Here is a 71,258-nt window from a genome sequence, read left to right as displayed (position 1 = left end):
TGTTACAACATAGAAACACATCCCTTTTCCTATAAATACTTCTCAAAAAATTTGTTTTCCCAAAAGTATTCTCTGAAAATAAATTCTAATGTTTAAAGCTTAGTAAAAAAGAGTCTAGGAAACCAAAACTCCAGGGAGACCACCAATTTAACCAATACAGAAGTCCTGTGTGTTATCCTCAGTTATTGAAAAGAGAAATTAAATATTTTCCTAGAAGAGTCCTGTAAGTTCTAAACAGAGTTCAGACTTCTGAAAGCAAACAAAAATCCCTTCCCTCCTCCCCCAAAGCTAGCATCTGTATCTTCAAGCAGAAAGCAGGAGAAGTCCACATGCTAAGCACTGATTGAAACAGTATTTTTTTCTGAACTGAGGATAAAAAAAAAAGAACCTGCAAATATAAACAAGTGCAACTTTATTTTTCATTTAGCAGAAAACTATGGTAGAGCTGCTGATGATCGTGGAAGAAATCTAACCTATTTGCAGTAGTTGAAAAGCAGAGGTAAGTGCCATTCTAAGGTATTTTCAAAACTCAGATGGACTTACATCCTCAACAACTCCATGTTAGTTGCTCTCTTGCAGGGGTCCAGAGGTCCCTTCCAGCCTAAACTGTTCTGTGATTAAGTACTTTGCTCAGGGGAAAAAAGTAAATCTGGCTCTTTCTTTAAATTCTATCTAAGTACAGAAATGTGAAAAGGGCAAATAAGGAGCAAAATTACTCTTTCCAAACCTTCTCAGTACTCTCACTGTTCTCAATACCTTGAGCAGCCCAAGAGAGCTGAGTCTCACCACACATGCACCTTCTAGCACCTGTAGTTCAGTAACTCTACAGTGGAGTTGTAGAATTACAAGTGTCAAAAGTAGTTTTCATAAATCTTTAAAACTAAAAATTCTACCCTGAAGAACTTGTGGGTTTCATAAGAAAATAAAAAAATCTCACCATGGTCCCTTTCCATTAAAAAAATCTGGTCAGGGAAGCTAATATTTTCAAAATGAAAATTACTGAAGAATGAAAATAACTTTTAATGTCAAAAGGAAGGAAGTTCAGTTAGGTGAGAGATCACATAAGAAGCTGCCCTTACTCTGTTGTTGACAAGTGACTAAATGTATTTTCCATTACTTCATATGAGCATCTAATAATTATAACTAGTCAAACTTGTGATGCCAATTAGCACAGTGCTTATTAGCCTCACTGACTATTGCTGAATAGCATCGCAGTTAGCAGAATAGGAAGAAGGCACAGATCCTCAAGAATGTTTCAATAAACAATCAGTTAGGCAACTGATTTGACACAAGAAGGAGGTAAATACTCTTAAGTGCCATTAGCTCCATTTACCTGGTTTCCAAACTGTGATCCCGTATACAGGAAACGTTGTATATAGTAAAATATGAGCCAAGCAAGCGATATAATCATCATGGTGATGAAGGCGATGGCTACAAACACAACTGATTGACCACTAATGTATTCCTGTACATGTCGTGTGCCAACAACAATACTCATTCTTACTGGAATCCCTCTTCGTACTGGTTCCAATATCTCTATTCCTTTTGGATAGCCAACCATTATCACCACTGTATTTCCTGTTCCTGTTGGAGGGAATAAAAAAAGAAAAAAGTCAGTAGTCACAGTAAAAATGTAGGCATTCTTGCTTGATGGTAATTTGGCCTCTTCAGTTAAGATCAGTGAGCAAAGTAATAGGAAAGCCTCCAGTGCTTTTTTTCAGTCATAGCAGAATTGATAGAAAGTTTACTGGTAAAGAATCCTTATCTACTTTCAAAAACTCTCAAACACAAGATAAAGTTCAACAGGTGCACCTTTACTGTTCAAGGCCCTATACTCATCATTCTACAGTGAGGTGAGATGCGGATCCATGCAAAAAAGCCAGAAAAGTCATACACTTCTCAAAGCAGTTTAAGTTCTAGCTTGCAACTCAGGAACAGTTGGTCTTTTATTTGTCAGTGTGAGAATTTTAGTTGCAGATGGAGATAGTACGTGAATATCACAAAAAGAGACACTTCAATTTAGTTTGAATCTGAATCCACAGCCAAATTACACTGGATTATATACACAAAAGAGAAAAAGATTCAGATATTTAATAATAAATTATTTTAAACACTGAAATACTTAAAGATTCTTTAATACTAAATATTCAAAATGTAATGAGACTTCCTGACAAGGACTTGTCAAGAAATACTTTGTGACTGTTTTGGGAGCAGTGACCCAAAGGATTTTTCTTAATATATTAGAAGTCTAGAGTACTCAATCCATATGAAAGAAATCTAATTACAAAAAAAATCCGAAACCTTTAGGCAACATACTGCCACCAAAACCATAAAGACCACCTAGCAAAATCCAAAGACCTCTGTGACTAGTGTTTTACTAATTTTTTTTCTGGAAGAATCTCCAGTATTCTCAGAAATATCTAACCCAAGTGTTACAAAATAAATTACAAACAAATGTACTTGTTAAAAATGTCACATTTTCACTGTTAAATACTATTTCTATTTTAATAGTTCTTACTTTGTGTGTACCAACACTGCTGCTCCCTCAGTAAGTCACGGCTTTATAGTTTACTTTGCTGTCCTACCTCTGAGAAAAGGAGTGAAACTAGTCTTGATTCAGAGAGAAAGGAAGAAAAAGAGAGGGGTTTTCGTAGCTGAAAATCTAAAGCTGTAATGTTACAGCTACCTTTTTTAGATTCACAAGACTACCTATCTGCAACAAGACCTCCCCCAAAGGCTTAAAGCCTTCTGGCTGTATTAGATTCCTTACTGAGAAGCTATGTCAGAAGAAATGGCTTTCTTATTTGTAACATTACATCAAATGGGGACTCTCAAAATTCAAAGCTGCATTCTGGCCTCACCCACCTCTGCCTACTAAGACAAAGAGTTATTTGCCTGAACTATTTAAACCAAATTCCTTTAGTTGAGACAATTCTGGCTGTGACAGCTTTTCAATGTGGCCACTCTGCTACAAAGCCAAGGGGAATCTGCAGAAGTTTCACTTGTGTACTTAGAAGTCCTTCCTCCATAAGGCACACATAGTTTGCTTTGGATGAAAACCAAAGGTTCTGGGCATTAGCTGAGTAACCCTTCCTTCTCAGCTTCACCTTAACACAACCATCCCACCTCTGATCACCTACTCTACAAACCATCACACCTGTGTCTGCCAGATCCAGACCCAGCAAAAGAGCAGATTTTCCTAATAGGGTTACACCAACTTGTGCCTCCCCTCTGGCACCCCACTCTGCTCACCAGCAACACCCACCCCACTTATGTTGCCTTGCTTGGTGGGTGTGTTTGGAGACACAAAGCAGTGAAGCTGAAGACAGACAATAACCAACTAGGCTCCACTAATTAGTTCTGCTCACCTCAAGTCCGAGCATACTATGAATTGGTTAATTAATATTGCTCTTCTCTCTGAACCAGCACAAAAGCACTACCAGAGAGACTCATGAATCTCAGAGAAGAGTGTGAAACACTCTCTGTTCTCTGACCCTGCACAACTCCACAGGGAGTTAGCAAGAAAAAAACATATGAATGTAGGAATTTATTTTATGTTGCTAAGAACTGCCATCCCCATACCTAAACCAGGAAATTAGGTCCTGTGTCCGTAATCAATTGTAAGAATTACAAATAACAGGAGGGGTGCCTAAGCATGGCCAGGGAATGGTACAAATGTGTAGGAAAGATTTATGTGGTTCCATCCAAGCTTAAGGAAGAAAAGGGAGTTTCAAGATTAGACGCAGCCTGCATTCTTCAATCAGTAAGTTTCCACCTCAGTCCTGAAACCCTGAGTCAGTTTAATCCTGCTATCTGATTCTCTGCACTATTTCTAATGATGAAGTATTTAAAAACCCCCACAACAATAAGTATTGTGTTTCTCTGCTTTGTCACCAGAATGCCCAACTATCAGACAGTTATTTCCTTGAAATGAAAGTCAGGCTACTTTTGCACAATAGCTGCTAGACAGTGCGACACCTTTCACTTTAGAATAAACATAAGCATACTATACATTTTAAAATAAATACCCATTAAAAGCATTTTAACAGTTTTAAAGCCTTGGTGATGAACTTGCCACTAAAAATACATGAAACTAAACACAGGGGCCTTGAAGGTCATGAGACAGAAGGGGGAGAAGAGAAGAATAATTGCAATCCATGATTACAAAAGGAACAAGAGCACTCTCAGAGAAGCAGTTGCCCTGAGCAGCCTGTAAGACTAAGGGTTTTAACTCATTCTTTGCTAATTTTAGCCTTCTGTTCTGAAACTCATTATTCAAAGACTGAAATGATGTTGAGTCATTCCATCAGCTTCTTCAACTGCCATACAACTCAGACACCTCAAATCACATTCATAAAGAAAACTCCAAGTGTCACATATATGCGTCTACTGAAAGCATGTTCTATTGGCTTTGCCTTTCTATAACCTTCTAATTTTACAACAAATAATCACATTTTTACTCTGCTAGAGTAAACTTGATTTTTTTTTTCTAGGTTTGATTGATGCCTCAGTGAAATTTGGTCCATTTAAAATTTGGTCTGCATTTTTTAACATTATCATGGCTGGCAGATGCTTAGGATACTTGCAAAAAGGGCAAATTTGGAACTCTGAAGATGAAGGTACGTTTCCTGCCAGTGCAGTCAGTTTTACTGCTACCACTCCCAGTATTTTCTTACAAAAGGAAACCAGCATTCTCCTGATGAGGAAAAAGTAGGACAGGAACAGATCTTGATTCCAGGCACCCCAAACTACAACATTTATTCCCATTCATGCTTAGAGATGAAGAAGATAATTTTCTGTCATCTGGAAACTGATCGCAGACACACTCTAGTTTTTGTCCTTCTGAGAAATCTCAGAAAGCTCCCAGAGTTCAACCATCTTAGAAAAAATGTTTAAGGTCAGTCCACTGGCTTATTTAAACATAGGCACCCTACTAATATTGCCACAACTAACACCAAATATTCTTTTTAGCTCCTGGTCCAAACAAATGGCTGTTACCAGTACGCTAACAATCCCATAACAAGCTTTGTCTCGACCATCTACCCCCAACCTCATCTCACCTAGTCCCTGGTGCATGTTGTATTTTCACCTGCCTCAAGGAGGATGTATAACCACTGGTACACATACTCTTCCCACCTGAGTTCCAAAACACTCAAATGCACTCTTATCTATAACACAGATATAAGCAGTTACTCCTGCTTCTTCAGAACAATATTACCAGTTCAACATCATACAGTCATGTCTTATTTAAGCAAGCCACTGTCCTTTCAGCAGTTACAGTACCAGAAACCAGCAGTAATACAGAAATTAAGCACCATTTGAGAATCCTGAGTAGTGCTGCAAGCAATGCAGCAAAGAGCTGAACTACATGCCAAAATAACTCTAACTCTGCTGCTTTGGAAATAGCAAGAACTTACAGAATCATGAGCACAAAGTAATTTGCATCTGTTTTGCTCAATACAGATGCATTAAAAAAACATGACAATGGAGGAAAGAACTAGTTTGATGTATTTTGGCAAATCAAAGACCATAATTTTCATTATGTAGCCAAAGTCATACACTCAAATTAAGTCCCAACCCTCCCTTAAATCCACTAACCATGAATTAAAGCTCTACTCCAGACTTACCTCAAACTATTACAGCCAGCACCTCCCATCCCTGCATGTCAAGCACAACCGCATTTCATTCCATAGTCCACAATAAAGTAACACATGTTCTGATCAGGAGCACCAAATCCTAGCTTGAGGGGGGCATACAGCATGAAGTGTAACAGGAAAACTATAGAAGCAGAAGACCCTGTTTTCTTTCCATTGCAATATACCTCTGCCTCCCCCTAACTTCTCAACCAGAACTGAACCTCTTGACTCTCCTTAGTCTGATCTCCACAATACTCCACACTTTGCCTCTCCAGATTCCTCTCCAACCCACTCCCAGCTAATATTTACATGCAGTACCTACTTCAGTTCTGGAAAGCAATTTGAATCTTCTGTATTGTATTAAGTTCACCACCATCACCAAAAATGAACAGAGTTAAGACTGCCTGTGAAGTCTGTAAAACGAAGTCTGAATTTACATCATTCAGATTCAGCAAATGAAGTACAACTCCTCGAGGCATTTGGGTAAAACTAGTTTTCCAGTGGAAAAATCTTCTCAGCCACACATGAAATTATGTCACTATTACTTTCCTCGAGGAGGGAAGTCATCCAGCATTTCGAACAATGTAATTTGGACAGAGAGCAAAGTCTTGAATCAGTAGAGTCACATCTGAAGAGCTTCCTTTTCGAAGAAGGGACAGGATTTCAAGGCTAGACATTCAAATTCTTGACTCTCTTGTTCCAAAACTTTAGTTAAAATCCCTACTCACTGCACACATGAAGCTTACAAGGTGAAAAATACTGATTATTTGGAACACTTGTCCTTTATCAAATGCTTTGATGCCAGCTGTAACAAATAATTTCTTCACCCAATCAAGAACCTCTCCTTTTACTCAAGCTGAATCATGCCTAAAAACGCCAAAAGGCCACCAACAAAAAGAGCATACATGTGTCACACACATCCCAGAAAATTCAAAGGTCAGGTTTTCCAGGAGGAGAATGAAAAGATGACACGGAGACCACAAAAGCTGTCTATCACCTTCACATAATTTGGGCTGCATCTCTACCACTCGTAACCATTGTTCCATCTCACATCATTTTCAGTGCCACTAATTGCAAACACATTAAGCAGATTTTACTTATGCATGTAACTCCACTCCTTGGTTACTGCACTGCAGATTTCCCAGAGTATTTATCCTCAGCATTCCTCACAGAAGCAAAGCTTGCTTCCTCATGTGCCAGTTCACAAATCCCTTCACAGAAATGAAAATGTAGGTCCTGTAAAATGCAGCTTTACCCTCCACATTCTTCCTTGCCAGTCTTCCACAGACCTTTCTATCATCTCCCTTCAAAAAGCCTAAGATTTAAAACACTAACAGTAACTCTCCCCTTTATTCCCAAAGTGCACTGAAAGTGTTTGAACATTTACATGTCTGAAAGTGTCAACCATGAAACAAACATTTATGACTACATCAGAGCTCCATCGCAATTATATTGCAATATATTATTATATTCCCATTCAAACAATCGTAAGGTCAAACCTGCATTTATGAAGTCAGTATAAATACAAATGTATTATTGTATATATGAACTATACTAAATCACACTCTTTACATAGGTGGAACTTTCATCAGCAACATTCAGCCAGTTCAAGAAAAAAACCCCCCATGAGCAGTCAGAGAGCACTTCTCTTTACACCACTGGCAGATGTAACTATACTAGTGAAGTCCAAAACTGAGTATTAAGCCCAAGAAGGTCTTCTGTAGCACAAAGATAATAGCAGAAAAGAGAAAATTTTTTAAAAATTATAAAATAAGCAAGATGAGAAAAGGAGAAAAAGATTCAACAAAAGAACAAATAATACTTATGAAAGGTTACAATGGGGAATGGAGGAAAGAATGTGGGAAAAAAATTGTGCTGATTGCCCATTACAGAGTAAAAACAAGAAAAAGAAGCTGTTTAAGATGAAAGCAGTATTACACAATGAAGTACCTTAATCACCATCCAGGATCAAAACCAAAGGTTCATTTTATCTAGCACCTCACCTCCACTTTCACAGTGAATTAAAAATACAAGATGGGCCAGGCTGATCGCAAGCAAGCAGCAGGCTATGAACAGTAATCATGATTCCAATCCCCCAACTGGTGCCACTGGGTATTCCAAGAGGAGAGACATGTTTTCCAATTGATAAATCACGTGTGATAGAGCAACAGCTCCCTAGCTGAGATTTTCAGCTCACTATACTAAGAAAATAAGTTTGTTTCCTTTAGAAACACATTATGGTTTTACTTCTACCAAGTCTCTGGTCCTTCCCTTCCTCACAACCAGGAATGAGAGCCCAGGCACTAATAAACTCATTGTAGCAAAACCATGTGAAGCGCACATTTACAGAATGTTTTACTTAAGTTTGCCTTGTCTTCACATCCTCGTTTGAAGACCTTCCAGTTTCTCAAAAATATACAAAAGCAAACAGATTTTACTGCCAAGTTTTGAGGCTTTCCCCACCTCTTTAAGCATTTAGTGTCGTCATAACCATAAAAATTCAGCGAGTCTTTCGTGTCATAGCCCAAGAGGGGACTGTGGTGACAGAACACCTGGATTGCTATCTCGGCAAAAATCACAGAACCCTTCTGCAGGCTACATAGCAGCAGCAGCACATTGAGACAAGCCAACATCCTTCTCCAGGGTTCAGTTTTCCTGCCGCATTTGCGAGCGTTTAAGGATTACCTGATGCTTACACCTCTCTCTCTCTCACTCTTAACAGACCTGCGCAGGAGAGGACGATGAAGCGATAACAAAGCCTGTACCAAAAGCTACCTTCAAATAGCTACGGCTGTACCTTCAAAAGCACCTGAAGGCATCTTCGGGATACCTGGTGCGTTTACACACGGCCTGCAGAAAGCGGCCTACCTGTGACCGCTGTAGCCATTCTGCCGGAGGGTACCAGGCAAAAAGGTATCCCTAAAGGAAATCCAAGCCTCCCCCCCAGTCTGTCACACGGCTGCCGGTCCCGATGGCTGCGCCGCATTTCCTCCCTGACGCCCGGACCGTAACTTGGGAGACAGAAGACGGTCCCGGCTTTTCCCTATGGTGGCTTACAGGAAGAGAAAACAAAATCGCGGCTCTCTGTACCATTTTTACAGGGATTTCTGCCTCCCCACATACCCATTCCTCACCGCGCACACCCGCATCACCGATGCGGGCCGGCGTTAGACAAAGCGATCCCCCCGAAAGCATCCCCCCGACCCCTCGGCGAGCGCGGAGAGCTCACCCAGGTGGGACATAGAGACGGTGCTGTTGCCGAAGCGGGCCTCGTTGTAGATGACCACAGCGGCCGCCCGCTTCCGCGCCGCGTTGGTGACCTTGTCCTTGAAAGTGCAGCCACCGCGGGCCACCAGGGCGATCCAGGTCGGTGGGTCGCCCTCGGGGGGCCCGCGGCCACCGGGAGGCAGAGGCACGTCGTAGTCGGTGTCGGCGGCGCAGCCCTCCATGTGGCGGGGCGAGGCGCCACGAGGAATACCCACATGGCCCTGAGCGCTCTCCTTGGGCGAGCTGTCCCCGTAGCGGCCGCTCTCCGTGTTGCCGCGCACCGTGCGGTTGCTGAGCGGCTCCACGTAGGCCGTGCTCACCCACGCCGTGTACCACTCCAGCGCCCGGGCGCCCGCGCACGGCGGCGGCGGCGCCCCCAGCGCCACCAGCGCCGCCGCCACCAGCGCCAGCCGGGCGCGACGCACCATGGCCCGGCCGCCCCCGCCGCGGACAGGAGAAGCGTGCGCAGATCCCTCCTCCGTCGTCGGCGCGGTCTGCCCCGCGGCCGCCCCGCGCCGCGCAGGTACCCGCGGTGCCGCCGGGGCGGAGCCCGCCGCCGCGGCTGATGGCGAGCAGGGGGCAGGGCCAGGCCGCCCCGCCCCGCGGCATGCCGGGAGAGGGGGGGCCGGGACAGGAGGTGGGCGGGCCGAGCGACTCGGGGCGCGGGGCTTGGGGTGGTGTCGGCGCGTGTGCGCTGCGGTGGCTACCGGGTGGCAAATGAATTAGGTTGGAAAAGACCTCTGAGATCATCAAATCCAACCTGTGATCGAACTCCGCCATGCCAGCTAGACCATGGCAGTCAGTGCCACGTCTGATCTTTCCTTAAACACCCCTAGGCACGGTGACTCCACCCCCTCCCTGGGCAGCTCATTTCAATGTCTTACCACCCTTTTTGTGAAGAAAGTCCTCCTAATATCCAACCTAAACCCACCCTGGCGCAGCTTGAGGCTGTGTCTTCCTGTCCTGTCGCTGGTTGCCTGGGAGAAGAGGCCGAGCCCCACCTGGCTGCAGGCTCCTTTCAGGTGGTTGTAGAGAGTGGTAAGGTCTCCCCCGAGCCTCCTTTTCTCCAGGCTAAACAACCCCAGCTCCCTTTGCTGTTTCTCACGGGACTTGTGCTCCACACTTCTCACCAGCTCCATTGCCCTTCTCTGGACCCATTCCAGCACCTCAATATCCTTGAATTGAGGGGCCCAGAACTGGACACAGCACTCGAGGTATGGCCTCACCAGTGCCACAAGGGGAGAATTACTTCCCTAGTCCTGCTGGCCACTCTAATACAGGCCAGGATGCCATTGCCCCCGGTCTGTCGGGGCTCTTTAAGGAGCACAGCTCAGCCCCGGCTCCCTGCGCACAACTGGTGCCCACGGGGATCAACGTGAAGCGCCTCCTGCAGGAAGTGTCCATTGCCCCTGCCTGGCACTTGCCCTCCCCTGCCAACGAGCCCTCGGGCGCTGCTCGGCCTTGGACCCTGCCACGGCGGGCCGGCCCAAGTGCTGTCCACCAGCCCAGCAGTGACACACACGCGCCAAGTTAAATGAGTCACTGCCGCACCCTCCGGGGCACACCTCGCCCTCGTTCGAAGGTGAAGCGTGGCTTCCTGAGGAGTGGAGGGAGACTGAAGCACCAGAAGCAAGGACACCACAGAACGAGAGGTGGCCAGAAGGCAGCAAGGAATAGAACGGTACACAGACATGCAGAGGAAAGGGAATGGAGCTACGCACGTTCAGATACACACGGTGCCTGTGCTGTTGTGCTGAGCGGAGCTCATTCCAGAAGGATGAAAAATGGTGACAGGGTCTGTACTGTGTCTGGAGGAAAAAGTATATAAGTACAAGATTAAGGTCCTGAATAGACATGATCATTCTATAGACTTGTTTTCCATTAAATAGAAGTATTTGACATACACCTTTTTTTAAATAAACACAGAATCTTCCCTATTTTCTTGTAGAACACATCTGTACCTTTTCCCAGCTTTTAAAATGAATCACTTGTTTTCACCAGCTAGCAGCCTTTTTTGAATGGTTGTTTTCCTTCAGAAGACGATAGTTGTGTGTTCCTGCACTGTTACCTGTGTTGTCAAACAATATTGTCAAACTTTGTTGATGTCCTTCCTAATCGTGATTATATGTTGTGGCTGCTGACACAGCCACATAGAGCCTGGAATAGTTTGTGCAAAATATATCACTGGGAAAAGCCATGAGCTTGATGAACTGCCCTACTCTGTGTCAGCACCAAGGCCAATATGTTCTCATTTCTGTTCCAGTGTTTCAACAAACAAACAAACAAACAAACAAACAAATACCTTCAAACCCAAAGTATTCCTTAATGAACTCTCTAGCATTCTCCGAAAATAAGACTTGGCAGTTTTAGGACTCTCTCCAAAGGCACTGAGCATAGTGACAAGATTAAGGTGGCAAAATCAAGAAGACCGACAAGACTGAGCAGCCAAAGTAATGTGGAAGAGGCTGTGGAGAATAACTTGGAAGCTGAGGGAAGAACATAGGAAAATTAGTTAATGAAAAAAAAATAGAGAAAAGAGGATAAGGAAACAGAAGAGCATCTAGCAAAATATTAGATGGGAGAGGGCATGTGGAGGTGGTGGCAGAGAAAAGGCAGGTAAAAAAAGAGCTTTATTGAAGGATGACAAGCGACGATTTGGAAGAAGTGTGAATTCAGTATTTGGCAAAAAGCAGATTAAAGAAAGTGACAGTACTTCAGTGATTCCAAAAATGTTCAAATTAGGGTTGTTGTTTTTTTTTAATGAATGAAAGACACTTGGTGTAATCAGAATAGACATCACTCCAGAAATGGGATAACAGTAAAAACAGCAAGCAAAAAGGAAAAGAACAGCTGCAGGAAATGTTCTTTCAAAAATACAGATTACTGGAAATAGGAACCTGGTGTTGACTGGGATTTGTACAGGTTAGGGAACTGCTGTCACAGTTCTTACAGTAAATGCAGTCCAACCAGTGGCAAGACAAAGATTTAAAGTGTAAATAGGAAACACAGGCTGTTATTCAACCCTAACATAGGCTGTTATTCTATTCTATTCTATTCTATTCTAATCTTTATTGGATATGAAGTGGGAATTTTAGTATGAGAGCTTGAATTTTGTTGAAAGGAGATGGTGTGGGAAAGCAAGATACAAAGGTAAATTGTCAGACTTGGCTTAAGAAAACGCGGCAGAGGAAAGTGGACAGCAGAGGACAAGTTGTAACAAGAACTTGTAAGAGCAAGGCTGGCAAGGGAAGAAACAGCACTGAGGAAACTTCCAAAACACTCTTAATGCACACCCAAGAGGTGAGTGCTCAGCTCCTACGTGCAGAAAAGAAGAGCGAACTTTAAGAGTGACATTTAACTGCCACAGTGAAAGCAAATTTTGAACAGTAATGAGAAGACGAAGGAATGATAAAAGGTGCTTGGCTAGACTTTTCTCCTCAGAGAAAAGGCAGATCTGAGTCTCAATTCCCACAAATATTTTGAGAGAAATTAACTTGGTCCAGGAAAACTCAGGGGAAAAAGCCAAAACAGACGTTCAGATCAGACAGAAATAGTAATGGTTGTTAGCACAAGGTCGGTTACTCTGGCGAATGCTGTACTGAAGATTATCCTTATACAGTTTCTGCTTTGAAATTTGTTTTATTTGCATTTCTTCCCCAAGGCCATTTTGTTAACAACTTTCAATATTTTTAGAACTCAAAATACATTGCAAATTGCAATACACATCCAGAAATGAGACAGGTTGCATTTCAACCACTGAAGTGATGAAAATTTCACCAGAAACAGAGCATTCTTTGGTTAAATAAGAACAGCAGTTCAAAATAGCAGTGCCTAAGTTCTGTACATGCATTTCTTTTGTCCAAATTAGCAAAAAGTGAGAACCCAACCTTTCACTTCGTTTTCCTTTTTTCAGCAAGTATACAGAAATGACTAAATAAATCTTTCAAATATTACAAGGCCACAGTTAAAATTTTAAACATGTTGCACAACAAACTTTTTTTGGGAAGCTACAGAAATAACGAAAATACAGAACACATGGAAATTACACATCAGCTAGTTAAAACAATAAATACATGAGAGCTTATCAACACCTTTTATGGAAATGCCTGTTTGATCCAATAATTAAAGCTTAACAAATAAATGGGATTTTTGCTATTGACTTGAACTGAAGCAAGATCAGACTCTACAGTCTTAAGGAACTATGGTTTTATTATAGTATTTCAGATAAGACTCTTTGGGTTAAAAGTTTCAACAAACATCACTTAGCAAGTGATGACCAATATTACTTGAGACATTTGTCTGTTTAAAGAAAAATTAGAAGTAGCTTATAAATAATAATATAAAGCCCAAATAAGCAAACTACTATCACCTCCCTTTTTTTTTTTTCTTTTTTTTTTTTTTGGTCTGAAAAATTCCTTTCAAAATCTCCAGGTCATATTTTTGATGAATTTCTACAGACTTCCAAGGACTCTCATGGTAGCTGTTCCTTGGGTGAGAGAAGCATGAAATGAGAACAGGTGATTTAAGACAGCATTTCTTCATGAGGCCCCTTTTGTCACTTTACATGTCACCAGCATTTCATGTTTTGAGGTTCTGCCAAGAGCCTCACGGCAGGTCCATATAGAAAAGCTTCTTGATGAATGTGTCATTTTACAATACAGAAGCTACTCCAATTAATCTGTGTGTGCAGGGAGACAGCCTATAACAAGTAGGGTGTTGTAAATTCAAAACCTGCCTTAGTACACACTAACTTCTTAAACCATTAAAGCTCTTCTGAACCTCGTTGACACAATCCCTTACTGCTTCAAGGCTAGTTAGTAAGTTAATGGATAGGACATAGGGTCATGTCACTGTTGCCAGGGGATGTGAATGAAATTGAGAGTATAGTAACAGTAGCACTTCTAAAATTCTTCCTCTCTTCAGCTGTTTAAACATTAAAATTGTATTCTGGATTTGCTTAATCTGTGTGTGTTTAGGAGTGAGGGACGGAATAGGGGTTTCAGGTTTCTCTGGGAATAATAGTGAACTGGGATAAGGAAATAGGTAATTATAATTTCACAGAAATGTTACATGTGTGAAATTGTCTTACAAGGTCTAGTATTCTTCCTGTTGAACTCAGATTTAAAAGTCCCATTAATCCTAAAGGAGCCAGTCATCAAATCCATACTGGACGAAGATCCCCATGGCAAAATTATATGAATCAAGGAGGATTTCACTTGACGGTATTCTATAAATCTGTATAGGATGAGCCATCTTGCTTCAGTACTACACAATGCAAGATTCAGGGGCAAACTCAAATGTGAAAATGCAACTCATGTGCCAAGAAAAAAAAAAGGAAATAGATTCAGGCAGGACACTTCCTCCTTTTGTGTAATTACCTCTGCAAAAGATCTGCACAGCTAACAAAATCTCTGGCAATGAGACAAGAATAAAAAAAAGCTTGGTGAATGTCATAACAAAGTTTCCCCCCCTCAATTGCCTTTGCTTCTTACAGAATGCCAGGAATAGTAGTGATGCTTGGGACCCGGGACTCACCCTAGGGCTAAGTGGCCCCTTGTAGTTAAACCAGCATGGTGCCCAGCTGTTCTGGGAATGACTCCCTCTCTCCATGCCTGAGCCAAAATAAGCTCAGCTACACTTAATTGGCTTCCAGCTGATCATGGCTCATGCAGCTGCCTCTGAGCTCTGCCCAGGGATTAACCTGTACAAGCTCAGGGTACTCGCCCAGGCACCCAGGCTCCTCCCCAGCCCAGCAGGCTGATGTCCAGAGCTCAGGTGCACTCCCAGGGATGCTGGAAGACCTTCCCCACAGGCACTGAAACCCCATCTCAATGTGTCTCTTTCTTAATGTAACAGGGAGAGCAGCCATATCATTTTCAAACAGTGCGGTGGCTTGGCTGGTTAGCCATGGGAACTTTCTTTCTGTGATATCTTAAGAGCTGCAGAATAATTTTATCAGGAGGACATCTACAGAAAGGGCTGACGGTGGTTAAAATACCTTTGAACTCTTTTGGTATTACTGCATGAGAAGCCTATACATAATGTGTTTGCAACGTTGCACTTTCCACACTGGGAAAAGTAGTTTTTTTGTGGCCCGAAATACCTACCATCTTTAGGCTTCTTTAAAAAATAAATGCATGAACAAGCCCTTTAAATCTTAGTGAGGAAACAGAATTAAAGGACAGGCTCCACCCCCAGTGGAGTTAGTGAGGGCTTACAAAAAATCAGTTGCACAAGCCAGTTAAAAATAAAAGCAGTGGCTGGAGCAGGGAGGCAAAAAAAAAAATGGGACTACAGGCTATTAAAAATACTTTTCCTGTCTCAACAGGAACAGGCTAGCTGAGAACATTTACTCTAAATTCTTCTTATGAGAATGTTTGTACTTGTATTGAGATAATCCTTGTGGGGCTGATTTGATTTTGGCCCTTAATGTGTTTAACCAGCTTTGTGTCAGAGACAAGTTATATTGGAGCTGTGTTGTTTGAACTGATTGCATTTTTTCTGCTAAAGAGAGAAGTTTTACTCAATTTCCAAGTGAAATATCAAATTATCTAATTAGGGAAAAACACTCATAGAAAATAGAATTTAGCAAATGAGGACGGCTTTAGCAAATAATTTATTTTTAAACTTAAATACCTAAATTTGCAGCTATTAAGTTTCTCTTAAAGTACTTACAAATCAAGGGAGACAAAGCAGCAGTAATACCTCCACAATGCATGGAGGCTTCTGAGTAGGCAATTTGCTTTTTCTGCAAATCAAAACATTATATTTAGCACATAGTGTAGTTTCCCTGTGGGTGCACAGCAATAGAAGTCAAAACAAACAGATACAAAGCATTTTAAAAACAGCATTTCAGATGACGCATTGCCTGCTTGAAATGACAAGTCTGTACATTGCAGGGTAGGGCTAGTATCCACCTCTCCTTTATAATTTGAAAGTCTGTGTTGATTTATTTTCACTCCACTCCATGTGAGACGGGGCTATTTTGAAGCCTCTTGGGAGAAGAAAAAAAATATCACTGTAAAGAAACCATCTACCATGAAATTTTAAAATTGTTTGGAAAGAAAACTCAGGAGATTTCTATCTCAAAGCCCATTCAATCATCCTTTACTTGGAGCTGCTTTTAAATACTCTTCTACTGCAATGGGAGAAACTTCTCCATACCAGCTTTGAAGCCAGATGTGTTCAATGTTCATTTTCATGAAGAACCACTCATAGCTACGAGGCCACTTTCTTACCACTGGGTGCCTGGAAGGACAAAGACAAGGAAAAAAATTAGAAGATGTGCCAAAGCATATGCATATTCTGCTTTTTTCTTCAGCCTAGTGTGTTCAGCCAGAGTGAAACCTGAGATATGAGAACACCCCCATTCATCTTTTTGGTGCTCCCTTGCTTGCTGTAAAGTTTACTATCTTCCACACCCCAGTCTGGGGAGAACTGCAACACAGGCAGCCAGCAACCAGCACCTTGCCCCACTGCAGAACCCTGTCTATAAAGGCAGATGTTGTTTGGTCTCTAAGTAAGTGAAAAACAGTTAGAGAAGACTCTTACGAATGTGTGTCAGGGTTAATAAAACTGGGTAGCAGGTAGAGCGTAGCCTCTGCAAGCTGTCGCCTCCTACAGCCTTCTCATGCTGTATTTATGTCTCATTTCTTTGGCCTTCCTTACAGCTAAGTTGAACAGATTGTCCCTGACTAGGTGCAGATGTCTGATGCTCAGCAAGTGTATCTGTGGGAAGCTCAGCAGTGATGGAGAGAGTGGATACAACAGTTCAAGTCCCAGTGTTCACAGGAACATGGGCAGGAAGTGGTGCAAGTCTGGGCAGGGTTGGCTCAGTGCCCCTCTACTCCTGCAGAGGACCCTGCAGCAGAGATGCTTGGTTTGGCAACGTCTTGGTTTCCCTGTCATTGGGAAAATGGTATTTCCTACCATTTTCTGAGCTGTCCCTTTGAGCGCCTATGACTCTGGCATTAGTAAGTGGTGTCAGATGCTGCTAGCACTGGATATGCCCCAGAAGCCCTCGCTTTATTGTTCTGGCTGTTGCACCCTGACAGCAGAGCATCCTCTGCTGAGGCACTTTTGGACTCTGGATCACATGGAAATTGAATTCCTGTGAAGTTTGTAAAAAAGGCTTGTGTGTCAATATGGCCCCATCTGTTCATGGTCCCATTTTTGCTATCGATGGTACACACTGACAGAGTCTAACCCTGACCCCTTCCTGTAGGTCAGAAAGAATATCACCTCTGGGCTGTTTTGGATTCAAGCTCATCCCAATTTCCCAGCAGTATTTGATTGACCAGGCAAGGTGTGCCTGGAGGACAATCCCTGGCAGCCTGTGTGGGAGGTGTGTGCCCCAGCTAAGGTTCAGGCTTTTCACGCCTGTAATTCTAGAGACCCACTGAAGGGCATGGGGGCACACCCTGTGTGTGTGCTATGCATCTGGGTTGTGCTTGCATCTGTTCAAAGGAGACTGTTCAGGAAGTACTATGGCTTTGAAGCAGCTGGGACATTAGGAGAGGTAATTAAACTTGTAAGCTCCACCCTGAAGATGTTTGTAAACCCAAAGGCAGCAGACCTCTGCTCTGAGTAGGAGGAGGTTGTAGGTGAAGAGCACTACCTGTTGTAAGGTGGGGTAGAATCATTAAAGATAACAAATACAGCATGGAATTATGGAATCTCTCCTTGGAACCAGGTGACCTATCTTCATAATCCCCAGATTATAAACCGTGTGCCTTACCAGAGTCCAACACTAACTAATTGCATTTCCATATTTCATTTCCTCGAGAGTTAAAAGGTCTATCATTCCAAGCCACACAGAAGCCAACATGCTTCGTGGCCCCAAAGTAAACGTCAGACTTGTTATTTCTTAGATTTTCTGTACCAAATGGCCACATTTGTGTATTTGTCTCAAACCCATGGGTTGCACTCTACTACATTCCTGTTAGATACAGACCTGGAAAACATTGCTTGCTTGGCAAATTCTACTTCCTCTGGAGGCACCGTGACCATCTGTCCCGTGAGAGTCAGCCTGGTGCACCTTGGATCCTCTGGATCAATTACATTTTTTCTGTGCACAGAGAAAAATGCTCATGAGTAATAGGTTTCTTTCTTTCTAAAGGGCTTTTGGAGAAGTATGAACTCCTGCTCACATATAAAAAGCTTTGTCAAGCCTTGTGGCTCTTCTCTACTCCCAGCTATGCTGTTTGGTGGAGGGGGGAGGTCTGGAAGGAATACTTGACTGATACATAGCTCTGCTGTGGATAGTTGCTTAATCCTACCTTATGCTCACAAAAATTGGATTAGTATATGGTGGATTGTAAAAAATGTGAAAATGGCAGTATTCCCAGACAGATGTACAGACCTGTATTCAGGATTCTGAGAAGAACTGGTGAGATGGTTAGTCTGTGCCTATGCCTACAGAAAAGAGTATGAATATGTGTATCTGTATGTAAAACATAAAGTCTTTTCATTGTGCTTATCCTAAAAAATCAATTCTTGTTCATTTTTTACCTATTTGTCCACTGCTTTACACCAAATAGAAAAATTCTCCAATTGCCTTCAGACCAAGACAGGGAAGGTACTTGTTACTTTTTGGCTCTTTGTATATAGTAATAATAAATAACTCCCATTAGTAACTGCAGGGCAATTGCTGACTCTGACATACACAATACGAGCATATAAATCATAAGTAAATCGATCAATTGCAAAAAAATAGTGTACGAAATGACTGCAAAGGCTTGATCCTGGCAAATGCTGAGCAGCCCCACGTCCTGTTGCCAGCAGTTTGAGACTGCTTAGCATCTCAGGGAACTGTCTTCCCATGTCAGCCCAAGAAACTACATTAGGAAATGAAAGCTCCATTTCTTCTTCACTGTGTTTTAATCACAGTAAATTACATCTCATCTGTGTACAATTTTACTTAAAGATCTTGGCTTGAGCCCTTTAGCCTTAACTGTGTGCAATCTGCAATGGCTTCATTTTTGGTTATATCTCAATGTGTGTCTAGTGTATGCAGGAAACATATGGGCATCCTCCTGCAGCTAATTTAACACCTGCAGATTCTCCACAGATGGCTATGGGAGATTATGTAGCTCACTAGATAAAGTATCTGCTTTTCTAGACAGGGTCATGAACAGAGATACATAAGGAGGTACAGGAGGCTGATTGATACTTGCCTACATCCAGTAAGTGCTTGCTACTGTCTGCAGCCTGACCTCCAAAGTGCCATTTGCAGTCACATCATCTCAGGGACACTTTTTCAGTGTCCTGTTCAGTCTGGAGCAGCAATTATCTGAAGGGGATGTTCAGTTTAACAACTTTTGGACAAATTCCACTTGTATTCTTTTTCCTCTCCCATGCTTACTGATGGGAGAAAGGGCCAAGGCCAAAGATCAGGCTCAAACTTTCTGTTCACATCAACTTATAATGGTCTAATTTTCTCTAATACAATTTTTAAGCTGTAAAATAAAACATGAGTGGTGTTCTGAGTACCCGAAAATCTGCAGCCCAGGCATTGGGTTTATTTCTATCAGTGTGTATGCAGAATACAAACTTGTCTACATGATCGTCTTGGCACACCGTAGATCCTCTCAGCACTGACTCCTACTGCCTGCTGAAGATTCATTTCACGTCTGGGTTACAGTGGCCCGAAAGCGCTGCATCCCTAAGGAACACAGCTCCATGGCCCAGGGACACCTGTAGCTCCTGGCATTTCTTTTGCATAGGCTTTGGGTGTTGTGTGACTGCCCAGCATCCATGGCCCAGTGGGATACTCACCCACCAAAACACGAATAAATACAGGCAAATACAGTGAATACAGCTGAAGAGAAAGGAACCAAATCCCACATGCAAAGGGTGTCAGCTGAGGGTCTGCATGTCCAGCAGCCAGGGCAGTGCACATTCACATGCTTTCAACACCACCCTGGATGGTGAAGTGTTAAAGTCCATTTGAAGTAATCTCCTGATCTGTTGTTATCTTTTATGCTTAATACTGTACCCAAAGCCCTCTGCATATGTTTATATATTCAATATATATTTAACATATATATAGATGAAGGAAAGGGACTTCTTGCGAGCAGAAATTCAGTTCAGAAAATTGCTTTAAAACAACTGTGCATCTGAGTATATGATACAAGTTCCTCCACAGCCTAACAGTATAATAAAACAACTGAAGAGCCAGGAAAAACAGCAATATTTGCAGGTGTCTTTCTTGCACACAGCTCCTAGGTAATATGTGGTTAATTACTTCCAGAGTGGATTTTGAAAGGGATTGTTATTAAAAGATGTCTGTGTTTCACAGAGCAGATTAAGGTGATAGATTTTGGATGTGATCAGGAACAGTGAGAAGTTTTGGTCTGGCCTCAGATTACAATTATTTGGTGTTTTTGTGCAAGTACATGTTTATTCTGTAAGCATACTATTTGATTTTGAGTAGGCAATAGAGCTGATGTAGCTGTGGTTAAGCAGTGAACCCTGCCTGCCTTTGCTGAGAAAGTTTTGCCTAATAGGACTAGTGTCTGATGTGACTCTTCCCCAATTGACATGAAAAGCTGCTCTCCAGATATTTGGCTGACAACAAAGCCCACACACTGTGCATCCATAATTTGAATAGTTTTATTTATGGGTTTTTTTCCCTGCCTGCTTCTGTTTACATTCTCATGAGCCAGGGTGCTACATTGATTGACACACATTATACTACCTTCCCAGTAAAAATTATTCAAACTGAATTTCGCACATTGGAATAATATTCTGGAGGGTCAGTTTGTTTTTCTGGGAAATGACTCAAACAAATTATTTGTTGAGATTATGTTAGGTGAAGTTTTGGAAGAGCTAAACCGGACAATGATACATTTGGGTTCAGCACACTGTTACTACTTTGCTGGTTTTGCTTTCAGGGCTGCCTCTTATCATAGGTTTTCTGTTTCAGAATAGGAACCTTGTATTCTAATCTGACATTAGCATTAGTATTTTCTTTTTCAAAGGAGCCCTTCATATTCTGAAGTAAATCTGTTTCTGCATCTCTTTTTTTTTTTGGCCTAGTATTTCCCTAATGGTGTTTGATTACTGTTATACTTCTTAAACCATCAAAACCCACTAAACTTACAGCTATCATTTCTAAATGTTGTGAATGGGTCTTGAGTCTTCAGTGTTGTTGCCAGTGCAACTAATGCAAATGCAAGATTTTCTTCCTAGGACTAAAGTGGTATAGTCAGGGATTTATGTAATATTTTTACTAAAGATAATTAAGGGATATCAGGGATTAATAGATATATTTACTAAAACATTCCTCACTTGCATCTGTAGAGGTCTAGTCATGCATTCACTAGACATTTCTTGCCTCTGTATAAATACATATTCAGCTCTCAGTCCCTGAGTTCCTTTCATCTTTTCTGGCACAAGAATAAGTGGAGGCAGAGGAGCGGTTTTATGTAACATTTGTGTGCTGCTGACTGGGTGTGAGGGGGAGGCAGAGTCAGGGGTAGAGACGGTGACACTGTTGGTCCCTTGAGGAAACCCAAGGTGGTTTCTCAGGTGGTTTTTTTTCACCCGAATCAAGTCCTCTGTCTCCATGGAGAGGACTCATGAATGCTACAGTAAAATATGAACTGAGGGGAAGAGAAAGCAGGTGACTGCGAAAGAAGACCAAGCAATAGGGAACACATGATATATTTTCACGCTTATTTGAAATACATACACTTTGTTGCAGAAAATTAGGAAGGCCAGGTTAAAATGGAAGAAGATTCAGTTGATGCATTTTATAAGAAAACAGTGCATTAAGAGAGATCATCTTAATTATTCATCTGATCTGTGAAGAGAGAAGAATTGATTGTTCCTGTTCCTCTGCTTACACTGAGCAAAGTAGGTATGCAGAGTTTGACCCAATCCAGGCAGTTTTCTTCCAAGTGTGTGAGATGACATCACTTAAAAGGTGCCAGCTTTACTGAGCTTAGGGAGAGACCTACATCCAATTGAAAAATACTTCCCAACAGAGATGCAATGCTGCAAAGCACACTGCTAATGAACGTCCCACTTATTTTGCTATGTAACACTTCCGCAATTTCTGGGTCGTGGTTCAAGAGTGGTTCAGAGTAAAGAGTGCCACCTACTCATTAAATTCTTTACTACACTAGCCATCTCCTGAGTTTAATTAGAAGGTTCTTATACAGCAACTGTCCAAGTCCAGGTGTTATGAATCTATACTTCAGGCTGCTGTGGTTATACTGGCACATAAGATGATGATGTCGGGACTTGGTTAGCATTCCCTTTCACAGTTGAGATCTTTGCTTTGACTGATGATGCTCTGTCTCCTGGTTTTTCACCAAAAGTATCCCTGAGTATATCTTCATTCTCAGCCTCTGCAATCCATTAGTGAGGTGACACTGATCTGACACAGATCAATAGTAAAAGCAAATTAAGAGTTTGGAAGGCACTGGGGAAGGAAAGCCAGGTACTCCCAAGGAAGGAGAATGGCAGGAGGGTCTGCCACTGCTCCAGTCTCTGGGTGTGGAAGCAGGGGTCTATGCAGAGGAATCCCTTTCTTTTTCTTCTTCCCCAGCCTCCTTTTCCCACAAAGGAGCTTACATCCTTCTCCTCCACCCCCTGAGGAAACGAGACCTTCCATCCTCCCTGGGGGGATACACAAATCCTTCCTATCTCCCCTGAACACATTTCTCACTGCCATGTGAGAAAGCACTGCTCTTACCCCTCTACTTCTTCAGAGTTGAAGAGAAAAGAAGTTGGGAGAGAGCTTTTTCCTGTTGCAGAAAAGAAGAGACAGAGCCAAGAAGAAAGCCACAGAGAACAGTTTTCCTACATTTTTTTTCAGCTTTAAAGCACACAGCTCATGAGTGGCATAAGGGCAATGACTGCCTCTACGCAGTCTAAGCTCTCCTATAATGGTAGCAGTTGTGAAAACCCATGTAATTTGGAGGTGGGGACTGGCTGTTGACACAGCTCATCCCTGTCACCTCCCATGGATGCAAGGTAGGTGACTCTGTCACACCCTGCACAGGGCTCCTCTTCACATAGCCCCAAACTGGGCACAAGGTGAAAAGGCAGTTATCTCCTAATATACAAAATGCATCATAGGATTTTTGTGCCCTAAAATCTACAGAAAGGAAGGGAGGGAATGCTCTGTTCTGAGAGAATTACTGTAAAGTGCATATAATTTTGATTCATAAATGTGATTAATTTTGAAAAGTAAGTAATTCTCCTCATTCATTTGTTCACCACTAACTATCAGAGTCTCTGAAGCCGAAAGAATGTATTGGTGCTGCTAATCTGCATGGCATGAACGTCAGACAAAATCTCCACTGAAAGCGATTTCGTAATCTGAAAAGCTGTTGCTGGCCTTCAACCGGATATGGCTAGGCAGTTCTGCCCTGCTCTGATTTTGACAAGAATTTCTTTATCAGCTGTGTTTGGGAGCCAGCAAAGACAGTTAGAACATCCTTGCTTTTGGAAGAGGTCTTCTGTTTTGAATCTGAAGTCAAATAAGAGAGCTAAAGATTATTGATGCAGTGGCTGTTCATCTAAGCGAGCCTGTGTTCATAGTATATGTGTTTTAATGTTTTAAATAATTTAACTCTTACTGTAAGATAATCCTTCCTAAAATGTTTTAATTACAATGTGTTACGTGAAGCCAGTCTGTTTGCCTGTCTCCACTGACAATAGCAATGCGTTTCTTCAGCTGAACTCTGTTTCAGACAGGAAGCTTTTATATAGTTTAACCATAGACCATTCATGGAGGAAAAAAAAGAATCACAGCATCAACTATTTCTGTACACAGAGTCAGAGAAACACTATTTCACTAGAAAGGGATTTTAGGAAGTTGGTTATTTAAGAATACTGGAAAAATAGTAATTTAGTATTGTGTGCATTGGGTCATGATGATAGTAGGTTTCATGTTTGACTTTCTAATTTAGTATCTTCATGATTTTTTTAAATAAAGATTTTTCAGGAACAACTACTGACATAATTATTTGCATATGACTAAAAAGGGCCAATATAAATACCAGAACTAGAAATGTGTCTGTGCCACAGAATCAGGAGGTGGATCTCAAAAACTGATGGCTGTCTGAATTCAGCCTTTGTCTTGTGCATGCGTAATTTCTCTTTGTGTAAAGGTACAGTACCAAATTTCTTTGTTATATTAACCCATGTATTAACAACAGTGACTCTACAAACCCAGCAGTAGTTATATGTTGAGTGGCCACATGACATCTCAAAAGTTGTGTCTTCCAGCCATGGCAGGCTTACTGTCCATCAGGATTGCCCAGGGAATGAAGTTGGATGTTTGTGCATGCTGCCAATCCACCACACAGCAGGAACCCAGACTCACAAAATTCTTCTTCTCTTCCCATGGCTTGGTGGCTCAGCACTTCCTGTCAACATTTTCCATGTGGAGTTTAGGAAACCTATGGAGCCAGCTTATATCCACTGAAGACATCTGCCTGATCATGCCCATCTCCTAGCTCAAGAACAAGATGAGCATAGTGGGTAAAATGGCTCTAACAGAGTCACCCCTGATGAAGATCATAAATCAGGAGTGGAATCTGAATTCATGAAAATCACTCACAGACAGCAGTGTGGATTTGAAATACCATTCTCCAAACTAATAGCAGGAAAACTAGTAATAGCAGGAAAAATCCAGAGATGGACTGACCGAAGCTTGCTGCTTTTGCCTTGTATGAAAACCAGTTCACAGCAGCCTTGTAACCGCTCCTTCTCTAAGAAAGCTGCAGTGTGTCCCTGTGAATGTGCTGAAACTTATGTCAAGGAGGCGACACACGTTTAAAATTAATTGCGTGTTTTCCAGGCTGCAGCTGTAGTGAGGCAGACTCAGGAGCTTACTTGGAAAGAGGAATCCTCTGAGCAGCCTGTGTGTTGGGAAATGTGTTTAGAACAATAGCTGCTCTATTCTTTAATGTAGGGCTTGGTCTTGTTCCCTCTGAAAGCTGAAAGAATGGGACTCAATCTTTTCAGCTTGTCAGTGGCATAGACATACCAGCTTAGTCTATTTATAGCCCTGAACCATTTAATTTTTCTTGCCTCCATTATCCATTTATCAGCCTTCAGATAAAATGCTGTGTAGTTGCTAACAAATGCTGTCTCTATCCTGGCCATCAGAGCCTTCTCAGAGGGGGGCAGCCCATCTCCGTCTGGGGAGGCATTCTCTAGGTCAGGATAAGGAATCCAGACTGTAGCTGCAATACTAAAATGTCTTGCAATTAGTGCCTAGTCAGATGTGTCGCAGCTCTCTTTCTTTCAATATTAAATGTTATTTTTCTTATTAGTTTAGGGTTTTCAAATTTTCTCTCCAGCTGATGAAATATTGAGGCTGGAGCACCATAAAGGCCAGTCTGTATTCCTCACTTCCTTGAAAGGGAAAATATTTATTGTCAAGGTTTGGAACTTGAGTCTGTTCTGAAACAAAACAAATGAAATTTGCTACTAAATAAATTTAATATCAAATTGGTGTACACAAGCCACTTGAAACTCATTAGGTACACGAAGACATTGAAATGTCAGCTATGTTTTCTTTCTAAAGGCCAGAGATTTCTTTTGCGTGCAATAGGTCAGACGAATTTTTCAGGAGAGTGCCAAATACTCCCAGGAGCATTGGCTACAGGCACCGATCAGCTTTCACATTTATTTTCATTCTTGCAACTCAGAGTAGGTTAATAATGGAATTCTAACAAAGTTCCACATGAAAACAAGCTACAAATGCATTGTTGGCATAGCAAGGACATGAACTTTCTCACGTAGAACATTATTCATTTAGCTATTATGCATAATTATTTTGAAACCAAAACAATTAATGATGCACTTGAAGAGAATGTCTGACAAGAATGACACTCACCTTTGTAAAGAAAACCTCGCAGATACCATTTTAAATACTAACAGGACCTGAGGTCTCACAGAGTGAAAGGTCTTGTCTCTCATAAAGTGCTAGTAAAGAAGACTTTTGCCATACCAAACTTGAGCCACCACATAAAGCTCTGCACTGAAGATGCTGTGTGCTGTTCGCATGGCACAGCTTGGCTATCTCAGCAGGTCAAGTGCACCCCAAACCTGGGGACAGGTCACCCCAAGCACTGGCAGCAGGAAACCTTGTTGTTTTCTTGAGTGTCATGCTGCCTGCAGAGGCCCTTTCTGTGGATTAACAGTGGGGTGGTGTGCTGGGCTGCAGTTTTAGATGCTACTACTTTTAAATGTAAAAATCACTCATGGATTCCTAGTTTAAAACATAGATTAATTTCTGACCCTGGTTATAGGGGAAGGGAAGAGAAGAAAGGTAAACTCCAGTGCCCGTACCCTTCCTTACTGTGAGATAGCTTCAAAGCTTGCTCACATTTTCATATCATCAAAATCAAAAACTGTAGCTCAAGTAAAGACGCAACTTTTCATTGTCCGTATTGCTTGTCCTTTGCACTAATGCCAACCAACATCTGTTCCAAATGAGAACTTCAGAAATAATGAAAAAGAAACTGAAGGTGAAAATAAAATAAATAATGCATGGAGCACTGATCAAACTCTGAATCTATGTACTCAATTCAGTAGTAAGTTCAATATCTGGAGTATGGTTATATGCTAAAATGAGGATATCCTGTTTTCCTCCACCTTCTCTTTTCCTTTCCCCTCACCTTTGTTCTTCTCTGGCTCTTGAGGAGCTGATTCAAGTTACTAAGCCAGTAGAAATCTTATCCAGAAAAAAAAAACCTGAGTTCCTGAGCTAAAATAGGCCCACCATATGGTCAGCTGGAGGGAGGGGATGGGATTGCATGGCCAGGAGCAGTACTGGCCACAGGATGAAAAGAAGGATCGGCAGAAAAACTTATTCTCGCTGTCAGGATAATTTTCTTCAGATTTATGTTTCAGCTCAGGCTGAAGCAAAGCCCAGAACTGATTGGGGGCAGGGTAGCACATGACTGGTGGTAGGGAGGGAGAGGAGGGATGTGACAAATGGTAATTAGTTTGGCCTGAGCTGTTTTGGAAATCCAGGTTTAGCTTCTTGGTGGTGCCCAGAGAGCTCTTCTCACCAGAAAGTACAGTCTTAGGCTGCAGAAGGGACTAGAGAGGCAGATGACAGAATCCAGGTTGCCCTGGCTGCAAAACAAGCAGCAGCAAATATTTGTCATACTGATCAAAAGGGTAGTGGTTTGAAAATTAATAGTGATGAAATAAAAAGACATTGAATAAATATCCTCAAAGGTTTGTGATGTATATGGATTTCATATTCCTATAAATCATGCAACATTTCTCTTTTGTTGGTGAATTGGCACTTCCCAAACAGGTAAATCGGGCAGTGATGTTAGTAAGCCATAAAAGGCAAAGACTTTTCAAGAGTGGCTGTTTAAAGTCAGGGATCAAAGGCCACACTTAAGTGCCTAAGTGGGTGTGTGGTTTTCAGAAGTGCTCAACAGTGCCACTTATCATCAATGGAAGCTGCTCTGAGTCTTGGGCCTCTGAAAATAGGGCATTGGGTAGTAGGACATAGGACTTAAAATACACTTTTAAGCACTTGGTCTAGATAGTAAGTTTACTATTAGACTGAATGAAGAAGCTTAGAAAGCAGGAATAAACACCATTAAGCCTGTAATGAAAGAACAGATATATTTATTTTCTAAATGATTAATCCAAAATATTTAATGAAATATTTAAGCAACAAGCAGAACCATTCCAGTGTTAATTTCACTACTTCACTGACCTCCTCAAGCATTCAAAACTGAATTATCTTAACAAATGTTGGTGATAGAAGTTTCCTATTAGGTGTTTGACATTGTAAGAGAAGCCATGATTTCCATTCCTTGGGAATAGGATGTCAACCTGAAATTACTTGTACTGCTTAGGACTAAGAAATGTTTCATTTTTCCAGTATATAACTCTCCAGAAAACAATATATTCTGAAGACAGACAAGTGTAATAACAGTAATGTTTTATATTTGCCATTCCCTGCTTCTCCAAGGGTTCTTCTCAGCGAGCAGGCTTGAGAGGTGGGATGATACTCAAGGCAATCCTCAGCTGGGGGAATCTGCTCTTAAGATAAAACCTCTCCTTCTCCAAAGAGGACCTTAAGTTGGAATAAAAACTGTTAATGCCATTTCTTTCTGAAGGAGTCTGTTCTTACCAGTTCTTTCTCTCTTTCTCCTTGGAACATCAGCTAAGACCTGCTTTGGTAACGGAGTCCTGTCTGATACAATTTCAGTGTCATGTACCTCGTCATGTAAAGAGGCTTTTGTAAATAACACTTCACACAAGGCTGACCCAGCTAAGTTTGCCACATGATTGACTGTAAACAAACATATGGTAGAGATATGTCTTTTTCAAGGAGACAAGAATGGAGGGGGAAATTGAATCATCTTTGAGGTTACATACATACATTTTACACATGTAAAGCTTTGGGGACCTGAAGTTATTCATTATACACAAAGAATGAAATGGACCTGTTGGAGCGAGTCCAGAGGAGGCCGTGATGATGATCATAGGGTTGGAGCACCTGTCCTACAAAGATGGGCTGAGCAGTTGGGGTTGTTCAGCCTGGAGAAGGCTCCAGGGAGACCTTATAAGCAGACTTCCAGTACCTAAAGGGAGCCTGCAAGAGAGCTGGGACTTCTCACAAGGGCATCTAGTGACAGGACAATGGGATAATGGATTTGAACTAAAAGAGAGTAGGTTTTGATTAGATGTCAGGAAAAAATTCTTTGCTGTGAGGGTGGTGAGACCCTGGAACAGGTTGCCCAGAGGGGCTGTGGATGCCCCATCCCTGGAAGTGCTCAAGGCCAGGCTGGATGCGGCTTTGAGCAACCTGGTCTACTGGAAGGTGTCCCTGTCTGTGGCAGGGGGGTTGGACTTAGATGGCCCTTAACATTTCTTCCAACACAAACTATGCTGTGATTCTAAGATGCTATGATAGGATTAAGAAGAAGTCAACTCACTGCTGTCTCTGGAAAGAAGAACCTGGGACTGGATATAGGTTGGTAAACCTCAGGCCTGGCTTTCTTTAGTTGAGGGGTCATTTACTGAATGTGATATAAAAGGTGTAAAAAACTTGCAAAGATATAATATTCAATCATATTCTCTGAAGAGGTGGAAATCAAACTGAGTGTCACAGTCCTGAGCATATGAATTGTGAACTGAGAGCTTGAGATCCTCTTACAGAACCCAGAGAGCTGCAGCCCTGTCAAGGCATTCAGCAGGGCCTCCAGAGTTGTTCAGCAGAGCAAAGATGCATTACTGTGAGTTGGATACCCTCTGAAACTCTACGGATTTTATTGTCTAGATCACTATAGACTATTATAGGATCTTGAACACCTAGATTTTATGTAGGCACCTCCAAGAAGAGATTAAAATTTAGGAATTTAATGCACAAGCTGAAAGCCACTCCAGCTGTTGATGCTACAATATACTTCAGTGACACCTCTGCTTTGCTCTACTATGCTTTACCAGGGCAACATACTGCAAAAATTAAAAAAAACCCAGGAAGGAGCATGAAGCTGATCATGAGAGTCAAAAATAAATGCAGGACATTGAAGGTGGGGACCCAGCATTTTGTTCTGAGGTCCGTTTTCTCACTGATGTTGGTAGGAGGCAGATAAAACTGTTACCTGCAGAAATTTCCATCTGCCTCTGGCAGGGTCAGAGAAGCCATGGGATTCTTCAGAAGATCTGTCACAGTGTTATCCTTTGGTGTCACGTAAAAGAAAGGGATTCCAGTGCTGTTATTGATGGGACCATCGCTGAGAAGTAAACAGTTCCCATAGGGCATACCTTGGATCTGCAAAATCCAAATAAGCAACTGGTTACATCTTTGCGCATAGGTGTTGTACAATGTGGGGGATTCCCTCAAGGGCTCTAGCAGAGAGGACAGCCAGTGCCATTGCTCCCACTTTCTGTTGTCATCATGAGACAGCATTTCTTCTAAATTAGACCTATCTCCTCTAAATTAGATCTATCATGCTTCTATGAAAACAGATCTCTCCTCTATTTCTTCTCTTTAGTCCTGTCCATGGCACTACAGAGAACATTTTCTCTTCCACTAAGCTTAAAGGAACTGCCAAATTAAAAATGTTTAAGTGCATGAATGTCTTTTTTCCTGCCATCGATGTCAGGAAATGTTTACTCTAAACCACTGCTGGTACCTTTCTTCAAACCCCAAAAGATGTAGAGCCTAATTTAGCCTTGATTCAGCCTGCTTTTTACTCTAATATTGCCTCCTCTTTTGGTTTTAACTTGCAATGTGATTGCATCAGTTCACAAAAACAAAAAAAGAAGCATTTTAGCTAGAATTGTGTTTTAAGTCAAACTGGACATCAGCTCAGCTTCCTGGGCAGGAACATCAGATCAGGGGTTGTGTCTCAACTGCCAAATAAAACCTCCTCCCATGGCAGAGAAGGGACACTAAGGAGCCAAGTTTTCAAAAAGATTTTCTCACACTGACCTGTGTGCACACAGTGGTTATAATGCATGCAGAAAATGTCCTTGCCCAGTAGTGACACTCATTAATATACTTCAGAATAATGTATACTCCTACTATGCTTTTCATCACATTATAAATAGCAATGACAGATATTCAATTAATTACTCCTTTTTTTCATGTCTTCAGATATTTTTTCCTCCTGGTCTATTAGATATTAAACAGTGAAATTCTCTGTCAGTACATTAAATCTTTTGCAACAAAATCAAATTAAATACGAATAGTTAATAAGAAAATCCTGGATGATATTGTTATCTGGGTAGCATGCTTTGTGATTTTTAATGTTTATATGCCTTTAAAATTTTAATGCTTATAGTGCTTATAAATGGTCTTTGTTGGCTTTCCTTAAAAGTAATGCTTTAATGATATTACATAACTTAGAAAATAAAAATACTTGTTTATTATTAAGAGTTACATTTGAAAAAAAAAAGCTCTCAGTAATATCACAGGACATGTTCCCATTGCTTAAAATAGTCTGTCATGCAAGGTTAATGTTACTCTGTATTCTCAAAAATAATTGTGATCACAGGCAGCATAGTTCAGCATTCAAAGCAGCAAACACCACCCCCCAAATTTCAAATTTTATTATGAATCAGATTTTTCTGTATTACTTCTGTGTTCTGTCTGGAGGCAGATAACTGCAGACTATATTATGGCTGTAATTCCACTGAGGGTTTCTGGTGAGAGCATAAACCGAAAGAGTTATGATCATATGGTTTAATAGGATTTCCAAAAGCTGATGTAGAATTATAGGCCTCTTCTGTCTATGTACATATTCATTTAACAGTATCTTTTTTCAATCTGTTACTTCGTATTTCACAATAACATAAACTGCCACTAACTCAGCCAAGCTTTCTGAAGACTTAAGTGCTTCTAAATTTGTTTAATTTTAAATTGTAAGCTAATTAATCTGTGAATGCCTTCAACAGAAAGTTAAGACTGTTTTGTTATTTTTTTTTTTCCTTTTGTCTGAGTGGTACTGGATGCTGTGTCTTATCCCAACGTTTCATTTTAAAAAAGGAAATATTTTAAAACTGGAAAAAGTAATGACCCCAATTCTCCGGTATAGCCCAGCTATTTGTTTAGTGCTCTTGACAGAGAAATCGTCCTTTAAGCTGGTATGGCTGGACGGAAGGGCAGATTTCGTGGTAGCCCAGCCGGCTCTCCTCCTTCTTTTCCTCACCCTCCTGAAACAGCCCCTCTCCAAACCCTGCGATGCAGCTCTGTCTTCTGGCCTAAAAGAGATCGTGCTTTGTTTTGCTGTCTCTCTCGTGCGGTTTTTAGGGTGCATCCTCCCTCCCTGTGCTCCGAGCACGATTTCTCTTGCAGAGTTTGCGCCGCTCCCTGCGCGGTGCGGGCGCTGCGGGCGGCGGGACGGCGCGGCCGCGGGGGCTGGCGCTCGTCCGGCGGGTAACGCGCGGCGTGGGCGCCGTGGGCACCGTACCTTTCCTCGGGCGGCCCGCGTCGCCACGAAGCCCCAGGTGTTGTGGCGGGCGAGGAAGCGGGCGGTCCCGGCGCGTCCCGGCGCCCCGCCGCCCTCCCGCCGGTAGGAGAACATCCTGGAGGGGGCGGCCCCCTGGCCCGGCCGCCGCGCCGCCGGCCCGGAGCCCAGCGCCGCATCCTCCCGGTACGCCGAGGCCGGGTAGCTCTGCTTCCAGAGGCCGCCCGCCTCCTCCAGCAGCGCGGGCAGCGCCTCCTCGGTGGAGGAGCTGTGCAGCTCGTCCGCCGCCGCCCCCGCCTCGGGCAGCGGCCACGACACTGAGCTGATCACCACGTACCCCCCCGCGCCGCCCCACAGCAGCGCCGGCAGCAGCCACCACGGCCACGGCCGCCCCGCCGACATCTTCTGCGGCAGCGCCCGCGCTGCTCCCGCCGCGCCCTCCCGCGGCCGCCGCCCGCCCCGCACCGCCCCTCCCCGGCGCAGGGTGCCCGCGGAGCCCCGCATCGCCCGCGAGTCGCGTCACGCCTCGGTGTCCTGCCCCCCAGCCCGGCGTCGTGCGGGAGCTCCCGCCCGCACCTGCCAGGGACAGCCCCGGGACAGCCTCCCGCGGCGGCGGCTCGCCGGGCGCGCAGCTCTGGGGCCCCTCGCTGTTCCCAGCCCGCGCGGGGCTCACTGCGGGGTAACCCTGCCTTTGCCTGTCGCTTGCGGGGGACCCGGGAGACTGATGGAGCCCCTGGCTCAGGTGCGCGGTCCAGCAGGTATCTCACGTTTTAAGTTTTCTACACACACCACAAAACCAAACAGATGGAGCTGTCCGGGCGGAGGCGGTGCGACCTCTCAGTTTATTAAGAAAGAGAGAATCCACGAGGGCGAGTGTCCATGTGAACTCTCCTGTTGCAGGGGAAGCTACGTTTGGGCACTGGGGTCAAGTCACAGCAAGACCCGAAGTCCGAAGTGACAGGCAGCATTAGTCTGGTGCTCGCAAGGATGTGTTTTGATATGCAAATAATGGAGCTGCTATTAAACGTTTTCCAGGCGAGGTTGTAATTAGGCAAAGATTTGCATGTATATGAGTTTATATCAGTAGCCCAATTTAATAAAGGCACGTGGGCGTCCAGTTCCTTTCTTGGCAGTAGACCCCTTCACTGTGGCAATGCAAAGTTGTAATTCTTTAAAACATATGCTTGTTAACTTCCACTGCATTCATGCAAATTATTTAAGGAACACAGGTTCAATAGGAGACAGGGAGGGATGAATCTCACAGAAGCCTTTGCCTGTCAGAAAGTTCTCAGGTACATTTAACAGATCTTTTTCATAGCTGTGAAGAACAGATTCCAAGATCAGTCTACTGCTACAACTTCTGCTTAATTGTGCAATGAGAATAGGTATATCTAATGTAGAATCTAAACTCTTATAAATAAAAGTGGAATGGAGAACACTGAGTATTTTTAGCTTATATTTTTTCCTAGACTCCCTGTTCCATTTTTTTTTTCATCTTCACCATAAAAACCTGAAGAATAGTGGAAATGGGTATAATAGGCCTAAAGACCCAAATCAATTTTTCTGATTGTGAAGATACTTCCTAAGAAAATGTAATTTTGTCACCAAACACTTACTCTTCTCTGCAGAATTGAATATATGACTACCTTTTCCTTTAGCACATGGCCCTGTGACGTCTACTGCAATACCACACTTTTGACAATTGATTCCCGCTTCAGTGCTTGAGCTGAGGCAGAAGAAGGGAGATGAAAGCGGAAAACCAATGTAGATTTCCAAGCCCAAAATGAGTGAAAGCTTCCCAAGCTCCTGAGAAGTGCTTTTCTCTGACTCAGGATATGTCCCTTCTTAAAATATCGAAGCAGTTGTCCCTTCTTGAAATAGCAACCAGGCACAGACAACTCATTGCAGGCATGCTCTTCAAAAATAGTTAAACCCCCCATTTCCCTGGTGTTTCAGGGAATTTCCTCACACAATCTGATGCATGCAAGATATAAATCTCATCATTTGTATTTACTATTTTATATGAATTTATGCCAGGGTTTCTCTTCATAAATGTCTTTGCTTGTACTTTACTTACCGAACAAGTTCAAACAACCTAGTTTTGAACATAATAAAATAGTAACGTTATATAAAGCCTATTTTGTTTCAATTAATAGAATTATATGTGAGATATTGAATCTTGTATCCTGCAGAAATGGGAAACAAAGCAGGAATTTCTTAAAACAGGAATTAGTGCTAGGTTTTATATTCAATAAATATAAATTTTAAATTAAACACCGTAGACACAAAGCAGCATTAACAAAGAGTCATTCAGTTATGCTGTAGCTCCCAGATAAATTTACCATTATTACCTCAGGTAGGTCTTCAGCTTTACTGACAACAGGAAAATACAAGAAATACATAAAACCAAACCACAAGTAGTTCACCTTTATCTTCTGAAGATTTATTCAAGCAGTCTAAATCAAATCACATGACAGCTTAAAATAACTGTATTGCTAGCCCAGTTTTTCATTTAGTATTTTCAAAAAAAAAGATCTTAAGTTAAAGAGAATGAAAACAGTATTTCTCAAAGTTTTATCAAAAAGTAAGAATGGTGTAGCATATAGAATGCTATAGTCAGGATGGTTTTCTCTGAAGATTTGCTGTTTATTGGAGGCAAAGAAATAGCAGTTCATCTTTTTGAGTAGGAAATGTTTCCTTTCCAACTTGAAGATCCAACTTAGTACATGATATAATAATTTTCTCTTCCTAGATTACCTGGATGTGCTGAAAATTAGAAAAGAAATATGGAAATGTTTTGACTGTAGGAATTGTAAATCATTTGTTTCTCCCTTCATTGAACAAAAAAACCTTCTCTATTCTTACTTGCTGAACCTGAGGTATTTTATAGATACCCAGCATTATTTACATCAAATAAACCCAACAAGAGGAAGCACACATTGGGGATCATCGTAGGATGGCAAAGGTCTGACAGAAGAGCATATCCACTTTGAATATATCATTCACTCTTCTCAGACTCTGTGTGTCAGCTGTAAGCCCTTCTCTTCATTTTCAAAACAAATAGTCTCAGCCTGTCTCTCTCCTGATGGGGACTGCTTTTTCATGCTGAAATTCTGGCTTTCTTAAAATCAGCAGAAGTTTTGACACTGAATTCAATCAGGGTCATGATTTTGCTCTCATTTTTGGATCATTTTAGTTAATGATTTCACTTGATCTCTGTATCCTGGTTTATACAGATGCCTCAGATGAACACTTACCATTCCTATAAGTCAAGTAGTTAACTGTGTCCTATTTTTTTCTCTCCTTTTAACAAATCAAAGTGTTTGATTTGCTCTCTGCCAACAGAGCTAGGAATAGCATATCCTCAGTCTCTTTGTGCCCTGATTTGCAGTATATTGTATGTTATGAAGGTGTGGAATTGGATTAAAAGCTACAGCACAGTGTTCTGAAGATAAACCCACTGCAGGTGTGCAGTTTAATAGGATTTTAATTTGGTAACAAGTGAACAAAAAGCAGAAGCCTAGAATGGGATTTTCTAGATGAAAAAATGCTATTCATGCTGAGAGAAAGCAACTGCAAGCTCCATGATAGGGAATAAAGATCTGGCCAATGCTCTCTGAGCTGCACTTTAATAGATTACAGCTTGTTCAGAGCATCTCTGTTACTGCCACCAGTTTCATTGATTCTGAGTTCATACTATGTGTGTTTGGCTCTATAGCATTTTATCTGCCACACTTCCCCGCTAAGCCGGTGTGTACAAATCTTCTACTGTCTCGCTCCTTGCCCTCTATATTTTTTTGTATAAAACTAATGTTTTCTTTGGGAGATCCCGCCAATTCAGAATGTATTCTGTCTTCAAGAGTATTAACTCTATTTATTGACTCTATGTATTAACTATTTAAGATATATTTAAAGATAACATTCATGAATGTACTGCACTGTTCAAAATAAATGGAAAAAAAATGGTCTCTCTGCTGAGAAGTCTAATTTATATTCAGCATCAACTCGGAATGGAAGACCAGAAACAGATGGGGAAGGAAGAGGAAGAATGAAGGTGACAACTAAAAGATCACGAAGGGATCTGCTAAGCCACACATATTGGTGCTGCTGCTGTCAGGGTAAAGTTGGGAGATTCTTTTCTGATTTCTTTTACCAGTCCTCCCTCATATTTTTCCAGGGTTTCATAGCAAGACTGAGTGGTTAGCACTAATTTCAAAGAGCTGAGTGTGGAGGTGCTATGAACAGATTTTTTTTTCCACAGCATAACAGGCTGTAGAGAAGGCATAGAAATGCCTTGTGGGACAAGATTAAAAAGCTATGGAGGTTGGGTGGTGCTGGCAACGGATGGAGTGGAGAATGGGAACTGATGAAAGGCACTGGGTTGCAGAAAGCTGCCAAGCCTGCCTGAGGTGAAGGAATTAAAAGCAAAAATTATGAAATAAACCTGAGCAATATGTCAGGCAGCAGAAATGTGGTCCAGGAAACAGCAGTGTGGCTGGTGGATGCTGCTATGGCTGCTGAGGGTTTAGATACCCAACAGAATGGGCTGTGGCCAAAAGGGGATTAGTCAAGAGCAGGGACAGATGGCTCCTTGGAAGCATGATGATGATTTTTGGTGGTCAAAAGTCACAGAACAAAAATCCTTGTGCAGTGGGAATCTTGTCAGAGGATCTACAGAGATGACAATACAAACAAAGCAGTGAGTGATAGAGATGCTTTTGGCAACTGTGTTTTTCAGAAACCTGTGTCATCAGTGTTGATATACAAAAGAAAGAATCTGCAATGGTTGAGGTGGGAGCTACCTCATCACCCATCTGAAGAAGATGAGTGGGCAGAAGTACTCACTCACCCTCTCACAGCTCCTGAAGCCCTTTTGAGCTGCAGATTCAAGTTTTTCAACTCCCATCACAAACTGTAAGCACTTGAACCACAACTTAACAGGCGCTTACTAGAATCTCCTTTTCATCCCAGTTGTCAGAATCTTGCACATAGACTGGTAGAACCCACCATCTGTTGGATTCTTTAATCTCTAAACTTCTACACTTTCTCAACCATTTGCTGTGTCCTTCTCTCCTCCACACCTTAAGTCCTCATACTTCTCCTTTCACATTTTACACCCTTTCCCTGTTATTCTGAAAGGGGTGATTCCTCATCCCTCACTCTAATCAGCCTTGCTCTGTTCTTGCGATCAGGTACAAAAAATGCAAAACTGATAGGCACATTTATAAGCGCATCACTTACACAGACCAAGTCCTTGTCTGATGACCCCTGCAGAAACCATTGCAATGGGCATAGGTCATACAAAAGGCAGCACAGTGAGGAGCACAGGAAATGGGCAGATATTGAATAAAATTTCTAGAGGTTTATTTCCTTGTTTCTGACCATCAGTGATTAGAGGTCTCCTGCAAATTATCAGCACCCAGCGCAGTTTACGTTTTGACATAAAGGTGGTATGGCAGGATGGGTCAATATTCCACATTTGAAAAATAACAAAATCTGTCAAACATGGCCATTGCATGTACAAATCATTCTTGGTTTGCCCCCTGTGTGCCTGCTTTCTCCCCTCCAATTTTCTTTGCTGAACTACATTAGAAAAAAAAATCAGGGTCCCCTAAACGTCTTTATAACTAATAAAGATGTTTTTAAAACAGTCAATTTCCACTCCTGTGGAAGTGTATGGAAACTGAATACCTCTTGGGAGTAAAATAACTATAGTAGTGTCACCCCCAAAATATAATTTTTCTCTGTGAGTTTTGGTGCCTTTAACATTTGTCTTTCACAGTTTTATGGAAAACACCATGTACTCTGAGATATAAGACAAGTGCTCTTACTGCATGGAAGAGAAATATGAAAACAGCTGAATGTCTAATTCATCATTTGCATTAACCACAGAGGCTTGATCCATGTCCCCGTGTGTTCTTGTATTTTAGCCTTGTGTTCTAGAAGACTTAGAGTCTATCTCGTTTTCTACCTGCATGTCACACCTTATGCTGGTAAGTTTGGAGCAGTGGACTGACTGCAAGAAAAGCTGGTGGAGCAGAGAAATCTCAAGGATTTCCTATTTCTGAAGATATTTCATATATTTTGATAAAAGTAACAGGTAAGTGGAGGGAAGAGAGCCTCTCAGCACTTCCAACAGTGAGGAAAGACCACACCATGCCCTCTCTTTTTTGATCAATGAATACATGCAGTCTGTTTGTCAGCTAGCAGATGGCCTGCTTGCAGCCCACCAGAACAGCACTGCTCTTCCTTAGACAACACTTGAGGAATCAGAAGGAGCTCCAGAGGTCTGCTGGAAACCTAAGGAAAGAATCAGGAACCTGTGGTGCTGGGGAGGTGGGTGATGTTGAGATTACAATCCCTTGATAGGATCATGGGGTGGGGGCAGGATGTAGACGATGCTTTGTGGCTTGAGGTTTCAGCGACATTGGACACAGCTCCATGCAAACCTGGATTTCGTTAGTTGTACTTTACATGCATAAAAAACCCCAATCAGCCATACATCTTCCAACTGGTCCTAATTTATAACTTTTTTCCCCACCATTTTCTTTTAAGTTAATGTTAATTTCACCTTGCTGACAGTGGAGGTGCTCACCAAACAACTCAGAACTCTGGAAAACATTGCTTAATCCGAAGTTATTCTGGTTCTGCATCACAAGAGCTGTCTGTTGAGCATTAGCTTGAGGTTCTTCCTCTGCAAAACAAGCTGAGAGATGGCTGGGCTCATAAATACACAGAAGAGGGACCTCATTTTGCCTTGCAACCAAGGAATTTCCCTCTTCCTTCTCCTCTTCTATATAGGACTGGAAAATGTGAGCCGCAAAATCAACAAGTAGCATATTCAACAAAAGCCAGGATCCTAGGTTTAAACAAAAACAAAGATAATTATCACAACCTCTTCATTTGCTTATCTTTACAATGTATTATTTTTTGGAAGGACTTCATTGTAGTAATAGGCTAGACAAAGTAATGGACCAGCACTCATCAGACAGTACCTACTAAATTATGTACATCCAAATAGCCCAGAAAAGTAGGCACCAACGCAACTTTTAAACATAAACAAAATTTTTTTCCCTTATTTAACTAGAGAGGAAAGTTGTGTTCATTCACTTTCCTGTTCAAGTTCTTCCCCCACATTCACTTCTACTACAAGGCTTATCAATAACTACATATCATCCCCATTCTCCCCTCAGACAGGTAAATCATTCCACCTCTTCCCAAGCAAAACCTCCTACAGACGTCTGTATGTGTTGTATCTATGACATTAAATGGCCCACCTTGCAGCTTGGACCATAACTGATAAAAGCCAAGAGAGATTCACTGACTTTTGAATCATACTTTGGTTGAAAGCCCTTACAGTAAAAAGTAGATCTTCTTCCACACCATAAATCTGCATAGGAATTCACTGAGCAATTTATAACCTCTGCATCCCACAAACCAGTTTATATGTACATCAACAAGGAGATATCACAATTTATATGAATGACCACAGTTTACAGAGCTTTAAAAATGAAAAATACTCTCTTTTGATGTTATATATGTGTGAGAAGCTGCTGCTTCTGCTGTTCATCCTCTTGAGGATCTTTAAACTATAGGAAAGTAGGGGGAAGTACTTGTTTACCTGTGGAGCAAGGAAAGGGATTTTTATAGATGGAGTTGAAAATATATAGATTTGTTACTAGTAGTCCAACAGTGTTTCTAACAGTCTTACAGGTGTTTTCGATATATGCTCTAAGAGTAAGCATGAAACCAAAGCTACCACTCCAGTTGTCCCTTGGGATAATACAGAGAAACACAGTTCTCAACAGGGACTAGGTTGAAGCAACTTGCTTGCAGAAGAGGAATGCACAGCTCACTGCTCAGTCCCCATGGCTTGACAATGCATCCCTGAATGCCTTGGAAGGTAGACCAGTAAGGAAACAGAGGTGTGAGCTGACATGAAACTCTGTGAGGGAGATATGTAGAGGCACATTTTCCGGAAAGGAGACGGAGCTGAAGGAGCTGTAGAGGTCCCATTAGCCCTCACTGCTGTAACACACTTGCTCCCTGCTGCCTTACAGCAGGGGTAACTGCAGGGTTCCTCCAACCTCACTTGGGCATCACTCAGATGGAGGCTGGGCTGGAAAAGGGTAAAAATCAGTCCTAAATTCAGAGGTTAAGTATACCAGTCTATTATGTGTGCTGGATGTGGCAAGCTAGAAGGCAAGAGATCAAGTCAGATTAATTTTGGTTACTGGTATTTAGTTTATTTTGGGGGCAGAAACACTGCATTAACATGACACACATTTCCCTACATAATTGTGTTTCCTGTGTGTGGATGCTACATAGTTCATATTTTGAAGAAATGCTGAGATTTAAGAAATTTCTGGAAAGCAATGATCCCGAGTACAGAACTTTTACACCAGATGGCTTGTTAACAGCAATGCTTCAGCCTGTCTGCTAAAATTCAGTATCCTAAAGGAATAGAAACATGCAAAAAAAGGGACATTGATAGATCAAATAACCCAACATCTTAAGAGTAAAGAAAGAAGATAATAATGATCAAATTATCGAAGCATCACAGCAAAATATTAAAAAATATTTTTAACTGTCATATTTGAGAATAAATTCAGTTTTAGTGTTATTGAAGTATAGTAGGAAAAATGTCATAAATTTGGTGAAAATTTAATTGTAATTAGTTTAATGAAGTCTCAGCAGACCAAGAGATATGCTCCATGCATTGTATCCCATCCATCAACACAACCGCAGAACAGGGAGGCAATTCCTTAAACTCTTCTTGTGATGGAAAGTGGGAAAAGGATTTCATTATCATGGGGGATTTCAATAAACATTTTGCTTCCAGTACAGTTCTTGGAATCCATTCTCTATTTATTCATTGCCAAAAATATTGGATGTAACATTGGAGAGTTTTGTGCAGAACTCCTCTGCAGAGAAAGGACTAATTATTTTACTATTACTGTGACGCAGCAGGTGATGGAGAAGGGACCCTACCACGCTGCGTTCCCTGCAGACACAGAACAAAACTCTGATCCCGCTCCAGACAGTTTACAAAGTAAATAGAAGGCAAAAGGTAGCAGCTTGATGAAGAAGAAAGGTATGTTCATACATGCACAAGCACAGGCATTAATGGGATAAGAATACTCAAGAACACAAAAGGCAATATACCCCTTTGTTATGTATTTATAGCAAACATATGAAAGTACGGTTTTGAAGGGGCATTTCAAAGAAGATAATGAGGTTTTCTTTGGCTATTTGTATGAAGCTGCATCCAGTAGAAGAGTTAAAAATATGAAGGTGCTCCTTTGAAAATCTAAAAGGCATTTCATACAGTTTGGGATTAGATGCAACTCACAGGAGACGGTATATTTCTGCAGAAATTGCACTTCTGCAAGGTGTTACAAGTGAAGAGAAAGGCAGTTAGGGTAGAGACTGGACTGGTTTAAGGTGTGTTTGTATCACTTCAAGCCTCGTGAGGGAACACAACTGCACAGTTCCTTTCCTTCTCCATCCTTGCACTGGTGTATGATGGATTTGATGTTTGACAGCTCAGAGCCCTAGAATGGAGAGAAAACTAACCCAGCTAAAGAAGCGACTTATTTTTCAGTCAGTTTAATACCTTCGACAGGTTTACTGCTGGCTAGGCACGCACTTAGGTCAGTGTAAGCCATAAGGAAAAGGAGCATATATCTCTAGAGGAACTAACTGCCTTTTTGGCAACTAGTTATTGCAGTGGCTCTTCTCTGGCCGTATTACACAGAAAGAATCTGGAGGCCTTGGAGCTATCACTTGAGAGGTCTGGAATGTTTATGGTTTGGAATATATGTGGCCCCAGATCTCCATCAAACCATTCTGCTGTGGTGTGCAGCTCTCGTAGGAGGAAAAGCAGAAGCTCTCACCTCAGGCTGCTGTTCCCTGTTTCCCCACAGACAAGCTACAACTTCTGCCAAAAGAGGGAGTCCTGGCTTTCCTGCCGTCTACAGCTGCGTGCTCCTACTCTCCTCGCTCCTGCTCATCCTAGCGTTTTGCTCAGGGAACTGGTTTGGTCAAAAACGAATAATTTAATTTCCCTGACCTTTCTAGCCACATCATCAGGAGAATGGTGATAGAAGGAAAGGAGTAGGAAGAAGGGATGACTCTATTAAATGTTGCATGAATTTATGTCAGTTAAAGTCATAGAATCACAGAAACACAGAATGGTTTGTGTTGGAAGGGACCTTAAAGACCATCTAGTGCCAACCCCCTGCCATACACCTTCCAAAGGTTGCTCAAGGCCCCATCCAACCCGGCCTTAAACATTTCCAAGGATGGGGCATCTACAGGTTCTCTGGGCGACCTGTTCCAGTGCCTCACCACCATCATAGCAAAGAATTTCTTCAGAATATCCAATCTATACATGCTCTTTTTCAGTTTAAAGCCATTCCCTGTTGTCCTGTCACTACATCACCAGCTCTCGTTGGCCGCTTTAGGTTCTTTTGGATCTGTTGCCTCTGCCATCTCAGGTCAAAATGGGGCATATCAAATTAGAGTCACAAAGATCCTATTTACCAAAACTGTCTGTCCTGTTGATGGTCAGAATCTTGCCTACATTGCTCAGTAGGAGGTTCCATTTCAACATGAAATCTGATGCCTGCTCTTTAAATGCCTCTTTACTCTTGCTTGGCTGCAGACAAAGAAAAAAATTGGTTTATGATAAAGTTGGTTAAAAGAATTCCATATTGTGTGGCAGACTATTTCCCTGTGCAAACCACATACAAAGGTGAAAAAAGCAACAAGCTTTTTTTCTATTAGAATCCTAAAATATCTTAGGTTGAAAGAGATCTTTGGATATTATCTATTCCGATCTCTTGTCCAAAGCATGGCCAGCTTAGTTCAAGCCTTGTCCAACCAAGTGCTGAATATCTTCTGGATAAAGATTCCACAGCCTTTCTAGGTAACCTCTTCCTATGCATAACTACTCTAATGGTAATTTTTTTTCTTTGTATCTATTGGAAATTTTCTTTGCTGTAACTAGTGTCTACTGCCTTATGCCCTATAACTGTTGACTCCCAGGGAAAGTCCCGCTCTATCTCCTCTATACCATCCCATGAGATAGCTGGGGGTTATATGAGATGAAGGCATCATAGAATTGTAAAGTACTATTCTTCATTTAAAAAGAAAAAAATAAGAGTAAATAATTAAGACAAGTAGATAGAGTTTACTCTGCTTCTTCAGAAAGGAGAAAAAAACCCCAAACTCTAAGTACCACCCAAACCCAAGTTAATTGTTGTGGCAACCAACCAAATGCAGCAGTACCAACACGGTGACACAAACTGTGAATCAGTGAAGGTAGAGGGGCGGTAGAGTTGGTAATCTATTGAAAGGTGCATGTGTGAGGATGGTCATACTTGAATCTTTCACAAGAGCTAGAGACTTCGTAGTAGAAATTCTTGGTACTTGCTAAAAGTCAAGTTTGGTGAATTGAGGATGTAAGGAGCCATGAAGTGCTCTCTTCATTTATATCAACATATTACTTAGGAATTTTGGTTTATCAGGGGCTGTGATAATGTGCCTATGAAATGAGAGCAGATACTGAAACCACTTGAGTGGATCTATGCACAGAAATATGCTTGTAGTTGTTTGCACAGATGGAATTTTTGTATGCCAATTAATTCTCCCTTTTTCCACAGCATGCATAAATTGTATTTATGCAAATCTGCAGTCTGGTCAGGTTGCTAGTGTGCAATGTAGCTCCTGCAGACTAGTGACAGTCAGGATGTATCAGGATAAGTGATGTGATCGGTCTTTGTATTCAGAAATGATTAATTTTATACCTTAATAACAAAAGTCTGGAGATCTGAAGACAAACAGCTCAGGAGATCCCGAATATCTGTGGAAGATGTGAGTGAAGAAATGAAGTTTTTCAAACCTGTGAAATACAGAAGGGAGATCATTACTTGAATTGATTGGTTTGCCTTTTGGGTTTTTTTCTGCAATTTTAAGCTTTTTTTTTTTTTTATCTTTACCTTAAAATAGATTAAGACATCTGCTTCTAGCATTTTGATTAATATACCATTTCTTTAGTGAGGAATAGTACCCTACTTTGAAATCAGTCAGAATTCATGTTTATGTCCATTTCCAGTGTGACTGGGCTGACCTAATCATGATGGCAAAGGTGGCAAGAAAAAGCAGTTCCAATGAAAAAGCTGAAATTTGGTTATAGGCAATGCTAACTTACGTATCTGAGATTTTATGTGGTTGAGGAAAAAAAAATAACCTTGGTCTGTTTGTTGAAGGGAAAAAAAATTTTAAAACAATAACAGAAAATGCAGAATATTCTGTGGACCAACAGAAATATGGATAATGTTGCCACATATCAGTGCAATTGTTCCTGCAAAAGTCTGGCAACTACCACCCAATGCCAAAAGGTAAATTGCACCTCCCTGAATTTATACCCTTCTAATTGAAACATCTTCCTTCAAGAAAGCATATGGATAAATTCTGTGAAACCTTTCTTATTATAAATGACAGTTTGGAAAAGCAATGAAAACAGAGAATGCAACAAATCCACCTCGAAAAGACTAAGAACATTGATAATACAATGGAAAAATGTAAAAAGTGTTCTATGCAGTGGTTTTGGTTTTAGTATGTACACATATTATTGAAATGGTTCCCCTGATGGTTCTGTGAAGCAGGCAAGTTATTACTCCTACTGAAAGCAGTCACAGAAAGTGTGTGACAAATCCCTTGTCAGTGCGTGAGTTGATGATGGACCTGGAAGAAAGAGCTGAGGCTCCCCCTGTTAGTTCTGTGCACAGCCTAGTCCAACTTGCCCATCTCTTGCTAATATTTTAAATGGCAGACCATTAATCTAAAAATTATGTTGCCATTATTTTTCTATTCCTTTTCATTAGGGTGTCAAATGCATTATGTCACGGCTGCATACAAACTGTGTACTTTGCTGTTTACAGCACAACATTGATCCCACAGGTCGCAATACAGCAAAAGGACACGAACACTAAAAGGTTTTGTCCAGTTCAGCATACGGTGTTTTAAAATCCAGCCACAATAAATGATTTTGTGTGCTTCAACTAAAAACAGGAAAACGCAATGATTGAAAACATCTTTTCTGTCAAAAGAAACAATAAAAAAACATCCCTTGTCAACCTTCTTCTAGGAGATACATAATTCAGTAACACAGACCCCACTCCTGATGTCACAAAAAGCTTTAAGAAAGTCAGAACCAAAAGCCTTTAATTCTTAACCTTTAAAGTTAGGAGGATAATATCCCATGCTCCAGTCTCAATTTTATTGGCTCTTTTCTAGCCCTTCAGGTTACAGGAAGACAGTGATTCCCGGTAGGGCAGATGTCATAAATAAACAAGAGGAAATGCTGGACCTTTAACAATGACAAGCAAGTGCTTAAGAGAAAAGACAATAAATAGCAGAAATTAATTACATTTTAATTGTATGTTTTTCTGCCGCTTCTTTGGATTCCTAAACTTCTCTTGAAAGAGGTCTTTAGTCACATCCAGAGATTTCTCATTGAAGATGGCATGCAAGCCTGATCTCAGAACAGTGACTGTGCTGTTGTTTTTCAAGAGTGCCCTCACTGTCTGTAGAGAATAAAAAAACAGTTAATGCCTTTCATTTTCTCAAACCCTTAACTCAGCCAAATAAGGGAATTGAAAAAGGAAAGCTTCCCTTATTCAGTACAAGACTTCCTATGACCAGTCTCCAAACTGGATGTTGGGGGGGGTATAGGATCAAAGGAGATAAATCTGAAGTTGTCTTCAAGAGAGTTTTTGTTCTGGGAGACATTCTTTTCAATGACGCTCTATGTCATCTGTGATGGAGCAGACGAGGTTAACATACTTGAATTATCTGGGCAATTGCCTGGGCAATTGGCTTTGCCTAGAGTTATTATAATTACACTAAATAATGGTATTTTGTCCAAAGCATGGAATGGTGTAACAGGGATGGCTTTCCCTCAGTGTTATCTGTCCTTAATTCATGTTGCAATTTAATTCAAAGGCAAGTTTTATCAAGTTGCTAAAACCTTCGAGAGAGTAAAATTAACATTAGAAATATGGTATTAGTTAAAACAATATTAGTTGCTATTTTATCCCATTTATCTGCTTATGAGTCATTAGTGAATGAATGTCTTCATATTTGTCCCAAAAGGTATTACTCACACAGCTATTGCAAACAATTTTCAGACTAGTATTTATCATCGTCTCTTCACTTTTTAAAATTAGTTGCTAATATCACACGATATTCCTTAAGATTCTTGATGAAATGATGAAAACAGTCAAGGAAACAAAATCTGAATCCATTAAATTTTGTTAACAAATACATTTAGTCTCTCATTTCCATACTGAAATCAGTAAGATCCTAAAGCCTTTTTTGGACTTTGGGCTTTTCTGTGAATAATCCTTGTCCAGTTGGGCTTTTCAGAGGAAAAGTAGGTTTTCTAAAATTTTGAAAAACTTCAGGATTCATAAATGTTTTAACAAATCTCATTCACCAGGTGCTTAACATGACCCCACAAGCAGCAACAAATGCAGCTGACCATTTCTTTGCAAAAATTACCAATATAGCTATTTTTCATCTCTCTGCTAACTGTTTTGAAATACCAAACCAAATCTAATTCTCACTCAGCAATCTCCTTCGTCTAAGTTAAAGACAAAGGCATTCTTCTTATTTGGTGTTTCCAGTGACATAAAAAGAGCCTGCAACAAGAATACACAGCCCAAAGCCTGGGAACTACCAGGGCAGCATCTTCAGTAGGCTGCTAGTACCTGACTCCATGCCCCAACACTAGACTGGTCCCTTTACCCATTGGATTTCACCATACTAAACGTGATTCTCTAAAATGACTGAGAGCCAGCCCTCTCAACACTCAAATCCAGCTTACCAGAGGCAGGAATCAGCCACAGGAAATGACAAGCATCATATTCACATTCTTTTCTCGCAGGGAATTTGCACCTTTTTGTGCTCTAATTATTTCTGCATGTCCAGGTAGTAGCAGCTGTCAGCCTGCTTTATCTACACATGGTGGGAAAGTTACTTTTTTTTTCTTTTGAATGCTGACCCTGCCAAAATTGTTCCTACTTTCTTACCAGATGGCTAAATTATTGTGAAGTACTCTACAAGGGATGGTGTGGTTACACTGCTCAGAGGCTGCAGCTGCACCGTGCCTCTGTAGCACTTCTCATCAGGAGCACTCTTGCCTGCTCTGACCATCAGTCTCTAGTAGAAATTCCTGATGCATTTTAGACAGAAAACTGAGAAGATTGATTAGAAATATCAAATTACTCCTGTGTGAGAAGAGGAGATAAACTTCACCTTCAGAGAAAAATAACAGAGGAAGAATGTGATGGAGGTTTGTGGGAAGAATTGCAGGAAGCATAGAAATTTTAAAATAATAAAAGAAAGAACAAATAATTAAACCTTGGAACTCACTACCCCAAAATGTCAAGTACAGTGAAACTCTTTTGCGATTCCCTTGTATTTTGAAGAGGCTCTACAGAAGGTATGAACATAATTTACTTGTGAGAGCTATAAGCATAAGTTCAACCCTGATTGTCAGGTCTTCTGTGTTCTATTTGTGTGGGTTAAACAGTATAAAAGGGATGTAGTGCACCCAGAGGCTTCTTCTAGAGAATTTCCCCCAAGTGCTGCAATTCTCTTGCCCTAAATCTTGAGGGTGTAAATCCAATTTTGACTCTCTGCAGCTTTTCCACACATTAAGAACTGGAAGGAAAGACTCAAAAAGCTACAATCAGGCCTTTGACATCACGGCTTGAACACAAGAAGGATGATTTGAAGTCCGAGTATGCAAACCAAGTGCAAATGTCTGGGAATAGGTGACACTCATGATCTTGCTGGATCATGCTCTTCAACGCATGAGAAGCTCTGCTTAGAAGCACATAAATCTGAGCTTTTCAGGTATTAGTATCTTCAAGGGCTGCTGCAGTAAATGGAAACTGTGAGCATTCAGCACTTCATGGATATCAGCTTTTTTCTTGGGTAGACACCTGTACATCCTTATGAATGTTTGTGCTTTTTTTTTTTTAAAAAACTCATTTTTTCTTTTTAAAGTAATAGGAGGGGTGTGTTTTGTACGCTGCTGGTGATGAAGTTTTCCCATAAAGAAAAGCTACGTTTAGTAGTCCAAGAAGCTGCAGTTCCTCCTGTCCTTCCCTCCCTCCCTCCCTCCTTTGTTTTCTCCCTGCTTCCCTTCTTCCATCTGAGTAACAATTGAAATCAGGTGGCATGTTGGGAAAATCTTGTACATGTTTGAAGGACAGAATATACCTCCTGTTCTCTTTTCCTTTCTTCCCTATTTGTGACCTTCCTTTTTCTGCTGTAGCCCAGACCACCTCAAAACCCAAGGATTCAGAAGCATCCAAGGACAACAATGGAGGGAATGCTCCAGCATGTGCTCTTGACTGACTTTGGCATGGATGGGCAAAGATACTGGAAACTGTCATCTGACCCTTCCAACTACTGTGTTCTCCTCTCCGTGGGGTACCATCAGCCACATATCAGATGCTTTCAGAAGAATCCAGAGGGAGGAAAATGTCCCCTCAGCATACTTAACAGTGTGGGAAGAGATGGGCATGGTCAGTGTACAGTTAAGCACATCCATGCTGCTGCTCTTGTCCTACAATGGAGCATTTCAAAAACAGTGCAAACTGCTGGCAGGAATGAGATTCCCAGCTTTTTTTCCCACGAATTCTGGAACATACCTTGACCATGTTGCAAAGGTCTGTCTGTCTCCTGAGCCTTTTTACAAACTCTTCAGCTTCTGTTAAAGAAGAAGAAGCAGGTGTTTCACATCATTAATATTTTACAGTCTAAAATACATAAATGAAGACAGATCTTTTAAGTTTGAAAGTAGTTCCCTCGGGGAGATTTGGAGGGTAATGGAGGGCACAGCAGGGGCACGGAGCCAGCATTATGGGATGGGCTGGGCACCCTTGCATTCAAAGCTTGCAAGAAGCTGCCCAGCTCACCACTTCTCCTTCACTGTGAATCTATTAATCCATGATGCACAGGAAGAAGACTTTCAATATTTTCTTACATTTAATACTTCCTAATTAAGACTAATGCTCTTTTAATTGTATGGTTTCAGGTGAATGAAAGCAACGTTAAATCTAAACCTGCTGTATTTTGTTTAGACAGTTTACGTTTCCACCTTTATGCATCTGTAATTCTTCAGCACTGTTAATAGGAGTTGGTTTCTTTTGCTCTACTTTTCTCCTGTTTATAGTGTGTTATATGTAGTTATGAAAAGCATGGTCCAAGAATACCCTGCTTCAGAATAAAATAAATAACTGCTTCTCAGTTGCAGGAAAACTGAATATAAAGCAACTTCTGTAGACAGACAACGATTTTCAAGTGAAAATTTCTGTTTCTGTGATGTTTGTACAAACCAGAAAGACCAGGATGTATATACATAGAGTCACAGCTGATTAATTACGTATACTTCTATGCATGCACATGCTCAAAACACACTACTACGTTTGCTCTGTCAAGCATTCAAATGTAAGAAACGCCAAAATTAAGTCTGTCTGTGGTATTGAGCATATGAATCCTAATAAAATCTTTTGCCTACACAGGAGCTCTGTTTTGCTGCTGCAGAATTGGTCTTCACTCAATGAGCAACTGAGCAACATGAGGTTTTAGTCGGAATCTTCAGCATTAAAGGTATAAATAAACGCGTGTGTGTACATTTACAAACACACACATACACACATAGCTTTGTAGAGTACAGATTTTTTCCAATCGTCCTCTAATGTCAGTTATATTTTCCCTATGGAACTATGGATTTTTTCCTTCTATATTGGCCTGTGCTACAGCCATTAATTAACTTATCAGCGTAAAGCCACTTGTAAGAGGAAGAGAGAATAATATCTGAGTTTCAGAGGGCATGCTGCATATTATTGGTCATCTACACAGCCAAAGCAATCATGGCAAGAGACAGATCTGTAAGAAGACTTAAGTTCAATTCAATTTACCATGAATTGGGAATACTTTTGGCTTAGATTTGTTCTCACACATTATCTAAGACCATTTATTTTTAACTGTATCCCAACTAACTCTAGTAGTTGCTACTATCAACATTACATCAGCTAAAAATTTTTTTAAAATAATTTAAGAGTTTTGTAATACAATCTTCTCTGCAGTTTAACCAAATATTATTTTGGAAAATATCTCTCTTACTCAAACCTACCATTAGATTTGGATGTTTGAAGCAGTAATGGAAAACCTCCCAAAGGAATAAGCATCCAACATTTAACATTTTCACTGAATGATCGGATTGAGTCTATGTGTTGTGCAGGCACCTCGTCCAGGAAATCAGGAAGCAGGATGTTCTCCAATTCCTAGAATACAAATTCATGCTGCTGCACGTGACTGGTGTACCACAGATATTTACAGCAGCATGAAATGAAATTATATTGATAGTTTAAATGTAAGTGTAAAGAAGCTCATTTTTTTCTTACAATTAAGCAAGAGCTAAGCTACCTTTTTTCGCAGAAGGAAAAAGATCCTAAGAGTAAATGTTGCTTCCTGAATTAATTTCTAGACAATACTTAATGACCTGCTGGAAATAAGAAGCAAATTATTTTTATCAGAAAACTGCATATTTCTATGTGGAAGGTCACTGAGAAATGCAGTAGTGTTCTCAAGGGAAAAGTGACTCTCATAATCTGGAAAACCATTATCAGTTGAAATTTCAGTCACATAATCTCATGCCAGAACCACAGACCACATTTATAACAGCACACTCCACTGATATTAGGAACTTTCAAATTAATACATAGGAGCAAAATGGAAGCTATCTGAAATTCCACTGGTTCCTTTCAAAACCCATACTGGGCTGTCTCAGAAGAAGCCAAAATATAGAGGTGAGGAATAAACTCCCATTGTACAGCAAACAAGAAAGAGAGGGCCCTTCTCCTTAGAACTACCAAAAAGACACAAACATGTAATAGCATAATTACAACAAGCAAATGTGTGTACAGTACCTTGAATAGATACCTATCATAGCTTTTTAACAGCTGGCACACATCTGGCAAGCACATCAGTTCCATTTTTTCAGCCTGCAGAGACGTCCAGAATGACATGATATAGTCTTCCACCTGTCACACAAAGCCCTTTATGAATTTTCACTGATTTTACACTCGTGGAATGTGAAGTGTAATTCAGTAAGACAACACACATGCACAGAAGCAAAGGAATGACCATGGGGATGGACTCTTTGCCTGGACCCATCCTGGCTGGGCTCCAGTGTAAGTGGAAGCGTTCTGTGGGGAGTGGCAGCAAGGTGAACCTCACCAGGCAGAGTACAAAAGAGGAAAGAAAGAATTGTGCTCTGGATATGAGGATGTAATTAAAGATATGTGTCCATGGCTATGTTTTATGTGCTCAGCTCAGACTTATTGATGTGTCAGGAGGGCTCAGGATATGCTTACAAACTCAGATTCTTGGAGCATATTGTGTTAATTCAGAATTTTAAAGTAACTTGACTGAATGCTCCTTTTGTCCATAAATCATCTACCTTAGCTCAAACCATCAAGTAAATAAGCTACACAGACACAATTTTACCCTTACAGTTGTTTGCTGTTGTCAGAGTAAATGTTATTAAAGAAGAGGCATACCTTGTCAAGCTTGGTCTCTCTCACCATTTCTAAGATAACTTGACAATAGTTGTAGTAGTCATTGGCAAGCAGTGCAATCTGTTACCAAAAAGAGGATACAAAATGATCTCACAGGAAAAGAGCTGACTTGTTTTATGGCCACATACTTCAAACGTACCAATTCATAAGGGTATGTTTCACTTTGAGCTTGCTCTCCAAAGAAGAACTGGTTGAAATCAGGAGAAAGGTAATGAAATGCCTCTTGTTCAGTCTTCAGATAAATGACAGATGGATAATACTGCAAATTCTTACTCTTGATGGATAAGAATATATTTTGGACAATAAAAAGAGAAGATTGCAATTAACTTGTCAGTTTGGTTGAAGGTATTAAGTATTTTCTTGAAATTGTAGGACATGATTTTATAATAAGATACATGTCTTTAGAGAAATGCTTGTCTTTTTTTAGAAAATAGGGGCGGGTGAAAGAAACAAGCAGGACTGCCTAAATATTTAAATCCTAAACTGTACATGAATTTCTTTTCAAAACCAATGAATATTTAATGCTCTACATATCTTCCATATGTATTTTCTATAGCACCTGTGTCACACTTGTAACCCCTTGGAGAAGGCTGCAGATAGTTGGCTGTGCCGTTGGGATGACAGCACATGTCCCAGCTGTGACGATGAATGCTGTCATTGTCACAGCACTCATTACTGCACCTGAGCACTTGCTAGATGTAAGACAGACATCCAGCCTCTCCTTTTTTCCTCACTTTGGTCCACGTAAGTTTGTTGCTCATGCTCTGCTGGCTGACATCCAACAAGCCTGGTGTCAGGCCATCCCATGACAGCTCGCTGAGGGGAGAACTGCCACAGGATAGTTTTGCATTGGCCCTTTTCAGTGGGCAGGGATTGTGCTCTTTTTTCTTAATCATATCCTAGTATTTAAATACTTCTCATGCCAATAAACTCTGAGCATGTTGAAAAGGCGCTGTCTCAACAGCATGAAAGTCTGTTACCGTGGGCCTCAGGCAAGGAAGGTTGTGCCCCACTGACTCCCCTAATATTCAAAACCTGATCTGTCAGCCACGATTTCCGCTTTTAGTACAGACAAAATTATTTGAGCTGACGTTAAGACGACAAAAATATTTAGCTAATGGGTAAAATAGGAGTGGGAGAAGTAAGAATGTAGTGAGATTACACAGGATTATTTTGAAGAAGATGGGCTAGCTGTATTTCATCAGAACATATTAGATAGCAGTTATAATTAAACACACACATAGACATTTTGTTACGACATTTTGTTACGTCTAATGTATCTGAAACTCACTGTTCCTTTCTTTTGTCTATTCTTCTTGTAATCAGTTGCATTTTCAGAACTCCAGGAACTTCTACTGTGATAAAATATATAACAGAAAAAAACCAAACATTCAAAAGCTCACTGATTTGTTCTCTATTTAGTAAGAAAATCAGCTCAAATTGGATAGACTGCACTAGGTTGGAGCATTGCATTTGGGAAACAAACCCCGCTCTCTTTTCTGTCATTTGGTAATCCCATGATTTTCTAGAAAATCTGGAGACCAATTTCTGAATTTAAGATAAAACTGAAACATGCATTTTAATGACAATTGACGATTTAACAGTGCAATGTCTTTGAACTTCTTGTACCAGAACCATGGGTTTGTACTTGCAGTTACATTTTGTTTGGAATGGTAATAACTATTACAAACATGAAAATAACAAAAGCATAATAATCCCTGTGCTTAGGCTTCACCGTTACTACATTTTCTGCACCGTACATCAGTTTAGATGGCATTTTGTTTCTGACTATTTCCCATTTACTTTACAAGTTGGCCATGGTGTTCCACACAGACAGAATTTACCTGGACCTGCAAAGGCTTGACCACTGGCTTGTTGCTGAAAGCAGGCACAACAGGCTGCTTTCTTGCTGTACTTTCTCCTAGCTCTCTCCCTGCCTGTTTTGTTGAGGCTAATGCTAGCAGAGGGAGAGGCAATGTTGCTAGTAAAAGGGACATGCTGCAAAAATTGGATGTCTCCAGTAAAGCCTCCATCTGCTGCTGACACTTGCTCACTGTCTAGGAAGGCATTTCAAACTCAAGGGTCCTGTTGGACTTGGCTGTTTTGAAGGGTGGCAGGCTATCTAATCAAATCCTGGCTACTTGGTTTCACTGCTGTGATGTATTACAGAGCAGGGTACCACCATATGTCCTGAAGGGACAGAGAACAAAATATAGCAACTTATCTGCCTGTAAACTCCAAGCAGTGAAAATGCTTCCTCTCCACTCTTTGCCATCCACAGGACAGGCCCTTGCCACCTTTTCCTCTGCCTTACTCTGTGCCATGAAGGCTGTGCTCCAGTGAAACAACTAATTTGGCTGTCCAAGACAGGGCACAACATTTGTGCTGAGTATGTTTGGTAGTGCTGGTGACTCTTTCCCCAAACATTTTAGAAGTGGTGACTGGACAAAGGCAAACACATGTAAGTAGAAATGTTTCATAACACCTTCAAATAGATCCTTCCTGCAGATTTCTAAACCCTGTGAAAAAAAATTAATGAATATTTTCCAGCTCCTGCTCTCCCTGAGAAGGCGGCCAGCTGTATCTTCTGCTGCTGCTACTATGGCAACACGTATCAGCATCGCTCGCCTCCAGTGTGTTGGTTCCCTCGGCAGACTGGCTCCCCACTCCCCTCACACAGGGACGTCGAGGAGAGACAAGGAGTGCTGCATGGGTTCCTCTGTGCCCCAGCAGCCAGCCAGGAGCTCACTGATGGTTGAGTGCAAATACCTACAGAACACTAACAGTTCTATGTGCTCCCACTGTTAGCAAAGGGTGCTGGCACTCACCTGGTGCTTGGCTGCACATCAGAGATGTTCACTTCCCCCGGAGAGCAGTGCCTGGGTAAAGATGGAACACACAAAAGAGGAGGTGGGTGGGAGAAAGAGAAAATGGGTGACAGCAAAATCACAAGGAGTTTCACCATCTCTCTTGCAGAGTTTGGGTGATACTATGGGGTGGGAACTAAAGCTAAAATGGGAAATACAAGAATGGGGATGAAATAAAGAATAACAGAGACATAAATGGGAAGGACAAAAGAAAAGTGAAAGGAGGGAAGGTGGTGAATGTGCATGCTGTTGACTGTCACATTACACAGAGATTAGTAAATTTAATTTGCTAGAATCAAAATAAATTTTTTTAAATTAAAAACGAATAGGTTTGCTTCACTAGACAGTCAGGAGCCTAAACCTTGCCTATTACTAGAATCAAAAAAGCAACTCTTATAGAACCAAAATTCAATGACATTTTTTAAACACTGCTGTACTCTGAGTCAGACCGGGTACCATTTTAGGGAGAGCTTGTCCTCAAAGCTCCCATTCTAAGAGGGAACACATCATATTGTAATGCAAATCAGTAAATACCGTATTTTCTCATGTCTGTAATACATTTGGAGACCTCATTGACTACAGTTGCATATATTTACACTATTTTCATAAGCACCATCATCAGAGCTGTGGTACGCATAACTTCAAAGAACTGAAGATTTCTAAATGAACCAATTCACAGGTGCTGTGTAAGACCATCCTCATCACTCCTTGGGTGAATATGTTCCAACCCTGACACATCCGAAGTCCCACCAACTATCAGACTGCTAACGCCTTCTTTGTATTCAAAGGCAAATCATAATAATCTTGCTGCCATTCCTGTGACATCAAAAAGCATAGCTCCAAGCTGCCAGATCCTTCAGAAGCCTAGTTCCTCACTACCAGCACCACATCAGTTGCTGTCTATCATGGTCAAGAAATAGCCTTTTCAGGAATTAGAAAGAGTGGTTCATAGTTTTGAAACCATTCCCTTCTTCACCAACCCACAGGCTAGATGGATGCTGTGGTCTCTCAGCTGGGCTCAGGGATCCACTTTCCCCTCTGGTGGGTGTGATAGAAAAAGCATCTGCATGTTGGACTTTATTCGGGCATGGGAGGGCGCAGTAGTTATTTAGGACACCTTCACCACTGAAACAGATACCCCCTGCCTCTGCCAGAGGGAAATGGCAACAAGCCAGAGAAGTATATCCCATTAGAGGGGTCTGGAAAACAAACTGGCACTGGACTGCACTGAAATGGTACATTAAAAATCTTCCCTCTGATTTGGAAATTTCCACATGATTACACTCTCAAAAACTGAGATGTTATAGGTCATACCCTGCTGTGTTTATACGTATGATTACTTGTATGAGAAAAAAATTATTCTTGCAGGTAAAAAAGTCTTCAAGTTTTAATAACTTTTTCTAAATTTCAATTTTATAAGTAAAAAACAATCTAGAATTTTCCATTTCTGGTTTTATCGGTTTTCTTGGATAATGAAAAATTAACAGTGATTTCAAAAAGTACTGAACCCTACTGATAGGACAGTAAAGATGAGGTATTTCCTTCATGACTTAATTGCAAAGAACTTACAAAACTCCACACAAATGGCAACTAACTCACTTACTTGGTTGAAGCAGATGCTTTTCTAGTATGTGACCTAATTATTTCTTTCAGAGTTTTGCTACTCATGCTTCTCTGGCCATGTTTTGTGCTTTTTTACTGCTTTCTCTCTGTTTTCTCCTGCTGTGCTTTATGAGATACTAAGAAGTAATTCTGACACCCATCTGCCCAGGTGTTGTGGGCCTACATGGTGGCTTGGGACAGAGATGTAGCCGTATTTAGAGTGGAAGCTCTAATTTCAGCTGTCTGGCTTCACTCAACAGCTTAGTGTCTTCTTAAAATTGTCTTAAATGAAGGAAACATCTTGACAAGATAATTTTGTAGTTATGGGACTTTTCTACTGCAATTAGAAAGATGATCTTTTTCTGAATACAATCTTTATATTTTGAATTTATTTTAATCTGAAAAGTTATAGAATCATAGAATCGTAAAATAGTTTGGTTTCTAAGGGACCTTCAAGGGTTATCCAGTCCAACCTCACTGCTGTGGACAGTGACACCTTCCAATAGACCAGGTTGCTCAAAGCCCCATCCAAACTGGTCTTGAACACTTCCAAGGATGGGGATCCACAGCTTCTCTGGGCAACCTGTTCCAGTGCTTCACTACTCCCACTGTAAAGAATTTCTTCCTAATACGCAATCTAAGTCTACCCTCTTTCAGTTTCAAGTCATTGCCCCTTGTCCTATCCCTAAACGCCCCTGTACAAAGTCTTTCCCCAGCTCTCTTGTTGGCCCTCTTTAGGTACTGGAAGGTGCTTATAAGGTCTCCGTGGAGCCTTCTCTTCTCCAGACTGAAGAATGCCAATTGTCTCAATAGGACAGCTTTATCTCAAGAAACAATATCAAGATCAGTAGGTGGCTGGTTGATATCAGCCCTTTCCCTGGAATGCACATCCTATTCCTTGGCTTGGTCAAATTAAATACAGTTTTTTAGGAGTAGATGTCTGGGCAGGCACCTCTGGCAGCTGGTGGAGAAGAAGGGGGAGGCCTGCAGCCAGCACAGCATCTTCCCTATGGTCAAGCATGAGCTACAGGGTGTTCCCCAGCCCATCCAAGGAGATGGCTCATTTCCGTGAGGAGGGCCAGAGACAGAAGCTATGCTGGCATATGTGGTGCATCTGTCTCCCAGCAGTGGCTAAAGTCCTTCTTTCTGCACCTGCCCCAAACTCACCTAACATTGCTTCTCTGGTTCCTCCTACTTTATGCATTTTTTCCTCATGTTTCTACACTGGGAGGAAAAGAGAGCAACAATTCAAATAATTCTGTTTTCTCTTATCTCTCACATGACCGGAACCATCAGCTTTTCTTTTATGCCCATCAAGATTGCTATTTTCAAGTGATGCTGCAGGGAAACACCTTTCCTTCCTTGAAAAGGAAAGACCAGCAGAGACTTAGCCAGAGACCTGCAATATTCCTTAAACAGCAGACAGGACCTTTCCTCATTGTGGATGTCAAACCTTAGGCCTATTCTGATTGTACTGGGTAGAGAGGAAGTGAAGGATATCACTTCAGTAAGGGTGTCATGGGAAAGCAGCCTCAAATTTCCTATGAATAATTTGTTTAGTCTCAAAACAACAAGACTGCCAGTTGATTGTCTACAGAACCTGATCCTCTGTCCTGTCTCATCATTTACCCTTGTCGCTCTATGGACTTCTGCAACATTACCTGCCATAAAACCTGTGAAGGAAGGCAACAAACCTATGGGTGTAGTTTTTCCATGTTCTTCTGAAGCATGCACTTAATTAAGTAAACATTATATAAACTATCACGGACACTGAAACAGTTTCAGCATCACCAGATGCCTTGGTCCTTGATCGGCTGACTTGTATGCCCCTAGCACTCATGCCATAGAATAAAGCTAGATCTCCATATTAAAGAACGGAGAATTTTCCCATATGCACACTAAAGTAATGTACAAGACTGTAAGAGAATGAGGATACAAGCCTGGTCTTCAAAGTCCAAGGTATAGGCTGCACCAATTTTTTTCTTCAGTGTAAAGGAGTGTGAAACTTACAAAATGGCAGAATTTCCCTTCTTCTATTTTTTGTTTTGTTTTGTTTTGTTTTTCCTTCCTTTTTTTCTTTCTTCTGGGAAGAAATTCAAGCCTGTGGTTTGTTTATCTGAACCATGAGCTTAACCATGAGAACTCTTCCTCTCCTGCCCACAACATGCTCCTGTCTACACTTTAATCTACCGTTGTATCTTACATTCGTTTTTGGCTTTTAGGCTTTTAAGTTTTGCAATCCATTTATACTTGTCTTACACATTTTCTTATTGATGTTCTCTTACAAGAGGTGATTTTAAAATCTGGTATTTTAATACCAAGTGAATGAAGTATTTCTGAAGTACTGTTTCTAGTAGTAAAAAACCCAGATAACATGATTGTGTGTAGGATTCTTCAAAACAATACAGTCATTTATACTTCAATACATTTCTTCAGCCTACTCTTTAATGAGGAAGGTGATAGAATGTCATGAAGCCATTTCAATATGGGTTTTTTGAGCTCCCATTTAGAGTCCCAATATATTAAGCTTTTCTTTTAGGTTCAACATGAGCTCCTGCTCTTAAGATCTACATGGCTAAACTGTCCAATGTAAGAAAGTCTAATTAGGCAGGGTCTGTTTCCAAAATGCAGCTTGTCTATTAAGGCACAGCACTTAAAGGCACAGCACTTTCATAATGTTTATATTGAGAAGAAAAAGATAATGCTACTGGCAGTGTTCAACAGATGACTTACAGATTTTCACAAAACATATAGACTGCCATGTGTCATTTTTTGGTTAAAACATTTTAAAAAACAAACCTGAGATAATTTTGCTCATACAGAAGACAGCAAAAACGTGCATAAAAAGAAGACTCCTTCTTGATAGCTATTCCATCATATTGATATCTAGAAAAATAAAAAAAGATGAACTGGCAACCATATGCTTTTCAACAAGTCAGCAAATAATTCATAATCCTTGTTTGAAAGCAGATGATCATTCTATTTAACCAAGAAAAGATCAAGTAGCAGCTATATTTATTTTTTTAATTATGTTGAATATTTATTTTCCCCAACAGAAAATAATTACACAAACTTTTTACAAACTCTTGTTAACAGTTTTTGCCCTGGAATGATGCCCTGTTCTAAATGAAATAAGACAGTGAATGGAGTGCCTCAGATTTGTACAGGACAGTGTCATAGGTTAGCAAGCATAGTTCCGGAAGGGACGTCCTTGCTAAGGGGTGCTTACAGTTTCCTCTGGGAACTGATAGAACCTATCAGCTGGCCAGTTTGAATATGGACAATTCTCTAAGCCACTTAAAGTTGTGATCACCTCTGTGATCCACATTTAAGAATAGGCAAACTCCCCCTCCAAGCTCTCTCTCGTTTCCGGCGCTGGGACAAGTGGCTGCAGGCCCCGTGTGGGGGCCAGCGGGCCCGGCCAGGCCCTGCTTGGGCCAGGCCGGGCCGGGCCACGGCCATCCTGGAGCCATGGACCTGTTCCAGCCGTGGAACCCCCCCCCCACTGCCTTGCCATGGGCAGCCGGAGCGGCTCGGCTCTCCCCCCTCTCCACTGCGATAAGAAAAATTCAACATTCCAGCTGCAAAGCTGCAAGGCCGAGGTGAGATTAACCCTTTTATTGCTGTGAAGAGCTGAAAACCTGAGGGAAGAGAGAGAGGAGATGCTTAAAGCTGAAAGTCTGTTGTGAAGCTATGATATATCAGAGTATCCTGTTGTAATTTCATGAAGATATGGGGGGTGGAGTGTTCAATTCGTGAGCAAAAGCACCTGCGCTGAGATAGGCAGATGCTGACGCAGCTGTAATTTCATGAGAAGTTTGGACAGGGAGAGATGAACCAGATGAGGACTTTTGCTCCGAACGGGAAAGGAGAAAACCTCAGTCCGTAGAGATGCTCCCAGAGATAGTCCTAAAGATGAAGATGATGAAGACCCTTTGCTCCCAGGGAAGGAGAAGGGCCTCTGTTTTTGTTTCTGAACGGCTCGACCTTAAAAATTGTACCCCAAAAAACTTCAAGAGTGGACCCTCGAAGGCAGTTGCGGGAAAAGCTGCAAGTCGGGGGAAAGGACTCACACGCAGGCAGAGAGACTCCTCTTCCTAAATGGACTGAACAATATTTGGAAGTGGGCGGCTGTCTCGTTGTGATAATGTTTTCATAGCATGAGCAAGAAGAGACTTCTCTCTCTAAATGGACTGAACAAGGTTATTATGGAAGTGGTAAACAGACTGAACATCTTAAGGGTTGTCTTTTCACATTGTCAGTGGGAGAAGGGAGGAAGGTGGGGGGAGGCGGAGAGTTCTGAAGGTGGTATTTTTTTTTTTCTTCTTTTAGGTCTGTTAATAAACTTCTTTATATTCTTTCAAGTTTGGTGCCTGTTTTGCATTTCTCCTAATTCTTATCTCACAGCAGATAAACAGTAATAAGTATTTTGGACCAAACCACTACACTAAATTGGTGTTTCTGCCCGGTTACAAACCGAACCCGCGACAGACAGTTAGTGAAGTCAGGAACCAGACTCTTAGCAGACAGAGGTCCCCATATCCCCACAGATGTTGAAGAACGTAGTGCAGCTGTTCCTCAGCCATTTACAGTAGCTCAGTGACTGGATGGCCCATCAGTGTCATGGCAAGCTAAAACTCAACTGCCAGACCTTCTCTAAGATTTGTCTGAGTTCAGTGAGCAACAGAGTCACCATCTCTGCTAGCAAGGTGCTACCAGCTGGCTCCTCCCAGGCTGGGCCACCAGGAACCACGGGAGCAGTGCCATGGTTTGGGGCCACCTGCAGCCAGGAGTGGGTAACCTTCTGCTGATGGGAAGAGAGAGCATGTTGTCTGGGGCTACCAAACACCATCCAAAATCCTGTCTGCTATGAGGAGGAGCCTAGGAGTGTCTGAGGTGAGGCACTCCCAAAATAGCCCAAAATAGAGGTTTTCCTGGCTCAAGCTGGTAGCAAGTCCAGACTAGTGGAAACAAGACACAGATCAAGTAAAGGCATATTGTTCTCAAAGCCCACACTAGACAGCTACAAAAAATGCTTGTAAAATTACTCTTTCTCAATGCCCTTAAAACACCTCTTTTCCTAGTCTGGATGTTCAGAGTGTGAGTATAACTTTGAATATGAAAAAGCATCAAAATCTCTGTGGTCTAGAAGAGAGGGAGGGGAAAAGAAATTACATTTAGGAGGAGGACCTGAAGTTGTCTGATTTAAATGGTTTAAAACTGTACGGCACTTCCACTGACCATCAGTATGTGCTGGGTCACTCCAAGGATGTGTGCAAGGACGAAAAGCACAATACAGACATTAATCATGGCTGCCACCCCTGTGCATCCCAGAGCCAGTCTTTCCCGGCCTAGAAACGCAGTGTCTGAAGAGCTCTCAGCAAGGTTGTGATGTCTGGCAGACGCTTCATGCAAACCATGCTGTTAATAGCCAGTAAAAATTGGAGCACTAAAGTCTTTTAAAAAGCAGTCCAATCTGGAATTCATGCCTTACCAAAGCAGATCTGATGTGGTGGTTTTCATGGAATTAACTCTATTTTAATGTCCTTGGTTACACCAGGAATTACTCTGGATCTTATGTTGTGTTACAGACTTGCAACCAAAAATTCAGCTGCCATATTGCAGTGCTGGGGCTGAAAAGTCAGCCACTTTCAAATTTTATTAGAATAGTTATAAGTTACATTTTCAAAGAAAGGACACAAACCCAATACCTGATACTCCCTGCTGTGGTCCGCTTTCTTGTCACCAGGCCTGGGAAAACCAACTGAATAAGCTGTATAAACAGAAAATTGGAGATACTTGGCAAATTCATTCTAAGATGCAAAAATGTATCTGCCACACTTTTTGTCTTTAATCACTTTGTTTGTTTTTCATCATTTCCAGGCTAATACCTGTTCTTACATACCTCTCAAATGGTAACTGTTGAACTAAACTCGATCAGGCTTTTGGGGATCCAAGGCTAAGTCGCTTAAGGGATTACCTCTCTCAGATGGGAAATTTTTTTATAGTCTGCAGGGGAAAACAGTGCTTACACCAAGAGACTCCCTGCAGCCAGGGCAGGATCAATCAGCTGGGGGAACTTGAAGGTGTCCTGATGGTCCCTTACTCTGCCAGACCTTCAATCCTTATTCATTTAAGAAGGACTTACTCACACAAGGAGCTTCACCTACCCACCTACTGTTGGAAGATGTACTGACAGGATAAGGCCTGACTTATCTGTCTTAAAAGGACCTGAATCATCAAGCTGCAAAGCAACCTTTTGACCACCATGGTGGTGTGAACTGAGGTCATGCAGCATCTGTCAAGGTCAGGGTCTACACAGTAATTAGATACTGTCAGGGTAATAATTCACTTCACTACGATTATTCTGCATGAGCTGTCCTGTGAAAACAGAGACTAACTCAGGACACCTGGGTCCAGGACTAACCCAGGACACTCTAATATTCCCACTATGGCAGGAACAGAGGATTTACATCCTGTTAGCGAGGAGTGAGGAGAGTCTCCACTCAGCAGCACAAGGCTTGGACTCTGTGCCAAGTGTGTGTCGTTGGTCCAAAGGCCTGAAAAAGGACTCATTAACACGCTCCTCTAGTTTTAATGATGGTCCTGTTCCTTGCATATTTCTGCATGCACCCCCCCCAGCTGCTCCCTTTCTCAAATTGATAGTTCAGCATAATCCCATTTTTCTAAAAGGGCAGCCTATGAAGCTGGGGCTTTTGTGGCACAAGACATATCCTTCCTCCCGCTGCCATTTCTACAGAGACAGTGATGTATTTGGGCAGAGGGATGGGGCAGATGAGATTAGTAGTGTCTTCAATCACCATAGTTTGATCCACATGGGGCTGGACTGCAAAAGCCCTTGCAGTCCACACACATGGAGCACAGTCAGGTTACTGCAGCTTGGTAACTTATTTATAGCTCAGCCCATTACAGGCTGTGGTAACTGATTACATGTGCACTCAGTTTAAACCAGGGTTGCTGCAGTTCCTGCCCTCCTCGGCTTCTTGCTACACAGTCCATTCTCCTGCTGCAGAAGGACAGACCATTTCAAGGCACAGGGGAGCTGCACCCCAACTTGCTCCTGTGGGATGTGTTAGCTTGCGCTGCAACGCACAGGGTTGGTTAAGACTGTGAGCAAATAGTTGCAAACACCAGCCCACAGCAGCTCTGGCTTGTCAGCTCTTCTATGTGACCAGACTCATGCTTCATCTTTGCCTGTCCCAGCTTAAAAGGAAAACACATTAAGGTAAACCACAAGAAGGCTTAGCTTACAAGTGGTAACTCAGTTGTGCTGGAGCACCGGAAGGGTACAGGCAGGATGGGATTAATCTCACCTACATGGCTACAAGGCAGAGAAGTCTAAGATAGTCACTGCAGACTATGTAGTCAGTGGGGAAAAACAAATGGCAGTTCTGAGGCCCCTTTCATCTGAGCTGTCTGAGGTGACTCATTTAGTGTGAGAAAACATCTGTAACTACTTATTTCTCTCCACTGGCTACCTAGACAGTTTTAAGGTGACAAGCTTCTTGGCCAATGTCTACGCTGAGCCAGGCAAATTCTACCCGCAGTCTTAGCTGATGGGTGATGATCCATTAAGCTATGGTAATAAATCACACCAGAACACTCACTCAAATCTTTATTTTCAGCAAAAGTGATTTAACTTATCCAGTAAAAAAATTAGCTTCAACCGAATTGAGATAAATGATTCCTAGAGTGGGGTTAGCCACACAAATGAAAATGACTTCAGGTACAACTTGTACTTAAATTATTTTGGGCTTGTGTTAAAACAATGTTTAGTAGCTCTTACTATGGGAATTAATAGAATGTTAGCCATAAAAAATAGGAAGATCTGAACAAAAAGTCTTGAACAAGAGATAATCACAAGGCTTTCTATCTTCCTCAATTTGTTAAAAAAGGTTGAATAGCTACGTGTGTTGGTTGCAATTGGGATTTCTAAGTGGTAACTGTTCTGTGGGTTTTATCAACCCCTGTGTAATAGAAGAGTGGAACTGTTAGAAGGAGATTCAGTTTTACATCTGCATTTGTTTTGCTTGGAGGATCCTGTAACAACTTTTTAGGGTGTGTTTGGAGCAAAATCTCCCAAGTTTACTTAAAAGGGAAAGTATAAAACTATGTAACCACCAAAGACGTCTTTTAAAGACAGAAGAGTCATCTCCTTGGAATGAGTTGTTTAACTTTCTGCTGTTAAAAACAGAAAACTGGTAAAACTTTCTAAAATATATTGGCAGAAGAAATCTTTGCAAGAGTATCATACACCAGTTCCCTGAAGAAAATAAACTCCATCCCAAACAATGCACTTTCCTCTGATATAAATACATCTACCTGAGGGCTTAGCAGAAATACATTAGAAAACGCACAAGAATAATTCATTACATATTCATTCTTCTCTGTTATTTAATCTCTTTTGATATGCAGTGTGTATAGTTGATGAAGGGGTTTTCTGCTTAGGCATCCCTACTTCTTATCTTGTATATCCTATCTACTCTGTACCTTTCCAAAGGTGGATGGATGTACTTGAATCTTGAAATCCGGATTGCAGGTTTCAATATACAGCTCATATAGTAGCCGACAGGGTACAGTGCATCCTCCACATAAATAGAAGTTATCAGCTAGCCTTTAAAACAAAAATCATCAGTTGGTTTATGTCAGAGTTAGAAGAAAAAATTGTTAGATTTTAATAGTTCATCAGATTTACAGTGAACTCTGTAATAGTCACTCTGATTTTATAGAAGCATAGAATGAAAAAGAGCTACGTCCATTGTGTTAACCTGTATCCTGGGAAACAATAGACTTTTTCATATAAATAGATATATATGTATACTCTCTGTTTATTTTTAACTTTTAAAGCTCTCTTTTCCTTGTTTTCAACATGTAAGAGAGCTCATGTGAGATTCTGCTAAGAAATTAACTAGTTCTCATAATTTTTAAATTAAAACAACACAGCTTAGTAATACCATTATAACATTAACACCAATACAGACAATATTAGAATTTCTCATATGCAAAATGTTTTTATATGAAAGGATATAACTTTGGTCTTCTAAATAGAAAGGTATCCACTATACCAAAAATAATAATATGAGCATTTTTTCACCTAAAATGTGCAATATGGTGTTTTGGGACGGAGTGCACAAACTATAAAGGACCACATTCTATTTTCATATAACCTCACTGACTTTAGGACAAGCTTAATAAGAGAACAGAATTTTAATTTACAGTTATTATATAACAGAACTGCCAGGACTGAAACCAGCTTAGGTGTTTAAATATCCACCCTTTCAGCAAATCCCTGATTCATCCTACTTTTCATAATGGTCATAGTCAAGTAAATGCAACTACTTGTGTGAATACGGTGAGGAAGATGTAAACTTGGTTACTTATTAGCCTAAGATATTACCTTCACCAGCAAAAAAATGATCTTTAATTATAAGATAATGCCAATGGTTTTGATGTCAGAAGATAATAGGCTGCACTACAAATACGGGAGCAAAGCTGAAGCAAAGGAGCAGAGGGATTAATTTTCAAAGCATGACATGCTGCTCGTATCACGGCAGTTTCTTGCTTTGACTCTGTTTCCATTCTACCAAATTATTTATGCGTATTTAATTAATGTATCAGCTGAATGCTAGTGCAGCACAGTGCCAATTACTCACTGTATCTTTACTGATAATCGAGTGGGTTGGGAAAGCAGACTTTTCACATTCACTGGGTGAGATAAGTCAGCTGGATTTTAAACCAGCATCCTCTGTTTTAGTAGCCTGATTTCAGGCAACCCAGTTGTTTATCTTAGCTGCTTTGGCAGTAGACAGTTGTGTGTTGAACCACAACAACAGTGGATAAGGTCTACAGCAAATTGGCTTGCTAGAACAGACTGAGCAAGAAGATGGTCTCTGTGCAGCTTGATGATGTCTACCTCACCTGTTATTTGTGCCTCCTCCCCCTTTTCCATTGAAGAAGGCTATCTGCTTCTCCAGCTTTCCTCCTCCCTAGCAAAAGACCCCCAAATGCCTCACTTGTACCTCCTTGAAGACCATTTTCTCACCCAATAACCCAAGAGGCTGTGCTGGGCTTCCTGCCAGCTCCTCACCACCTCCAGCCCCACCATCCAACAGGAAAGGCTTCATGGCTAGACCTGAGCAGGAACCTGCACCCAAAGACAGGGGATCTGCTGCTCTAATGGGGTATTTCCTGTCATCAGGCTAAAAGGTAAATGAAATTTATTCTACGTAAGAGTCCTGATGAGCTCTGGCTCCCAGCAGGCAGAAATGCTTTTTCTTCTAGAGCATCTCAAAACCCTTCACAATCAAGCAATCTCAGAGGAGATTAATCTTAAGTTCAAATTCATCCTTAATATAACACCACAAGAGTCTTTGGAATTGCATCAGAAATTAATTCATGCTTCAGTAGCTGGTTTTTGCCAAAAATTTTTCCTCAGCATTTAACTACTTAGGGACAAAGTATTTGGGAATTCCATTTTGTGATTTTTTTGTCTATTAAACTGCCAGTCTTTTTCAAATAGTAAGTCAAACATCTTCTTAGTGCTGACACATAACACAAAAATATTTCTATCAGGAAAAAAATCCACACAGAAAAGAGCACAGCACTCATCTTCTTGCCTATTAGCACCAAGGTTTTCAAAACCTGAGTTTTTATGGCATGCATCAAAACAAAACTGTGAGTAAAGACAACAAAATCAAAAGGAAAGCATGGTAAGGGAGAAAGGTGGAGGTTAAAGAAAAAGCACAGGGGGAAAGACCTCCTCCATTTATATACTATGTATCCACACGTTGGGTGGAGTTTATTATCGGATTGATTTTAGGACCTCGCATAGACTCCCAAGTGTTTCGGGTTTGCCACCTGTTCTGTGTGAACCCTCAGCAGCCAGGCCATTATACAGGTTGGCAAGTCTACTGTTAAACCATTTTGGACCAAAATCTGGTTTGCTATTGGCAATGCACCAACTGTGAAATGAAGCTGAACATCTAAAATTTTTCAAAACATGAAAAGGTTGTCATGATGAAGAAAAAAATCATTGGTTCATCCTTTCAAGGATTGCTTATGATTCAGTTTTACAGTGTGCTTCAAACCTGTTGGATGAATGACCTTGTATAAAGCTCTTCCTTCAGTCCTTTTGAAATGGGAGCAGTGGTGTCTATATCACAGTAAAAACACAGACTAACTCCCACTGTTCAAGTATGGCTTGGCAGGGGGAATAGAATTTAATAGAAGTTAAAAGATTGTATGTATTGTTACTGTTTCCCACAAAGCTTCAAAATTATTTACTAGCAGGACACATCTGTGCTTGGGGAGAGAAGAAAAGTTACCCTGGTTTCTCTTTAGCTGTCATGAGGCAGATGATGGTCTTCTCAAAGCCCAAGAAAACAATGGTGACAACCTTCCTCCACTACAGAAAGTGTCTCATTAAGGAATTCAACCATTACCTTCAGCTCAAGAAAACATAACCTTGGAGAATGTCAAACGCCCAGCATCACCCCGAGTGCCACTGTGCCACCTGCTCACAACCACCCAGGTGCTATAAGAGCCCACCAGGCACGCGTGGCCATCCAGGGAGATCCTGGCCAGCTGCCCTGCAGCATCACACCAAGTAGATGGCTGACAGGGGCCAGATCCCAGCCAGTGAGTAGGCTGAGACAAAATCCCGTCTCCCCCATGTCAAACCACCTCCATATCACTAAGGCTTGTGGCACGAGACGGGCTTCTAGGAAAATGTCCGTGCTTTCCTGTTATCGTTTGTGCATCATCATAATGATGAGGCCTTTGCAGCAAACCAGCCTCTTTGCCCTAAGAAACCGCGAGAAGAGCTAAAAGCAGGACTCCTACACTCCCTGTGGCAAGGCAGATCCTGCGAGCCCCCGGCAAAGGAGAGACAGCCGCGCCACCTCCATCCTCAGCCCATCCCGGGCAGCGGGCAAAGGGACAGCACCCACCATTGGAGGACGGGGAGGTAGGTGAGGGAAGTGGGGCCGAAATAAGCCATCTCGGCCGGCTCCGGGACGGGCTGCTCTTCCGTGTCGTCCATTGGTACCGGGATGGTGGGGCCGGGCCCGGTGCCTGCCGGGGACGGCGGGTAACGGACGGCGGGGAACGGACGGCGGGGAACGGACGGCGGGGAACGCCCGCCCCGCGCCCGCCCCGCGCCGGTCCCGCGCATCCCCCGCGCCCGTCCCGCGCCCGTCCCGCGCCGGTCCCGCGCATCCCCCGGGCCCGTCCCCCGCCGGCCCCGTCCGCCCTGCGCACAGCCCCGCACAGCCCCGCGGGGCACGGGCGCTCCTCGGCGCTCCCCGCAGCGGCCCCGTGGTTTGTGCGCCCTGCGGAGGGCTCCGGGGAGCCGCGGCCCCGGTGCGAAGGGCAGGCTCCACGCGGCATTCCTGGCACCCACTGCTCTGACGCCGGACGGGATTCTTGTAGGAACTGCAGGCGAGAAAAGGAATTCTGTCCAAATCGGAAAGCGGTGTAAACGGCCGATCGTGCGGCGGTACTTCTGAATATCACGTAGTGACAGGAGAAGAGGGAATAGCTTCAAACTAAGCGTAGGTTTAGATTACGTACTAGGAAAAAATTCTTTACTGTGAGGGTGGTGAGGCACTGGCCCAGGTTACCCAAAGAAGCTGTGGATTCTCCGTTCCTGGAAGTTTTCAAGTCAAAGTTAGATGGGGCTTTGAGCAGCCTGGTCTAGTGGAAGGTGTCACTGCCCGTGGCAGGGGGATTTGGAATTTGGTGATCTTTATGGTCCCTTCCAACCAGGCCATTCTATGATTCCGTGATTCTGTGATCACGAGTGCCATCTTAGTAGGTTTTGCACATCTTTAAAGCCTTGCTTTCAGAGTTTTCAACAGGAACATGTCAAATTCCCATAATTGTTTAATTTCTCAGATGAAAGGTCTGTCTGCTCTGCTGAAACCCTGTAAGCACTTTTCCATCACAAGTATCCATTATGCAAAACGAGCTTTGCTGCCATGTGACTGACAAACATGAATTATGTATGGCTGGAGCATCTAAAAGCTTACTAGTTCATGGCTTTGGGTTACATCAGAGATCAGCTTCTCAGAAACTCCCACAGTTCCTTCCTGTTAATTAGCTTCCTGAAATCCCCATGTATGACACAGACTGGCTTTCTTCCTTCGTTATGACAATATGACCAAAGCCAACACCTTGGTAGATGGCAGCATTAAAGCAGGGGTAGGGAGCACGACACCAGGAAAGGGAATTAAAGGTGGCAGGTTGCTGGTTTTCTGGCCCCATTATGTACCTTGGTTTTGAGGAGTACTGCACACAGATGTCATGTATGGTACAGGTTGCTTTGAATCTGTGAAGCCTTATGCTGTGTTGAGAAGCCCATGGGAAGATGTTGTTCACTCAAGGGCCCCTGAACCAAAGCCTTGAAAATTATGTCTGCCAAAAACACAGGTTAGTGTTAGTATATTAATTGTAATCAGTACAGTCTGTCATCAATAACTGTACTTAAAAGCTGATTTTGGAACCTTCCCTCAGTACCTTCAGTTTTTGGTCTTGATTTTGTATGTCTGCATTCTACTGACCTCCTCTGTGGGACATTTAACTTAGACAGCAAAAACTCCTGCAAATACTGTAGAGTGAAAGCTTTCTCGGGTTAAAGCAGCTGTTGTAAGAACTGACAACAGTGATACTGCAGTGACTGTAAGACTTGTGTGATGTTTCCATGTAAGTACTCCTGGAGCTTCTGCAGCAGGTCTGGCAGTAGATGCTGCCTGGGACACTCACTGCCAGTTCAGGTGTGCCTGTCCGTTCTGCACTCAGAGCAGTGCCCTCCACTCCATGCACCTAAGGAAGAGGAAACCTCATCTCCAGTTTCCAACAACTCGCTTGCTTATGTGTTTGCATGTGCTTCTAGTCCTGGTCATAGTTCTCAAGGTTCATGACCAACAGCTGACTTTTTGGGACTATTTGAAACTCTACACAGTGAAGTTCCCCAGGTCCAACACACCTTAGCAGGAAAAAACCCCAGAAAACATTTACAACTTATCTAAAACTGAAGAATGGTAAATGGAATATTACTGCGGTAACAGACTGAAGTAAGGGAAATGACACAGATCAGAAAGTCCCTGGACAACACCTAATACTCAGAAACATTTTGATGAAAAGAAGCAAATGCTGCACAAAAAACCTGTCCAGTTACTGTCCATGGCTCGAGAGATACCAATTAGGCCACAGAATTTCCTGCCTAGTTTGCAGATAATGAGACAGATCTGTGTGCTGTTCAAGTCTTGACACTACTTTTATTTGATCAGGGTTTTCCCATTTTTTTCCAAAAATGACTCTTTACCTTTCAGATAATTCCAACACTTGCTTTTTTTTTTTTTAGGTGGGGGAGGGGGTGTGGGACAGAAGGGAGATTCTGACTTTAAATGCCAGGCTGTTAGTAGAATTTGGTTGAAAACCTGAAATCTGTTTCTTTAGTTTAAACTAGTCAGATAGGACTGGTAGATGTAGATTAGGTCAAGCTGTAGTAAGTCTTTATTCTTGCATAAGCTGAAAGCTGCAAAGCTCTTTATTGCTGTCATGGACATACTCCTTGCATAAAATTAGAGTATATAATGAACATGCGCTTTGACTGAAAAAAGATTTGGTATAAAATTAGGAGTATGGTTGAACTGATTAAAAGGTGTACGAAAAAAGCTTCCTTCCTCTGACTTTCATCCATAACTAGGACAAATTTAAACCAAACTTTGAGGTAATAGACATCTCCAAAACATTGTAAGGACTGTCTTTAGCACAAAATTGCCTGTTCAGATTACTGTCTGCCCTCAGCCCCCCCATCCTATATTCAAGAGAAGATTTGCATACCTTGGGAAATTTGGATGCCTTGTAGGGTAATCAGATTATGTAAGAGCTCTTGTTGGTGACAGCTGGCTTGTAAAGGCAAGTGCTAACATCTTTCAGATATTTACAGTTTTAAAAATAAGTGCTTTATAATATTTTTTAATACCTAAGCTAAAGTATGTATGAAACAATCATAAAAGCAAGTGAATCTACTACAGCTTCCACCACTACCAGCAGCAATGAAAATATGTGACTATAGTAAAGTGTATCTTCCCCCAGAGTTGAAAAGGCCTGAAGGGTATTTGTTGCATTCATTCTCATGTAGGAAGAAATGGGTAAAAGAGCGTGAAAAGTAAAATTGAAAATACAAATCTCTCCCTCACAACCACCAAACCTCGGTCCTGGAGCAACTAACCATTAACTTTTCCATATGAAAGTTAAAAGAATTGGGTCACTGTTGGTGTA

General features: G+C 41.7%; 3 protein-coding genes across 6 annotated transcripts in view; all 3 read right to left on the bottom strand.

The window, feature by feature from the left end:
* The window catches only part of RNF149 (ring finger protein 149), a 23,224-nt gene extending 13,810 nt beyond the window's left edge, over window positions 1-9,414 (bottom strand). The window contains exons 1-2 of the mRNA XM_042040372.1: window positions 8,866-9,414; window positions 1,334-1,584 (exon numbers count right to left, since the gene is read on the bottom strand). Coding sequence (XP_041896306.1) covers window positions 1,334-1,584; window positions 8,866-9,331 — 717 coding nt within the window. The 5' untranslated portion in view covers window positions 9,332-9,414. The remainder of the gene's footprint in view (window positions 1-1,333; window positions 1,585-8,865) is intronic.
* A 3,108-nt stretch (window positions 9,415-12,522) lies between these two features.
* CREG2 (cellular repressor of E1A stimulated genes 2) lies at window positions 12,523-32,245 on the bottom strand. Of its 3 annotated transcripts, XM_042040324.1 has the most exons (4): window positions 31,823-32,245; window positions 29,510-29,679; window positions 17,857-17,970; window positions 12,523-16,151 (listed from the first exon to the last, which is right to left on the bottom strand). In XM_042040324.1, exons 1-4 carry the CDS (start codon window positions 32,219-32,221, stop codon window positions 16,004-16,006), a joined length of 831 nt encoding a protein of 276 aa, XP_041896258.1. In that variant the 5' UTR covers window positions 32,222-32,245; the 3' UTR covers window positions 12,523-16,003. The 3 variants fall into 3 exon arrangements, with proteins under 3 accessions (XP_041896258.1, XP_041896269.1, XP_041896280.1); XM_042040335.1 differs by lacking the exon at window positions 17,857-17,970; XM_042040346.1 differs by lacking the exons at window positions 12,523-16,151; window positions 17,857-17,970 and adding an exon at window positions 27,505-27,975.
* A 1,995-nt stretch (window positions 32,246-34,240) lies between these two features.
* RFX8 (regulatory factor X8) lies at window positions 34,241-68,070 on the bottom strand. 2 transcript variants are annotated; one of them, XM_042040310.1, is made up of 16 exons: window positions 67,922-68,070; window positions 64,464-64,587; window positions 61,664-61,725; window positions 58,752-58,838; window positions 54,312-54,362; window positions 52,775-52,838; window positions 51,623-51,757; window positions 51,466-51,543; window positions 50,833-50,946; window positions 50,037-50,187; window positions 48,550-48,608; window positions 45,255-45,411; window positions 43,630-43,724; window positions 42,365-42,479; window positions 38,391-38,678; window positions 34,241-34,585 (listed from the first exon to the last, which is right to left on the bottom strand). In XM_042040310.1, the coding sequence occupies exons 1-16, from the start codon at window positions 68,011-68,013 to the stop codon at window positions 34,539-34,541; spliced, it is 1,719 nt and encodes a 572-aa protein (XP_041896244.1). In that variant the 5' UTR covers window positions 68,014-68,070; the 3' UTR covers window positions 34,241-34,538. The 2 variants fall into 2 exon arrangements, with proteins under 2 accessions (XP_041896244.1, XP_041896253.1); XM_042040319.1 differs by having other exon boundaries at window positions 52,775-52,835.
* Between the last annotated feature and the right edge of the window lie 3,188 nt (window positions 68,071-71,258).

Source organism: Corvus kubaryi, unplaced genomic scaffold (genome assembly GCF_017639235.1).
Source record: "Corvus kubaryi isolate FWS band 111438036 unplaced genomic scaffold, C.kubaryi_AGA036_p1.0 133, whole genome shotgun sequence".
Classification (NCBI taxonomy): domain Eukaryota; kingdom Metazoa; phylum Chordata; class Aves; order Passeriformes; family Corvidae; genus Corvus; species Corvus kubaryi.
This window is presented reverse-complemented; position numbering and strand designations above follow the sequence as displayed.

What these genes read in the sequence shown, in the direction of transcription:
- CREG2 (XM_042040324.1), bottom strand. Translation starts at nt 32,221, where the DNA reads ATGTCGGCGGGGCGGCCGTGGCCGTGGTGGCTGCTGCCGGCGCTGCTG. An exon ending in CGCGGGCCGCCCGAGGAAAG is followed by an intron (nt 29,680 to 31,822) that starts GTACGGTGCCCA and finishes TGGATTTTGCAG; the next exon opens with ATCCAAGGTATGCCCTATGG. An exon ending in GCAGATGGAAATTTCTGCAG is followed by an intron (nt 17,971 to 29,509) that starts GTAACAGTTTTA and finishes CTCTGTGCACAG; the next exon opens with AAAAAATGTAATTGATCCAG.
- RFX8 (XM_042040310.1), bottom strand. Translation starts at nt 68,013, where the DNA reads ATGGACGACACGGAAGAGCAGCCCGTCCCGGAGCCGGCCGAGATGGCT. An exon ending in GATGTGCAGCCAAGCACCAG is followed by an intron (nt 52,839 to 54,311) that starts GTGAGTGCCAGC and finishes ATTTTATCACAG; the next exon opens with TAGAAGTTCCTGGAGTTCTG. An exon ending in ATGATAGGTATCTATTCAAG is followed by an intron (nt 50,188 to 50,832) that starts GTACTGTACACA and finishes TTTGTATTCTAG; the next exon opens with GAATTGGAGAACATCCTGCT.